A 67,390-nucleotide genomic window follows, 5' to 3' on the forward strand; every position below is an offset into this window, starting at 1 on the left:
TGTATTTAAGCTAAAAAAAAGAATATGTGCTTTGGTTTAATGTACTGACTAACATGAAACTCCAAGAATAACTACAGTATCATCTACAAAATATTTAAAATGCACAGATTACAACTCATGAAGCTTGTGTGAACTTGATTTATTAAAAAAAGAGCTGGTCTCCTTGCTGCAATTCAAGGTTTTTACCATGAGAGAGTTATTTCTTGTTTAAGTATTTATGTGGACACTGTTGATTTACATAAAAATAACTTTAAATATTTTTATATTCTCTGAACATGGTGTGAGGCTGACAAAAATAGTTTCTTAAATGTTTCAATCAAAAAAGGCACTCTTTGAAATCAACCCTATTTACAAAAAATGACTAATACTTTCCAGTGTTTGCTTAATAGGCATTAAATCTCATTAGGGACACAGTTGATTGAATACAGGTGATGTGGTGATTTAATCTGCTATACATCAAGGCTAAGGAAAAGAAAGAAAAACACAGAAAAGCAAAATGCTGTGCTTTTCTAAAGAACAATGCCTTGGTGGAGACTGTAATACAGTAAATCAGTACACTTTCTGTCTATCTGGGGGTTTCCACAGTTAGAAATTTCTGACCTGGAAAATTTCTGTCAATAACAAGTCACAACATGAATCAAAATATATCTTTGTGCTTAGTCTCCTTGACCAAATTTTCTATTGCTAGTTCCACTGCAGAAATGGCAAGTCACAAAAATCCTGTCAACAGCAGTTTAACTGGGAAACCAGATAAACAGCCAGGCCAGATGACCATACAGGAGCCTACTGCTCAGCAATGTTCATTGGTGGTAACACAACAGAAGGATGAAGTGGTCTGAGTAACACTCCAGCTGGGTTTTCCAGCAATGGTGACAAACTCTGTTTAGTGATGAATCAAGATTTTGTGTAAGACACTCTGATGGGTGTCAGTTAAACCGAAAGAGAACGTTTGTAATGCTTGATGGCAACCTGACTGCAATGGATTGCTTTGACTTGTGTCCTGTGTCTTGTAACCCCATTTGCTTCCCTTCCTGTGGACTTATCCTGACATGACATGTCCAGAAAGACAACCCATGTCTGTTTTATACTCATATAAGAATGGTTTTTGTGCAAGATGATATTGTGGCGGTTATGCAGTGGATGCAGTGCATGTTCTACCTGTTAGCCATGAGCCCCATTGAACATTTTGTGCAATCAGATTGGACAGTGTGTTATTTAGGGCTCAGAGACCTGTGATGGGCCTCATAAGAACAATATGGGAAAACAATCCCATCACATCAATAACCTGGTGCAAAGCTTGGATTGCAGATGTACAGATTGTATTACTTTCAAAAGTAGCCACACATGCTACTGGCATGAGAGTTTCACAGTAGTTGATTAACTCATTTGCGGACAGAACATGTTTATCGGCATACTGAATTTACATATGCCATGTTCAATAAAATGTCAATGAATGTTACAAAACTGTAACATGTTGTATATTTGTCGTAGTTATAAGTGATGAGTTTCTTTTCATGTCCGGTACACTGTATAATTGCAGTAGTTGTTCCCATGGGTTCAAGGTAAATCTAAAATAAAATGATAAGTTGGTTAAACATTATTTTTTCTTTCAGGCCTTGAAAAAGAGATATTTCAGCAACAGGCCTGGTCCAACTCCAGGACCCCAACTTCCAAGGCCTAACTGCTCAGTGGAAGCCCTAAAAGAACAGGAAAACTTTAAAATTGGAGTTAAAAGGAAACGCGATGGTACAGAACAAGGTATGTGAATTGTATTCCACTTCAAAAGCTTGTTTGTACATTACTAAAGATCCTTCAACAAAAGTGCAGAATGGGGACCAGGTAAAGAGCTGTTTTATCCCAGCAGTTTTGTCTCCTTCTAGAGTGACATGGTCAGATTTCAGAAGCTAAATTGTTGGTCCGTGCTGGGATGGGAGCCATATAGGTCAACAGCCATAGAGCACTCTTTTCTTTTGTCCAAGATTTCTAAAAACCAGTGCCGTAACATGGTAACAGGGCCATTCTTTAGTGGAGGTGTTAAACCAAGGTCATGACTACTTAAAATAAATTATTAATTTAAATTAGTCTGATAAAGATTCCAGCCATCATTCATAAAGTAAATGTGTTAATTCTGATGTTCTGGCTGAGTTCCACTGTGGGTTTGATCAAACTGGCTTCCATTAAATTCCCACTTAATGCAGTTAGTGATGCATTTTCTGTCTTCTTAATGTGATCTGATGTGTAATGGAGCAGATGACACTATGGCTGCAAGAATGACACTCAGGTGGGTGTTGCTCTTCGGTGATTGATGAAGTCGGTCCACTTCTCTGTGTAAACTGGTTCACGATCCTTCTGTATGAAAAAGGACTATTTTACAGTGGCTCAAAATAATTATAAGGAATTATTATTAAAGCTTGAGGTATTTTCTGTTCACAAATACATTTTATTACAAATTATAATTATAGAAATATTAACAAACGACATTTGTTCAGTACACCATAGGACGCATTATAAATGTGAACGGAACCTAAATTAATACTGGTTGTTTAGTGTACTGGGATGCAATTAGTATACATTTGTTAGAACATTTAAGGGTGTGGCCTTTATACATTTATTATCATAGTTTTTGTGTTTGATATTAAACCATCGCACTGAATCTATCTCGCTTACAGGATCACTGAAGAAAAAATTGGTATTCTAACTGGAAAAGGCCAAGGTTGATGTAAGGTGACTGCCGATGACTACTCAACAGTTGGTGCTGCTAAAAAATGACTTCTCTAAAGTCATACATTGGAAAAAAGAAACTTGATCGCAGTTACACATTGTAACATTGAACTGTATGAGCTCTCCAGAGCATTATTATTTATATAAATGGATTTTTGATATGAAAGAGAAGTAAAGTTCATTTACTTTTATGTTTTTATATGACAATAAACTGTGAAACCTATAAATGTTCCCTTTTTCCCTTTTCTATTATAAAACTGGAAATAAGGTTTTATGAATCTGTGTTTTTTTGCATGTTTTCTGTTAAAGTATTGATCCACCTACAATTTTCACTAGAAATCTACTAAAAATAGAAGAATACACATTGTCTTATGAAAACATTAGGCATATGTTTCAACAGAAAAAAAAAGTTTAGACATTTTACTGGTATTCAAATCTGAGATAAGCTGTTGGCTGACTGCAACTGGAGTTTCCCAAGATGACATTCACTGGAAAGGGTGGGATTGAGTCAGACAGGGTGGTATTGAGTGCACTGTGCAATAGCAATCTCTATAACTTGCCAAACACCTTCAATCTTGAAGTGCTGTTCATGAGAGATGCAGCAGTTCTTCATGTGTTGCTAATTCTGATGTAGACATTGGAACATTTTTGTTGTGAAAAATGACATGGTTCAAAAGAGAAAGGCAGGCATATGTCTTCATCCTGTGCTCTATAAAGGTTCTTACGGGTGAGTTAAACTGATGATAAGGGATGTAAAGGATTTTATGAAGCAGCTGCATGTTTTGACTGGGGAACATGAAAGAGTATAAGAGAAGTGTATGGTAAATAAGATACTGTGGTTTAATGGAAACTGATATATAATGGTGATATATTAATACATTTCAAAATGTAAGGCTTTTCTAGGAGTCATTTTAATAGAATACACAAGTGAAAGAGAAAAAGTACTAACAGAATGTTAATTCTTTCTTAATGAGCACTGAGCTTCCTTATTCAACTATCTCCTGGCTCCCAGCCTATTCTAAACAACAAGTGGTATGTCATCAGTCATGGAGTTTTTTTCTTCTTGTCTTCTCCTAACTCTTAACACTTCAGCAGCTGCCACAGTCTTCTTACGTGACCTTTACCTCTCAGCTGAATTGGGAGAGCAGTCACTGAACATTGTTCAGAGAACCTTCTTCTGTATCTGGGGAGTTTTCCTTTCCGCTGCATCCTTGTCTAGTCAGGCAGAACCAAAAATGTTGTCCAGCAGACTGACTTGCTTAGTCAGGCAGTGATTTTCAAGCAAACATTCAACCGTGAAGACCAATAAGCTTTCAAAACTACTCAGTGGTAAAGTTCAATGGATTTAAGTTTTTTAAAGACCCTTAATATGTCTCAGAACATGGTGAAGTTGATTGTTAAGGAGTGAAGTGAAGAAGACCCAAACACTCAAGATCAGACTATCCCTCCAAACCAAGAGCCAGGAAAGGAGCAAACAAGTTAGGTACTATATGCAACTCTGAGGACGAGCTATAAAGTTTAAGGCCTGAGATGGGAGAAAAAGTGAATGAACAACATCCCAGTTGCTTCATAAAGCTGGCCTGTGTGGTAGAGTTTGTAACCAAGCATTTAAGTGATGCTGCAAACATGTGGCAAAAGGGTTTGTGGTCAGACATAACAAAAATTGTTAAAATTGGTAAAAAAAAAGGTTAGTATTGGTTTAGGTTAGGTTTTTGGAATTCTTGTAAAAAATTCCAATTCCAAAAGTACAGTCATTGTCCCATGACGGGTGCTATAGATATTTTCTTCCTCATTATACATTATTGTGGGGAAATGAAAGTCACATCTACAAATACTTTGTTTTGTATGAGTAATGTACTGTATGTCCTCAACTGTGTGTTGCATTGATTGATTTATGGTTGAAGGTGCTGTTCACCTGGGCAGCATGGTGGTGCAGTAGTTAGCAATGCTGCCTTGTAGTGCTGGGGTTCTGGGTTTGATTCCAGACCTGGATCACTGTCTGTGGGGAGTTTGTGTGTTCTTCTCATGTTAGAGGGGGTTCCTAATTGGCTTCTAAGAAAATTGGTACTGGTATGAATGTTTGTGCTTCTGTATGTCTGCCCTGTGGTGGACAGATGTCCTGTCCAAGGTATACAGTACCTTTCCATGCTCCCTTTACTTACTGGCATAGGCTCTGGTTCCACTACAACTGTTAATTGAAAGAAGCAATTAGAAAATGAATGGATGCTGTTGTTCACCTTTTCAAAGACTTGGTAGAATTACAGAGAAAAACACCAATTTAGGTCTGCTCTTCAGTTTGTTGCCAAGTTGTATGAACTTGTCCTGACTGAAATACATGGTGTTTACACCAATGTAGTTTGAGTCTACATGGACAATATCCCCCGAGTCATCACCTTTCTCAGCTTCAGATTACATGTGTGATCCCAGCCACCTTAGTTCCAGTGAGACAGAAAATTGTCATCTACTCATGGTCTCTGGGGCAAATCACAGTTGCTGTACAGTATATGAAATATGTTGTGTGGAAGGATCTGCACCTGTGGCTGGAAGGTTGCCGGTTCAAATCCCTCAGCCGACAGAGGAATCATACTCTGTTTGGCTCCCGAGCAAGGCCCTTCAACCCAGCTGCTCCAGGGGCACTGTACAATGGCTGGACCTGCGCTCTGACCCCAAGCTTCTCTCCCTGTCTGTGTCTCATGGAGAGCAAACTGGGGTATGTGAAAAGACAAATCCTAATGCAAGAAATTGTATATGGCTAATAAAGTAATCTTATCTTATAAAGGGAACCAAAGATTTAACCCCCAGCTGAATGGAATGTGTTTTTGCTAGACAACATATGAAGTCTCCAGTGAAAGCCTGGGAGGAGAAAAAAACAATATTTTTCCTATATCACCTTCCTCTACACAGGTAAGAGACATCAGACTTTCCTTCGCAGAATTCTCTACTCAGCAACCTACTGACAAGCCCATCTTCACTGCCCTTACAGCAGATCCACAGTTTGACTCACTCTGGGTAAACCACCTCATTCAAATGACCAGGTTTGTCATCCCTTTCGCCAAGCAGGTCAAAGCCAGAGCAAACGCTAAGCATCCTTGATCTATCACTTTGGATCATGTTGTTGTATCACCTGCATCACCTATTTTGATATATTATATTTTGAAAATCAGTAGATGTTTCTAAAAGCCATATTTAAGGGAATATATGAGAAAGAAAATGTCATGAAAATTGATACTTTCCCATCCTTTCATAAATATAGACCAAATGCAACGCAAACATACTAAAGGCTGATTTACTATGACTGCCAAGGGACAAAATAAAATCCAGTGCATATCTGGCTAAAAGAAGGGTTCTATATGAAAAATGATTCTCTTAGGAGTATAGTGTAGCTTATCCATACATTCAACCATTTTCTAAATGCTTTATCCAGTACAGGTTTATGGGGGAGGTAGAACATATCCAGGTTTATTTTTTTTTAAATTCTTCTTTTATCTCACTTAATTCTTCACTTTCAAAAAGCTTTTATTCATCCTAAATCACCTTTAAGACTAAATTCTGCATTCCTCTCATTCTTCAATACCCAATATGTAGAGATACATATGTGGTATGCAAACACCATTTTAATATAAAATAAAACTGTAAAAAAGTAAGCGGATAAGAAAGAGTTCTAAACCAGGCTCAATAATACTGTTCACTACATATCAATAGTTTTAGCTTACAAATGAGAATGACACAGGTTGTCAGAAACTATATCCCCCACACACAACTACCACCACTGTTTTCATGAGCCCTAGAAAGAAATGAAGGCTCTTTGTATTCTTTCAAAGCGAGATTGAATTACTGCTAAATACCACTCATCTTTGAAAAGAAATTTGCACAAAGCCAATTGTTTTGGTGAATGCTTTTCATTTTAAGACAAGGTAAAACTCTAAAAATGTAAAATTCTACAAACTGTAGTTAGCAGCGTTTTCAGCAGCATGAAAAGTTTATTGCAAAATATGGAATCTGTTTTGCAATTTTGTGTGAAGGCAGGAAAATGGGCTACACATGGAAATAGCTCCTCTCCTGAGAATTAGCAGAGCTAACAGCAGCACAGGAATTCTGTGCTGCCTCAGGTACTGTTATCTCTGTTTCACAAAATTCTATGTACAATACAATTGGTACACTAAAGGTTTTGCAACTCAGATATACAGTGCAAGAAACAAGATAACAGTATATTATAATAATAATAATAATAATAATAATAATAAACTTTTTAAAGGTGGCTTCTCAAAGCGCTTTACAGGATGACAATAACAATAAATAAGAAGACTACAACAATAAATAAGAAAATTTCACAAGACAGGACACAATTATAATTACAACAATAACAATAGAGGAGACCGTGGAAGATGGTATTAAGAAGAGCAGAGGGGTGAAGAATGGAACCAGTTAAGTAAAGGCTTTTCTGAAGAAGAAGGTTTTGAGTCTGGATTTGAAGGAGTTTAGAGAAGGTAACTCTCTAATATCCTTGGGCAAAGAGTTCCAGAGCTTGGCGGCATAGCAGGAGAAGGCCCTGTCGCCCATACAATGTAGACGGGCTTGGGGGACAGTAAGGAGGGCAGAATTTGAAGAGCGGAGGTTGCGAGGTGGGGAGTAGGGCGATAAAAGTTCAGACAGGTATTGAGGTGCCAAGCCATGTAAAGCCTTGTAGGTGAGCATGAGGATTTTAAAGTCTACGCGGAATTTGACCGGAAGCCAGTGCAAGGACTCCAGGATAGGAGTAATGTGAACACTTGCACTAGACCTGGTCAGGATTCTGGCTGCTGAATTTTGGACATACTGCAGCTTGTTCAGAGTAGATTTAGATACCCCAGGGAGCAGAGCATTGCAGTAGTCAATTCGAGAGAATACAAATATGTTGATCAGCTTTTCAGCCACAGTTAATGATAGCATAGGGCGTAGTCTTGCGATATTTCTAAGGTGAAAAAAAGATGTTTTGACAGTATGCTGTACATGTGGGTCGAATGTTAAGCCAGAATCGAATATAACCCCAAGGTTTTTCCATTTTGATTGAAGCTCAAGTACAGAGCCATCTACAGACAGGGTTACAGGACTGGCTTTACGAAGTTGATGGGGGGTACCAATAAGCATGACTTCAGTCTTGTCACAGTTAAGATGAAGGAAGTTTTGAGTCATCCAAATTTTTATGTCAGAGATGCAATTAGATAGAATAGAGACAGCCACATCAGTGTCGGGTTTGGTATGGATGTATATTTGAGTATCGTCAGCGTAAAAATGAAAGCTGAGGCCATGTGATCTTAAAAGCTGACCAAGTGGGAACATGTAAATGCTGAAGAGCAAGGGGTGGGTTGTCTTGATACTGTGTGTAATTACTATTAATAGTTTACAATACAGTATATACTGTATTTAATAAAGAGGGTTGACTGAATTGTCTGAATTGACTGAACTGGTGATGGTATTGCTACACTTCCCTGTGTTACTATTTTGTACAAGTGGAAGTGATAGGAGGCAGGGGGTGTCTGCAATTTAAAAATAGTATTATTTTTATAACGTAAATGTTATTTCTCAAAGTAATAGCCCTAATGTACTGGGCCCACTTATCCTTCAAACTAGCAATTCCCTGATAAAAGAACTCATCTATTATATCAATGTCATATTGCAACTAATCATTATCTTGAAACTGTGCTGAAACAGGTATTGGCCACTCTGATGTGAGTCTAGGTCATAGGGAGGTGGCCGTGTTTTGACCTACACTGGCAAATGGCAGTCTGGATAACCATGATACTTTGCGATACAGCAATAGAAAACTACCGTCCAGCTATATTTTTTAGATGGCAGTATGCAACTAGGCCAGTATACAGTATCTCACTCTGCAGAACAGTGATGGTACTAGTCCACAGCCTAGTCTATATTATTTTTACACAAACATGATGAGAAACTATATAGCACAAACAAATTCATAATCTGCTCCATAGGATAACTGGAGCAACAGGCATTTTGGTTCAATCATATATATTCTCCAGCAAAGTAGCTCCAAATGTTTGGCTTTTTCAAACTGGTAATGGGTAATTTTGCCTTTTGAGTTTTTAAAAGATCTTTATAATCTTTTAGTAATACCAAGTATATTGCTATATACTATTGGCATGCACGTGAATGACATGAAATGACATGAAATGAAATGCTTACTGCCATTTAAACGTCATAAATTGTCATCTGTTATCTGAAAAATGGAAGGAAACAATTAAGACTTTATAGGTTAATAAGTTGAAAGCTTAATAGCTGACAATAGACTGCATTTTATCACTAATCATTTTTGACTTTTAAATTATGTGATGACACGAGACTTAGCCTCTGCCTTTTGAAAGGCATAAATGTCTCTCTTAGTCATTCTCCTTTGTCTATTGCAGATGCTCCAACAATAGCAAAACCACCACAATAGCGTTGTTTCATTCTAATGTAAATCACATGACATGATGTAATTAATTTCAAGAAACATAAAAACAGCAGTTCTTTTGTTCTGTTTAGAAAAAAAAATAGGGAAAATGATTAGGTGTTTTAATCGCTTTGCACCTAAAAATGTGCTATAAAAACAGAATTGAAATCATTTAGTTTGACTATTTTTTAACGTTATACATATAGTAGAAGCTTGGTGGCATAGTGGTGTGAGAGTTAGCCCCGCCTCACTGCTCTTGGGTCCTGGACTCGATTCTGGGACAGAGGGATTTCTGTGTGGAGTTTGCATGTTCTCCCCATGGCTACATATTTTTCACAGAGAGAACCTGAAGTGGGACATATATATATCTCACTTATCCAGCATCACAGTATCACCACTTAAGCACATTGTGAGAGGTGTTGATGGGGTCTGTTAATTTAGCCTCAATCAAAAGTTACACTAAGATGCTATAAAGCTGACTTGCTTTAGCAGCCTCAGTGGCTTAACGCTACATAATAAAAGACAGGAACAAAACCCACAAACAGGATAAACCAGACCAAATGTCTGCTGCATATCAAAGGACAGAACCTACAGCAAGACAGAGTAGGACAAGAATTAATTACATATCAAAGAACAGGACAAGCACTCATATTGTTAAACAAACTTACTTCTGACTGTATATACAGTAAGAGCTGGGAAACCCTTGCAGTTTGTCTGTTCTGTGGGGCAGACCAAGCGCGCGTTTTCGGACTAAATTGAGCTAAATAAAACTGAATCTGCACCAGACTGTGTCCTGCTCCTTTGATGAAGAATTTCCTACAACAGCACCAGTGTCCTCCCACAGTCCAAGGACATACTGTCTAGGCTAATCGACGTATGATTTGCAATGGAGTGGCGTCTCGTCCAGGGGGTTTCCTTGGCTGTGCCCATGTCTAACCTGTGAAGACGCAGGAATGTGGAAGATTCGTCACATAATGCACAACAATGCTTCTGACCCTGTATCAAAATGAGAAGTTTAATATTCGATTTTACAGAGTTGTTTGGCATTACTTAGACACGACTGTTGCTGTGTTTGAGTATGTAGTTCAATGTCCACAACTTTTAATTAATTGATCGGTTTATATTCATAGATAACTACAATATACAGATTCATATAGAACATTACTTGCCTTACAGCACAATCTCCTTGACTTTTATGCACATTACATCATTTTTGTTCTTCGAAAACATAAATCTGTGTCCTCAATAGTTCAGCACTTGTTAAAGCCAACTTTCGAATACGATCCACATCACCGTTAAAAAAAAAAACATCTTGTCACCGGAAAAGCAAATGGGATCCAGAACATCTGACGACAACGGAAGTGATTGAAAAGCGAAAAATGAGAATAATTATTGAAAGAGAAATTGCTTTTCATCGAGGGAGATAATGGGTGAATTGAATTATTTTTAATATATGCTGATATCCCGCAGTCCGAGTGAACTGTCCAGCTGATGACAAAGCTGAGTTTTGTTTCTACATGGTGCTTACTGTACTGTTTGTGTTTTTAGAAATTCACTGCAGACCTCGGTTAGGAGACGCTGTTGTGGCTTTTGTCTGTGCTGTTTCAGGAGTGGCTCAGCAGCAGTAGCGCCATCACCGACAGTCTTAAAAAGAAAAACAATAAACGTACAGTATATATAAAGCATCAGCCTGGACCAGCGCATTATTTATGTGTGAGCTGGGATTTGGGAGGCTGAAGAACAACATATCTTTCGACCTCGAGCTGGAAATCTACGGGGTTATAGTATTACAGTTTAAAAGGGATCCCTTGAATCAGAATGTCTGTTCGATGTTGCGTTTCTCAGGTAAGCAGCTTGATTAAAAGTTACACTTTTCTTTTCCGTGTTGTTTGTAAGTCGTTATTTTTATATGAAGTAACCCATTTAATAATTTGCATCCATTTTATATGTGTATCTATAGCCTCGTGAGAGCTGAAACTGACATTAGTGTGAAGTACTGATTACATTTTGGTGATTGAGATTTTAATTTATGATTTGAATAGACCGGGACTAAAATTGTAGAAAATAAGAAGTCTACTTCATTCATGGCAATGAGAACACTTTCTTGACTTTTAAACACGTCGGCACATCCTTTACAGCCAGCTGTGGGTTTTTGATTCATGCTTTTCTGTTTCATAAGTGGTTTCATTGCCTAAATTATATGTATTAAAGATGCGGGCAGCTTATCGATTTTTAAAGCTAGTATCTTTTTTAAATACTCAATACTCAGATACTTTTTTAAATACTCAAATTAGACCAGACTTTGTGTTGAGTGAAAATTGAGAGATCTGTTTAAATGACCAAAGTCTCTTACATCCAACCATCAATATTTTTCATAATTGTCTTTATGGGTTTTAGTCATGTGAATTATTTGTGGTGGTGAACGTATATGTAGATCTAATTTAACAAAACTAGTTTTTGCCTTTACTGTTGTAACACCCGAGATCACTCTTCAGATTAAAGCAAACGTATATAGTGTTGTCGTGCCCCTCTAAGGTCCTTCTGAAGATTCAGAGTAGCGTAAACTGAATTTGAGTCTTCAACAGGGAGTTTAAATTCGTCAAATACTCGATACATTACCCTTTTTAATCATTGCTTTTGATCTCTCTAGTTTATGTGCGAATCATTGTAATTTGATTCAACAAAAATGCTTCCTGTACGTTTTATAAGTGTAAGAAAATGTATATTTTAGTTGTCATAAATAATTTACTGAACAGCAGATTAATGTTACCTATAAATCGCCTGGATTGGCCTATAGGCCTTCTTTGGCAGCACAGTATAACGTAACAATAGTGTTGTACATCAGAGAGCATCTAGTGTTCTTGCATTGTTAAAATTCTTTGTGTTTGCTCTACTTGCAGAATATCCTCTGAATAAATCAAAGTTTAAGTTGAATTGAAAGGGTAATTGAATTGAATTGAAAAATTATATATATTTGGCAGATGATAGTTTCAGAAAATGCATATTATAAAAAAACACTACAGCATACTCGTTTTTGGTATTTGCCATATATCATATGCTAAGGCATGAGAAAATCTTGAAGGATTTCCCTGCTTTGCTTCTATCAATTCCTGAACATTTCATACTGTTTTATGGGGAACAAAGGGCATTTAAAGTTTAGATGGTAAACTGTTTTCAGTTTAGTTATAATTTTTTTAAGAAAAAGGTTATGTGAACCTGATGTGGCATCTCCTCTTTAATAAAAATAGTTAATGTTTTTCAGCTCTGTTAAAATAACCAGATATGATATGTGTGCCTTTGTAAGAATGTGGATGACCTAGATTTTCAGAATAAACAAATTCTCCTTACTTTTTTGCATGTGGATGTTTTTTTTCTTTATCTACCAACTGCATATGTGATATTGAAGGAAAAAAAGATTTTTTTCCACTCAGTAAAGACATATTTTTTTAAAAAGCACAGTAATAAGTCATTAATGTTGCAGTTTCTCAGTAGCTTCTGGAATTAAGTTAATTTGTCACATAATTATACAATTTCCCTAAGACTGGTCACTATATTACATTGAACTGTGATTTGCAGTGTTAGTGATTTGATCTTAGAATTAAGAAGTGGGTTATGGCTGGCTACGAAAATCCGCAAAGTTAGCTTTTTTATACTAATATTACATTTCATGCCTGCATGAACTTTATGTCTTTATACAATCACGCCTATTTGCAAATAAATTGAAAAATAGTGCATGAAACAACACCCATACTACAAGGTATTTGATTGGTACATTGTGAAGCATAAGGTTGCTGTCTGTGAGGGCCTAAGTCCAAGCAAGCAGACGACTTAGAAGTTCCAGACTGCAGTTGAAATATATACTTAACTCTGCTGGCTATAAACCTTACATCTGTAATAAATGGTTTGCTCTTATGCCTCATCTATGAATAAGAGTAGTCAAAGTTTTAATTCTATAGCAGTTGTTCTTTGAAAGAACCAAAAGAGTCCTTAAATAATTTGAACAGAATCTCCACCCAGGATAATTCAATATCTCACTTATTTGGATATTGTTAAGAGCATTTATTTTTTTGCAGTACTTTATGACCCCTTGCTCTTTACTAAATGCGACGATATACACTGTAATGTCGTTCCTTTAATAGCTGCTGCTAACACAACTCTTGTTTCCTTGTTCATAAGCCAATCAAGAGATGTCTTTTTTTTAACAGGTTATGTAATCTGAATCTGAAATATTTTCTGGAAATGCAGTATTTTCCAACATACAATAAAGTATACCTGTAAGACAAAACATTTCATTGTGATTTAGTGGGATTCAGGTAAAAGACTCAATCAAAGATTTAAGTAACCATTTAAGGGTATGCCATAAAACATTAACTATTAACACCATCCAATCCAGTTATTTATTTTGTGTATTCTGTGAGGAAATATTTCCACTTCTGTTATTCTATATACAGTACAGATCTGTACCACAACTGCTCACTTGGTAATTATGTGTGTATTAATGGCTGATTATAGTCTGTCTTGTGACATGGTTTGTAGCTTCTTCTCAGTCTCAAGACATGATGGCTCTACTTACCAAAATCTGATACAGTATAACATGCTCTATCTAGGGGATTTATGCAGTTAATGAAGTCCAGCTGTGAGTGTGGGTTGCACAAGCTGGAACTTTACAGTTTTTGCTAAGACTTTTAAAAGGATGTGATTGATGTTTTAGGGCAAAAAGGAAAATCAATGTAATATGCAGGCCTTAACGTTTACAGTATATGATATTAGAAAATGGTAGCCTTTCATTTAGGGAGAAACTGTAGAGAGAGACGTGAACAGTGGAAATACACTTCAGGTTCAATGAGTCAAGCCTGGAAAGCTTCTTTCAGTGTAGCGGAGATTTTCCAGTGTGGTACTATACACAGATGTGAAGAAACTGCCCAACACAGCAGATTTTTGAACAACATGCTCACAGAGTGAGTAATGCACTCCCTTGCTAGGACTTCCCAAATCCTTTTAACCATCTGATGGTAGGAGTTGATTATGATGATTTACAGTACAGTCTGATACAGTGTGTAGTATTTTCTTATACAAAATATGCAAGGGCATGGCTTGTGGGAGCTGGAATATTGGATGTTTTTCAAGATTAATGAATCTACAATATCCATCTAATTTAATGCCTGAATGAAATTGTAAATATGTGCGAGTGTTTGTTAGGATAAAAACATTGCATATTCCTTTAAATGTTGCTGTTTAAGAGATGCAGGGATCTTCATCTTAACCCATATAGTAGTGCCTATAATGCCTTTTTCTCAATGGCCACAAAAGCATTGCTTCTTGCTCTGATTTCATTGAAAAAGCAGCGTCACAATTTGTACCCGTTTTGTATGCTCTGCTGCTTGTGAACACGATCAGCTTGCTGCATGTGATTCCTGTACTAACAGAACAATATGTCTTTAGAAAAGTGTCTTTCACTTCTGAAAAAAAAAACACAGGAATAGGTAAAAAAAACGGATTCATCCATTTAAAAGTCATGATTGCACAAGTGGGCGGCACTGTAGCACAGCTGTTAGCATTGCTGCCTCACAGCACTGGGACCCTGGGTTCAGTTCTGGTCCTAGGTTGCTATGTGTGTGGAGTTTGTGAGTTTGCATGTGTTTTTTCACTGGGTGTTCCAGTTTCTTCCCACAGTCCAAAGATATACTGGTAGGATAATTGACTTCTGGGAAAAGTGGCCCTTTTGTTAGTGTGTATAATTGTGTCTGTGTGTCTGCCCTGTGGTGGACTGGCATCTGTCCAGGGTGTGTCCTACATTGTGCCCATCATTTGGTGGGATAGGCTCCTGCTCCCCTGTGCCCCTCTGTTGTGTAAAGAGGTTAGAAAATGGGTGGATGAGTATAGAAAATTACCTTAATGGGTCACACAATTAGAATTACTTTCTGTGCAATAATATCAGTTCCTATAATTTATATATTGTGAGCTTTATGTGTGGCACAGACCGAAATAAAACATTTCCCAGTCATGGCCATCCTTACAAAAAGGACCGTTGTAGCGCCATCATGCTATGGAGAAGATTCTCACCAGCAGGGACCGAAAGCATTTTAAGAATTGAAAGAACAATAGAATAGGCAACAGAATAGAACAGATAGGCAAATACTAGAGGAAATCCCATCTAATCAGCTTAAGATGCAAAACTGACAGGACGGTGATTTAAAGGTACACTGGAGTGGCTTACAAATATGCAAGTGGCCCAGTCAAAGTCTTAACTTGAATCCTGTTGAGGATCTGAAGAAAAGCTTGAAAACTCCAGCCTGTTAGCGACCACCAAGCAATTTGTGACAACTTGAACAAATCTGCCAAGAAGAATGGGATGATGGTACAGGTTTACCAAACATTTTTAAAGTTACCAAATGCTTCTACCAAATATTGTGTTCACCATTCTAAGTAAAATCAACATATTTATTTCTTCAATTTGAGCTTTCAGGTTTTGAATTAAGTATTGTTTTAAAATACTGTATGCTTAATTTTATATGTTGGCAAGGCACTGTATATGATTTGTGATAATTTTAAATCATTTTTCCATTTTCATCCAGTTTCAACGCCTTATTTTTAAAAAACAGAGAATTAAAATAATTTTGTGCAGTAGCCTATATCCTTAAATAGAAGTTCCTTTTTACATATAATTAGTAAAAACTGATGAGAACTACACCTGATACTATAAGATACCTATGTTAAGTTTTAATTATGGATTAGTTAATTTAAACTATGTAATTCAGAGCTCTTTTCTGTTGATTTAATTACTTGTTTTCCTTGGTACTCAAATCAGTCACAGTTGTCAACATATGGTATTTGGCAAACACTGAAAAAACAAACTGTTGTTTTGCTGTTTTGTAATAGGTTGACTAAAAGTTTTTTTTATTGGAGATTTTTAAACTCTAATTTGGAATTTCTCTGCTCTTTCTTCTAAGTTGTTAAAACTTTACATAAACTCTTGTGAATTTCAGGTCTGTTAAGAAATAGTGCCTCACCTACTTCCAATATAGAGTCCAAGTATTTCAGAAAAAAATGTGAATTTTAAACATTGCTTTCAAAAGGGCTGGGGGAGCTTGCAGTCAGAGGAGCTAGCTGTGTTTATAACTGGCAAAGAATCTGTAAGACAAGTTTGTAGGAGGCTTCGTCTTTCAGATAAATTTCTTTTGTTTTTTGTCATGCTTCAGTTATTTGTGTGTTCTTTGACGCTCAGAGTGCATGAAATGTTAAATTCCTTGATTGATTGAGAGTTTGCATTTACTATATCCATGTTCTTGTGTCAGGTCTTTTGTCTTTTTCTTCATGCATATGAATTCTTTTTAGATGCAAAGTTAAATGGGCGGTGTTGTTTGTTTCCTATAAAATGACTATGCCAGTTACAGCCTCAATAATGTCAGCAATCACAGTTTCAGCTGTTTAAACAATACATTTATTTGTAAAAACCACAGTTAAGTCACTCTCAGCTGACAGGATACAAACATCTAGATACAGTGGGTGGGAAAGTCAAACATTCAGCTCCAGTGTTCTCATATCGTTGGGTTTTATTTGCAATAGACACAACAGCTGTTCCTCCTAGTGTTAAATAGAATCACAGTATATTCAGTTTTTATTCTGCAGTGTGTATACAAAACAGGCAAAATCAAGCATTGTACTGTTACAGTCTTGTTGTTGGTAATCATTTTTGATTTTGCTTCCCTAAAGTAGTTTTCTTTTGAGGGTCTGTACAGTATGTACATTTGTACACCTCCTTAGAATGAAACTATTCACTGTGTCATGCAGTGAAGCCTGACATTGCTGTGTATTTTCATGCACTCTCACAGTTTGATAACTGCTTTGCCATATGTAAGGGAAATGGAACATCTCATCATGACCTAAATGCAGTTGCATGCCTCGCTGAAGCAACAGCACAAATGTTTAATAGCTTCAGCCTAGAATTAGAAAAGTTTGCCTACCAGTGCTGTGAGACTATGTATCTTTTTCTTCTTGCCAGCATAACATTACTTTGACAATTGCTGTAATCTGATTTTACCTGAATCTGATTCACATGAAATAGAGATATTTAAAGACCTTTTGGTAAGGGCTCCTCAAAGTATTGAGTGAGAAAACAATTAGCAAAATACATAACAATATATCTCCAAAAGCATCAGCAAATGGCTTTTTCTTGGGGTGCTATCTGTGTGCAGTTTGTATGGTTTCCCCATTATTCGTGTAGCTTTCCTTTGGGTGCTCTGGTTTCCTTCCATAGTCTGAAGGCATGCTGGTAGGTTAATTGGCTTCTGGGAAAATTGGCCCTGAGTGTGTGCATGTCTGTGTTTGTGTCTGTGTGTGCCCAGCAATGGACTAGTGTCCCATCCAGGGCATGCCCTGCCCTGTGACCCTGTGTTGGATAAAACATTTAGAAAATGGATAGATGTTCCACATAACAAAGCATGTTCTATCAAATCCTCTAATAGTCTAAATGGACCATATATAATTGAAGATGGAAAACCTACTAGATCCCTCATATAACTAAGATAACTCACAATATCTTTCTATCTCAGTGTCATCTAATTTATAAGCTAATTCTTCTGTTTTTGCTTTATAAAAGTTTACACTGACTTCCTAGGGGTAATGTATTACTTGGCATTCGGCCATGTTTTCTTTCAGGTCCTGAGCAGCTACTGTAGCTTCCTTTACACTTAGATGTTGTATATATTTATCTGATGCCTGTGCATGTGTTTTCACTTTGTTATACAAGACCAGAATTAGTTAGCAGTTGATTAAAAGCACAGACATCAATGAGTAAAACAGGGTCTATCAGCTATGTCTCATGTTAAAATACTTTGTGTTAAACGGAAAACAAAGGAGTTGCTTTGGGAACACTGTAATTTAATCGGTCATGCCAATAAAGCTCTTTGAATTTGAATTTGCAATTGACTTGGGTGTACTGATGTGATGCTTATCTTATTTCATGGTTCTATCACAACACTTGAGGTGACCTATGTCACACTGCTTGTATGTGATAACACTATCATCCCTTTGCTTTAAAATACTGAATCCGAGCTATGTTCATAAACTCAGACTTTCAGTTATCCTTCTGATGAATTATTCATAACGGGAAATATTAAACTCAGCCTGAATCAGATATCTGCTTGACGTCTGCTCTATTTTTTAGTGGTCGCCAGCCCTCAGTTCCTTCCCAGATTTTTATTACTAGAATTGTCGAGTATTTTAAACACCTTTCAGATATAGAATAATCGGTGTTTTTTCATGTCTCCGTGTGTAGCTGTGAACCCTGCAACCACATAGGGGAGAATGAGGGAATCTAGGCAAACCTTCCATCTGCCCAACTTTGAGCCTCCCATCTTTTAAAACTTTGCAGATGTAGGCATCCTCTCACGAGGGACCAGTAAATGTAGGGGTTTTGTGCTTTTACTGGGACAATTATTAATTGTAGCAGTAAGTCACAAAATGATTCTTTGATGGCTGTTAGAATCAACCTTGTGGGATAACTAAAACAACGCACACACATGGATACTCATACACGAGAATACATTTATTGATACATAAAATGTGCATATAAACATAACAGATCTTATAGTGAGGGTAAGCAGAGTACAAAAGGTATATACTCAATCACGAAGAGTTACAAACCAAGAGGGACATACATTCAGTATATCATTCATTTATACCGTTTCGTAAATGAACTTGGATTACAACTTCTACACTAGATACTCAAAAGCAAGTACATCACTCATAGTAATTAAATTGATATCAACTGGGGTTGAGGTAACAATTGAATTCTCAAGATGTAATGCAGAATTTTGAATACTCATCCAATCTGTGTGGATTCAGATATCCCGCGGACAAAGAAGCAGTGGCAGGCTTGTTGCTGTGTCCAATCGGCGCTCTCGGGCTCGGTGCCAGGCAGTGCTCGGTGCGGATTGCGACGTGGTGGGAGAGATTTCTGCTGCGATGCGCTGCTGATCCTCTCTGAAGACCAGCTTGTTAGTTCTGGCTTACTAGCAGAGTTATAAAAAGAGACTGCGGGTCCAAGCAGGTCACACTCTTTAGACAGGAAGAAGACCGGTTCGTTTCTGATGAAGCACTAGTCCTGAATACTGGTATTCAGCTGTCCACAGTTCCAACCGTAGTTCACTTTTTGATCAGGTGAGCGTTCGGGGTGGGTTCATGAGAGCTAACCTCGGGTGGATCCTTTGGTTACGCGCTGGCGACCTCCGTTCTCGACTCTTAGAACAAAGGAAAGTCCTGCACTTGGACACACTGGCCGTTACGTGATTGTCTGAGCTGAGTCTGACATGGATATCCAGGAGGGGCTCTGAGTCTGAGAATGTCCAGGAGGTGCACGGAGGGACTGTGCTGCCTGTTTTACCTGGAGGAACTACGGTCGTTCATTGGTTGAAAGTTTCGTGGGCATCCAAGACCCACATGGGGTTACCATGCCCTACCAGTTCCTGATTGGCTGATCTAGGTGGAGGATGAGTAACCATGCACTCTGACCTTAGAGTTGTAAACAACTTAGGATGATACCCTCACTTGGAGTTTCAGACTGTAAGGCGCCAGAGATTACCATTTATTAGGGTTGCTGGAGAATCTCAGCATTGGGAGTTGTTCCTTATCAGGACACTCTATCAGCTAGAAAAACACCTTAAATGTGAACCAAATGGAATGGCCTCTCTGTATCTAGCACCACTGAGACGAAGGAGAGAGGGACTGGCAAGGGAGCAGCAAACTTAATTCCTGTACTTTAATAAGCCTTGCCACTACACAGTCTATACAACCCTAACCTGGAGATTCAGCCTCCTCCCTCACTGACAGCACTGCAGGCACCCTGGGGCTACAAGGGTTGTGTTGTCTCTGATAGGGTCTGACTAATCCCACCCTACCCTCTTGGGAAACCTCCAGTCACAGTGGGTTAGTGACATGAACCTGTGATCATGGAGCTCAGCCTGCGCTCTGGAAAGTGCCTTTACCTGCCATTAGGACTGGTAGAGTGGAAGACCCCCATGGAGAGGTGCCAAGGTCTAACTGCAGGGCTGGAGGAGAGATGCAGGAGACGAATGCGAAGGAGAGAGGGAAATGTAGGATTTGACATTGGGAATGATTATGATTTAGGACAGCCAAGTAGAATTCCACTTGGCTGCTGTCATCCCCCCAGAACCTTAGTTGTTGACTCCATTTCATGAGAAACAACAACAGGAGCAAGAATTTGCCAAGAATTAAATGTATTGAAAAAGTTTGTTAGTGTTTAGTCATAGTCAATTTGGTTTAACCTGCTTGGCTAATGGCTAAGCTCCTGGCTAATGGACAAGGAGGCTAGGACCCCTCTAAAGAAACAAGTGAGTCCACAAACCACAAGTGCAGAACTAAAGAGGTTTAAGTGGGGCCAGCAAGGGACGCTTACCCTGCGGTCCATGTGGGTCCTAATGCCCCAGTATAGTGATGGGGACACTATACTGTAAACAAGTGAGACATTGATCCGAGGTCCTGACTCTCTGTGGTCATTAAAAATCCCAGGGCTTCTTTCGAAAAGAGTAGGGGTGTAACCCAGGTGTCCTGGCCAAATTTCCCATTGGCCCTTACCAGTCATGGCCTCCTAATTAATCCCTCTCTATGATTGGCTTCATTACTCTGCTCTCCTCCCCAGTGATAGCTGATGTGTGGTGAGCGTTCTGGCGCACTATGGCTGCCGTCACATCATCCAGGTGGGACTGCACATTGGTGGTGGTGGAGGGGAGTCCCATTACCTGTAAAGCGCTTTGAGTGGAGTGTCCAGAAAAGCGCTGTATAATGTAAGCCATTATTATTAAAGGAAAACCATGAAGAATCTGACTAATGAAGAACTGAAGAAAACCATGAAGAATTCTGTGACTAATGGTTTGACCTGTTGAGCTCTTTCGGCAGTTAAAGAAAAGGCTGTAAAAATGCTCCTTTAAGGATATCGGTATTAGATTTTATGTAGGTGAGGCAGGCCTCTAATAATTACCTCTTTTCCACATATTGAACAGAGAATTTGTGTATTTCTCTGATACTAAGAACCAAAAGGGACATTTTGCTCTTGAGAAATGCTCTCTTTTCTGGGAAGTGAATTTATCACCTGGGAGGTAAAAAAATATTTTTTAAAAAGAGAGACAGTATTTGGAAATGTGAAATACGAAAGAAAAGTTTTGTGCCCCAAAGAAATTAAAAAGTGGTAATGATTAAATAATAATTCATTGTTTTCCTGGAAAAGTTTAGAGTACTGAGATAGTGCTATGGAGTGTGGAAACCATAATTGACCACAATTCTAATTCTAACTCTAACCACAATCCTCAACTCTAGCCTATCACCCCTAAATCATAGGTGTGAGATAGAGGGTAATGTATTACTAGGGTTTGTATAACGGCTGTAGGAAAAGTTAAGAAAATGGTAAGAAAAGCTAATCATAGCTTTAACACTAAACACTTTTAATGCACATGTCATATTTGATATAACCAGGCTAGAACTTTAATGTGAGAAAGTATGATTAGTCTCGCCTTTTTAGCAGTTTATTGTTTATTTTATTAAACCTTTAGTTTAAAAAGTTGAGTGATACATTGTGGTGCATATACAGTACCATTAATGCATATTTCTTTTTTTTCTGATGCTTTATTTGTATTCGTATAAGATGACTTTCAAGAGTAATTAGAAAAATATATACCACAAATATAACTCAGCAAGTTGTATTTGTGCACACTACAGAAGGTAGTAGAGCGCGATATGATGAAATATTAGAGCACATGGCATGATAGTACCCTGTTCAGTTTAGCCTACATGCTGAGACAGACATAAGGCAGAGCAAATTCAGCTAAGAATGCAACGACGCCCATGAAGAGCATGAGAAATTTTCTAGATGCATTGTGCTCCAACAATAGCCAGGTTATTGTCTTTCAATTAGACATGCCTTTCTGCGAAGCAATGCGTGTGCTTTTCACGAGGAGGCCCAAAGCATGCAGGGAAGTACAATGGGACTCACACAGCCTGAGAAGCAAAGCGTTGTCTGGCTTTCACTTTGGAATGAGATTGCATCATGGATGCGTTGGGGGGGGGGGGGGGATTTTACAAATAGCAGGGGTGTTAACCTTTCCACGCAGTGCTAAGAAGATGGCTGTTGTGGTGAAAGGATATTAATGTTGCCTAAATGAAAAATGTAAATATGCAGGCTGACCACCTGTCTGTGCAGGAGCAAGAAGATTCTGCTAGCATTCACAAGTGGATGTTGTGGAGACCGGTATTTTTCAGTTAGGCCCTACAACAGATGGGTGTCCTTTAACTGCCATTTGTCACCACTTTGTGAAACCTGAGCATAGTTTTTTCATTCATTCACTTCTTGTGTAAAAAGAAATACAATGGATACAATATTATTCTATATATTATATACATTATATAATATTATTTTTTATATATATAATAAAAATATTATTTTAGATTATAGTTTATATTTCCTATGAGGTCTAATTGTGTTGTTGAGCAAAGTTTCTATTAATTAAATTATGATGAAAGAGCATTTAAGTGTTGCTTAGAGTTTGAAAGCACATATAAGTAGAGTTTTGTCATTAATGACCTATTCTGAGACACCTACCTACACCTCTCTTTTAAATATCTTTTAATATTTTTTTAAATATTTAATATCTTGTCTTGTAGTAGTCTTAAATTGATCCAGTTAAGGATTAAGTGAGCCAGTCTTATCCCTTCATTACCATTTTAACTAACTGCATCGCAATGTATATATTTAAGATGAACATCATCAATATCTAATCCCTGTGAGTTGCTCTGGATAAAAAAACATGTCCTCTAAATACCCATCCATCCATCTTCTAACTGCTTTATCCAAATCAGGGTGGCTAACCCTGTAAGCAACAGGCACAAGGCATGGTACACCCTGGGCAGGACGCCAGTCCATCGTCGGGCACTCACTGATCATAGGGCCAGTTTTCCCAGAAGCCATTTAACCTACCAATATGTTTTTGGACAGTGGGAGGAAACCAGAATACCCGGCAAAAACCCTTGAACGTTTGAAAGCGTGCACTGATTACAATGCTAACCACTGCGCCACCATACTGCATGTGAAATATATACAGCACTTCATCAAAATATAATTAATGTAATAATGTTGATAAGTATGTGTTAGAAATATGAATCTAATATTAGTTGGCAAAAAGTGTACATAGTGTGTCACCTAACAGCAGCTCAGGCTTAAATTTGCCAGAACGTAACTAATAGTTATAAAAATAATCTGTCATGTCAAGAGAATTCAAGGTTTGCTCTGAAGTGTAATGGCAGTGTGTTTTCCTCCTGCTGTAGCTAGCGTGCTGCTGTGGGTCGGCAGCCTGCTCCCTGTGCTGCAGCATCTGCCCGAAGATCAAGCAGTCCACAGCAACCCGCTTCATGTACACCCTTTACTTCTTTCTGGTGACGGGCATCTGCATCATCATGATGTCTCCAACAGTGACCGATGCAATGAAGACTAAAGTAAGACCTTCAGAATTACCTTGTTCATCCCTATGTAGGTCATCACCAGGATCAAAAACAATCAAAAGGTACTGTTATGTACCTGTTATGTAAAAATCATGACTGTTGAATTAAACGTGTTTGTGCTATTATGTTTTTTTTATGCTGATGTTGGTCATTTTGTTTAAAGTGACATCCGTTTTCTAAGTGCTTTATTAAATCTCGGCAAACAGTAGGTGCCAGGCAGGGTACACCCTGGATGGGACGCCAATCCATTGTAGGCGCTCAGGCACTCGCACCAGGGCCAGTTTTCCCAGAAGCCAGTTAACCTGCCAGTATGTTTTTGGATTGTGGGAGGAACCAGAGCACTTGATAAAACCCCCGTGTATACAGGGAGAACATGCAAACTCCACACAGATAGCACCCCAGGCCTGTAATTGACGCCAGGGCCCTAGTGCTGCAAGGCAGCAATGCTAACCACTGCACCACCATACTGCCCTGTAAGTAGCACTGACTGTCTAAATGAAAGAACCTGTTAAATTATATGTTTAGATTTTAATGACATGTTACTGAGTTGGACTGGCAGAATTTTGCTATGATTTAAAACATAATAATGTTAAGTTTCTTAGTGCTAAGTCTGTCCGCCCCAGTACCATGCTTTCAGATTACAGTGAGTGGTTTAAATTACTTCATGCTTTAAGGTCAGTGTGGGCTAAAACAGCAAACATGGCAAGTCTTGTGACACTGGAAAGTGTAACATATTGTTAATTCTGTATTTGTTTCATAACAGAAAGCAGTTTCACATTAGTTGTCTTTAAGAACTGTGCATAGAATTGTATCAGAGGGAGCTAACATGTACTGTATATTTGCCTGAAACATCCAGATAAAATGAAAAACACATGTTATATAGCAACATATATCCCATAAATGATAATGTGGTAAATCTGTTTAATGTGCATGATCGTGTAGAAAAGGCTATGCCCTGACACAGTTTGACTGAATTATTAACAGACCACATGGAGATTATTCACAGACCAAGCGGTCTGCAGTACATAGGCTACAACAACTGTTTGAAAGAAATTAAAACAGATGGGGAAGCTCTAAACACAAAATACATTGTTCAGACTTTTATTGGCATTTTGCCACAGACATAAATACTAGACAAAAGTTTTCAAACAGTTTTGTTTGTATTCTTGTTTTTTTTGTATTGTACCTATTTTAACCACCTGTTAAAATTAAAAATGTACCTATTTTTTGTCCACGTAATTTAAAATCCAAATTGACATTTGCATTACAAATCTAAATAGGGCCGTATGGAAAGTTTGTAAATATAGTAGAAGAATTCAGGAATGAAGCTGAGAGCTGTTTATCTTATCTATAGGTTGAGAATAACCTTGTTATCTGAAATCCTTCAGATCCCATCAGTAATTAGCAAGGATCTCTGTGAACTTCTATGGGCTATAGGAGGCCACATTTATCAACAGTTAATTTGATCCCCATTTTTTTAGAACTACTTTAGTTTTCATTACAAATGTACTGTTGAAGTTATCAATGCTGCCTCCCAGCACTGGGGTCCTAGGTTCAATTCCTGGGGTGTTATATCGAGGTGTTTATATGTTCTCCCCTTGACTGCGTGGGTTTCCAGTTTCCTCCCACAGTCCAGAGACATACTGCTGCACTAATCAGCTTCTGGGGAAATTGGCCCTGGTGTGAGTGTGCGCTTGTTTGTGCCTGTATGTGCCCTGTGATGGACTAGCATCCTGTCCAGGGTGTATCCTGCCTGCCTCCTCTTGCTTGCTGGAAGAGGTGTTAGTGGGGCCAGCAGGGGGCGCTTACCCTGCGGTCTGTGTCGGTCCTAATGCCTCAGTATAGTGACAGGGACACTACTCTGTAAACGGGCGCCGTCCTTCGGATGAGACGTTAAAACCGAGGTCTTGACTCTCTTTGGTCATTAAAAATCCCAAGGCATTTCTCGAAAAGAGTAGTGGTGTAACCCCGGCGTCCTGGCCATATTTCCCATTGGCCCTTATCAATCATGGCATCCTAATAATCCCCATCTATGAATTGGCTTCATTGCTCTCCTCCCCACTGATAGCTGGTGTGTGGTGAGCGTTCTGGCGCACTATGGCTGCCGTCGCATCATCCAGGTGGGTGCTGCACATTGGTGGTGGTGAAGTGCAGTCCCCATTACCTGTAAAGCACTTTGAATGGAGTGTCTAGAAAAGCGCTGTATAAGTGTAAGCAATTATTATTACTGTGATAGGCTCCAGCTCCCTGGTGATCCTGCATTGGAAAAAGAGGTTGTAAAATACATTATACAGCACTTTTCTGGACACTTCAGTCAAAGCACTTTACAGGTAATGGGGACTCCCCTCCACCACCACCACCACCACCACCACCACCACCAATGTGCCTGGATAATTACTCTTCCTTTTCAAAATATAATTTAATTTAGTTTTAAAACATTAAGTTTCACCCCTTTTTAAAAAATTAATCTTAAAATGCTTTTGGAGAAACAAAAACAACTCAGACAGGTCATGGTCCTAGTAGAAAGATGTACTTTCCAATGTATGATGTATGAGGGTGTATTTGTGTGATTTGTAATAGATCTAGTAGTGAGCCAGTACCTTTACACAATAACTGTTTTAAAGCATTTTATAAAGAAAAAGAATAACTGCAACCGATTTCAGACAGACACTTGCAGGCCTCAATGCACCCTTTAATCTGCATCTTAACTAGAATGATGTTCTGCCTTGACTTTTTTTGCCACTTATAATTTCAGCTCTCTTTCCAGACATTGTAAGACTCCAGTAGATAAAAAACAGCATAAATAAGGCACAAGCCAAGTGTCCAAGCAAGCATAATACACTCAGAAACTTTACTCTCTATATACTCTCTTTTTATAGCCCACTGCTTAACAATGAAACGACAGGCATGATGGGGTTTTTTTCCCAGATGTTTTAACCAGTTTATGGATTTGTTTGACTTTTAGTGTTTTGTTTCCTTTTCTTAGTTTTCTTAAAAAAGCATGGCACCCAAAATACTCTAAAAGATTAACCCATGTTGTAAAGTAATCTACAGTGATTTAAGATCTATTGTGTAATAGTACATTCTTAGGATCATAGGATTTGGCCACCTCTTCCCAACTGAGAGCTCGAGCCAGCTTGAGCTTCACGGGGTCCTGAAGGTTTGGCTTTATCTTATGCTGTCCTATAGTGCTGCCTGCTTCACAGACGTGCTGGTGATTTACATTGACAGCTTTCACATGTGGAAATCTCAAAACCATGGAGTTGCAGTAAGAATAGTTTCCCGTTATTCTAATGAAATCAGCTTGGTAAATTGCCCTGTGAATGCATTCAGCTGTTCTATAGCTTCTTTAGTATCGCTTCTTTCTGTAATTGATTCTCCTTCAAAGTCTCATGTCCAAGAACTAATAAGGTCCAGCTCTGCTTCATTTCTGAATTCTGGTGAAGTTTTGCAGTGTATTCCAACATCTTTTTTCAAAAACCTACAGGCCTGACTTTTGAAACCATGGTTGTCTGGCAATGACAGAACCGAGCTGTTACCTTGAGCCGTCTTGTTTCGCCATTTCTGCGGTGTAATCCATGGTTGTAGAGGTTTTACTGTCGAAAGACTGGTTATGCTGAAATCTGTTAACTGTAGACATTTTGCTTTCTAATTGGCACTGTGGGTGTATGTTGCTAGGTATAAAAAATCCTCATTTAATGGATATAAAGTGTTGGCCTTCAGAAATGACTGTCAAGAAAACTGTTTCCGTGAACAGTGACTGCACACATCAGATGACTCTAGAAGTGTTCAATGTGACAAGAACAGTGTCCAAGAAACTTGAACTTAGATAGATGAAGTGACATGGCATTCAACTGCATGGAAACTTTCCATGGCAGACATATTCTTGGTGGTTCTCTGTGTGTGTACTAAATCTTTACAATTCATTGGTTTGTATAAGTCACCTGTCTTTCTAATTTAGAAGCAAATAAAGTTCCAAGGAAAGGCTAGCTTTATGTCCTCACTAGGAATGCCCTGTCACTGTTAAATATTTAAGTTCAAAGAGGGCTGACTTAATGTTTTTGGCCTGAAATAACAATTAGTACCACTCTTTTGATTATCTGGGCCTTGGACCTTCAGCTATGTTTACTGGCTCAAGTGCAGAGTACAGCTGTGTAAACACTTGAGACAATGCCCCATTGTTGTGAACTGTTGGAATAAGGTAATTCTTCTGGGAGGGGCAAACTTAGCTAACTCCTGAACTTAAAAATATAAGAAAAATAATTTTGTAATACATTTCTCTTTATTTTGGTGATTTGTTGTTATTCCTGATTGTGGATTAAATGTTGGCTTCTGTTCTTGTAATTTTGTGTTCATCTTTTCTCACATGTTACCTTTTGATGTTTTGGATCCAAAATGATTCTCTTTGGTGTGTTTGTGGTCTCCTGTGCTACTATTGTGGGTCACATTACAGACCCCGATTCACCTCTGGTTCAAACCTGTCTATCAGAGGAGACTGAAGCTATAATTTAACTTGGTATTCATGGTTTAGCAGTCAGTCTTTGTTTGGATGTGATTGTAAATATAACCTTACTGTACTTTGTCTGTGTGCTGGTTTTTCTTAAACATTTGATTCAAAACTTTTAGTACCAGTTTCCTGTTCAGCAACATGTTTGGTCTGTTTTCTGTTTTTAGTTTGCTTTCTTTTATAAATTTTTTTTCCCAGTATTTTAATAATTAGACACTTGTTTTGCACCATAGTTTAGTTTCCTGTGCAAAAGTTGTCACTTTAGGACTTCTGTGACCACTTCTTCACTTACAGCAAACTGTCAGATTCAACTTCCTTGCTGGTGCTGGCTTTATTAGTTGTAGAGTGAAGACATAAACAAAGAAAGTTATTTAAATTTAGTTTTTGCATACTTTTAAACCACACAACCAAATTTGAATACTATTCTAAAAGTGTATAGCAGGATTTAATATCCTCTTGTTAGCAAGTTAGCAGAAACTGTATAATGCATTATGAGTACTTCAGAATTTGAAAAGATGGGACAGATTGTTCTTCGATATCTTTTACTTCTGAGCAGTTTTGTGAATTTATCTCCCAGGCATCTTCTGTGTTATTGTTGTTTTTTTCTTCATTTTTTGTAAAACCAAAACCACATTTTGTTTAATAGAAGACTGGAAAACCTTTGATTATGTTCTCTTGAGGTTGTAGGATGAGAGGCTGAAGTTCGGATGATCTGTATTTCAGTTTAAAAAACTGCCATCGATTCGCATTTCATTTGTAAATGAGATGGAAATTCCAGTCTGCAGCTTACGCTTTCGCAATGCAGAACTTGAATTTCATGGCCACACAAGTTGTTTTTTTTTGGACTCACTGAACCATTCTTTCCAGTTAATGGAAGACCAGCTCCTTCAAATTAACCTAATGATTTATTCATTCCTCTTTTTTGGCAGTGCTGAAAAAGAATTAGGAGACTCGGCATACCTTCTCTGTTGAAGGAGTGTTTGGGTGGTGGTTAATGTTCTTTTTCAGCTCAATCTGGGCTGAAAATATTTCTTGTGGATACAATTAGGTCTTTCCATCTGATGGCTTGTACGTTTTACAGGAAAACAGCAAGGTTAAAGAATGGAAATTGCCGGCTTGTTTTTGCCTTTTTGGCTCTCAATTGCAGCTTTTGTAGTATCAGTGACCCCGCTCACTGGCAAATTAGCATGTTTGCTTTTTGAAGCTGCTTAGCTTTACACTGATTATGAAACACAAATCACATCTTTTATACTCATCTTTTATACCCTCACTGTCCACAATATTAGAAAGTAAACTGAATAGTGTATTGTTCCTCTGAGAGCAAAAAGAAAATATTTAATAGGACATTGTGTGTTCCACAATATCCTGAAATATTTGCAGTCTAATTTATCTTCATTGAGTTGAAATTGAGTCAAAGCTGTTATGGGAGCAATGGTTTGTGGATTTGAGCTGAAAACCTCACCATGTTCATTAGTATTTAGAAAGGTTGAAAATGAAGTGTTTCATGCTCCTCCAGTTAAATTTACATTGCCAGAAACTGACAGAGTCTGCTACTAATTTTACTAGAGGGTCCTTAAACAAAGTCCATATTGGTCTGTTAAAACTTTTTAAACCCACGATCTGTATCAGTAATGCAGATAATATGTTGTAGTATGCAAATACTGATCATGTAGTATTAGCACATTAAATGTGACAGAATTCGCAGCGTGCTGAGCAACTAATAAAAAACAGTTTGACAACAGAGCTGCTGGTGATGTGGTAACAGCTTGTGGATTTCAAATTAATACAAAACAAAAGGCAGAGAAGGCAATTTTTTCAACTTGTTGTAAAATAAAAATATTATGAGACCTCTTCAAAAGAGAAAAATCACATTACAATAAATGCTGAGATTGTCATAACTGACTATCTAATTTAAACATGATTTAACAAATATGGGTGACATGATTATAAATATTAAGGTACTGTATTATATGCTGTTTGTTGTAAACAGATTTTTTGCCTTTTTTATTGCATATTCCAGTAAGAAAATAAAATGTGTGAAAAATATTTATTAACACATTACAGTAATGCTGTGGTACACCCTGATCAGAATTGTTTCATAAAACAAAAGTAGAATTTTTAAATTACAGTATTGCACAACTCTGCTGTAAATTGGAAAGGTGTTTTTTTAGAATTTAGGCTCAAGTTTGAGTACATGGTATTTTTCTTGCTGGTAAAAACCATTGCCAGTCAACCATATTTTTTATTCAGAAAATGCACAATTAAATGCTAAGTTTTAAGAATAACCCCTTTATATGTTAGTGGTTCATGTGTTGTGTAAAAACAATGTACATTCAGAGGCAAATGACAGAATGTTGACTACTTTCAAAATCTGGTTTGGTAATGAGGACACCACAACGGCACCTTTGGTTTCACATAACAAAACCAAAACCTTAAATACTGAAGCAACAGTGGATGATTTTTAAACTGTTTTTGGCAGAGCATTATTGACAAACAAATACTTTTTAAAATCCAAATCTCTGGAGTCTGAATCCCTCAGAACCCTGTGCATTGAGACAGTGGGACTACAGGCCTCTGAGGTAATTTACACGTTTTTGCAGGTTTCCAGGAGTCTTGTGTTGTACAGGATGTAATGTCACATGATAGGATGTATTTCAATGCATATACCCTGTTTTTATTTGTTTTATAGATCCCTTACTATTCTGAGCTGTGCTCACACATCCAAGCAGGGGAGAACTGTGAGATGCTGGTAGGCTACTCAGCTGTGTACAAGGTTTGCTTTGGGATGGCCTGCTTCTTCTTCTTCCTCTTTGTTTTCACCCTCAAAGTTAACAACAACAGAGGATGTCGAGCATACATTCATAATGGGTATGTAAACACAGCCATTGAAAATGCCATTAAAAAACTGCACCATGTAGATGCTTAAATTCATCCATTTCTTTTGCCACTGGATTACACAAATGTATGTATGTGACTCCCAGGACACTAAAAACAGCCAATTTTGGTCATCACATCCTTTAATGGTCTAAAATTATGCAAATAAATAGAATATGAAGTGAAGGCTTCAAAAATGGCTACCAAAGGAACCACCTCAGTTTGCTTTAATGATGTTTTTTTTCTTGCAAGAAAGAAGGTATATAATTAAAAAAAGGATCTTCACAATAAGGGGTTAGGCATTCTGATACCCATGAACGTGCACAGAAATCTTTCCACCTTTCATTGTTCAGTGTGAGGGAGAGGGTACTGTCCTGTGACTAGTGCAAAAATAGAGGGACGAGATCCACTCTTCTAATGGGCAAATAACAAGGTGGAGTGTCCAGTTATCATGCTCATTGGAACTAGAGAATGATCCTGGATCCATGATAGTTTTCAGCAAATTAATTAAAAAGTTGCACAGTATTTAATAATGGAGTTTTAGAAATAGAATTGGATAGTATTGCACTAAAGACAGGGGGTGTAGCTATCTGATTTTTGTTTAGGTGTCCTTTGGTTGGAATGAGTGGGAAGATGGATGTAATTGTATTAAAGGGTTTTGTTAAAAAATCTCCCAGTCATCCACTACCTGAAAGCTCAGTAAGTCATATTTGGTCAAATAAACTTTGCAGGTCATATGAAAACTGTTAAGCAGCATTTAGTGTTATTACTCCACTTCTTAAAAAAAATAACCTTTCTCCTTGAGAGTTCTGTGAAATAATGAAGTTCCTATATAATTGTATTAGTTCACTAGGGTCGGTATAGATGGTGTTGATGGGTCCCGATAGAATGAATTATGTTGTATCAGTAACGTCTGTTTTTTCTAAATTGTTTTATGCAGATTCTGGTTCTTTAAGTTTCTGGCTTTACTTGGCTGCTGTACAGGTGCATTCTTCATTCCTGACCAAGATACATTCCTTCAAGGTACTGTTTTTTTCTTCTGTTCTTTTCATATTGCTTCATAGTACTGCACAAGGTTCCTTATTAAAAAGCTTATATTTATTTCCTTTTTTTCTAGAATTATCATTACTTTTTATTAGCATTTTTGAATTGATAGTGACAAGAGACAATTCTCTCATTCTCCTTTTTTTTTCTACTTTTTCACTGTTGCAGTATTGGAAATGTCAGACAGTACCCGTTTTTAAGGACTGAGATTCATTTAACAAGTTCTTCTTTGTAAACCATTGCACAAGACACTTCGTCTGCACTCAATTTCCTCTTCTTTCAACCCTTTAAAGAGGTTTGTGCTGAGGTCGGTGCTGCTGAGCTTCAGCAGGATGTTTAAATGTTTACCCAAACAAAACTGCAACTACAAATCGCTTGTGTCACCCCAGCGTTGTTCTAGACAAACTTTGAGAATGTTTTGCTTATTGTCTTTGCTATGAAGTCTCCAGGATTGGCCCTGGATGGATATTTAAAGCTAAAGAATTCAAGTATGTTTGAATTTGTGGGAATATGAGTTGTACTGTAGGATTCTGAGGTAAATATTTGACTCAATTGTTTCCTTATGCTTTTTCCTTGTGCTTTTTTTGTAGTAGTGTGGTTAAATTCTGATCAATTTCTTTATACTCTATCTTTTTTATATACAGTTTTATGTATATCTCTTCTCCTGAAATCTTTTTAGTTCACAGCTAAGGAATATCATAATCTGTTTATTAAATTTTTTTCTTAGTTTTGTTCACCTTTTTGTGAGTCTTATTTCCTGTCCAAAATAGATTGTATATGAACAGTTAAAGGTGTCCACACTACAGCAAATCACCGGTTTCCTAGCAGTAGCTTTTTCTTCTGCTATATTGACTAGCATTACATTGATTAGAATACAGATGAAATATTTCAAGTGCTTGTTTACTAATTAAATCTTTTGTGATACAGCCCTCCAAACCTTGATAAACTAGGTTTTTTATAGTTGTAGAAAAAGAAAAAAAACATAGTAAAAAGGTTATTTTACCTTCTACCGCTACTTCTGAGGTAGTAGTTGTTCATCTTTTAAAATGAGAGTAGTAATTAAAGAGCTAAAGTTTCCTTAATTTAATATTGTAGCACCTTTTTTGCACGTAATCCAACAAAGTGCCGGTCAGGTTTCTACTTCCAGACATGATCGAAGTTACATGTGAAATATAGCTACCATTGAGGGTTCCCTAAATATTATTAAAGTAATTTTAAATCTGTTTCTGTCTGTTTCCATTATACTATTTTACTGGTAATGTACATTTAACAATGTAATTTTTATTTTTAGAAAATATAAAGGGAACCATATATTTCACTACTTAAAAAGTGAGCCAATTTAAATTTAAGTGAGTATAAATCCATTATGAGGCTGTGTACTGATCTAGTAATTTAGAAGCTCTACAGTCATTTCTTTCTATAGTGATTTTACATTAGCACATGATCATGAGTTTAGTTTTGTGTTACAGTACATCCCATATTGTAACATAAGTATATGTGGGTCATATTATTTGCAGCAAAATGTTTTTCACTTTACTGTACACTGAGTAGCCTACCCAATTACATTATGATGCTGGCCCAAACATCAAGTCCTTAGAATAGAAGGCACGGAATTGCTTAAACGTGACTTCAGATTCTGGGATTTAGATAAGATTAGTTTGCACAGATACAGAATAACAGTAAGAAATGTTTTATACAGTTTTTTTTCCTGTGTCAAGCTTGCAGTATTTTGTAGGATTTATTGATTTGTTTATCCAGTCAACCTCTCTGTATTCCATTTTTTTAATAAAAAAGATTGGGTAAAACAAAAATTGAGTTATGAATTCTTGCTAAAACTGGATTGTGTTATAGCATTTAGTGCATTTTTTAGAGTTCTTATTATATATTTATTAAAATATACATATATTTAATATATATATATTACATATATTATATTAAATACAAAATATATATTTGGAGTCTTTATTATCCCTAAGAGTCTATTTGTTTTGCAGCAGACAGTAAAGAAAAACACACAAACAAACAATACACATACACATGGATAAGAGAATCATATGTTGAACAGGGTTGTGGCCTAGGTATAAATGAGAACTTGGACCTGTTTGTTTTTAGATTGGGAAACTGCTGAGGGAAGTAATCGGAATATATTTATCAGCTATTTCCACTGATTTTGCCTTGAATCTGATGTAAGTTTGGGGTCTGGGGATTCTTCCTGAAGTCATATGCCATAACTTTGGTCTGAGACATTCAACTTCATATAGTTTTGTGGCAAACCTATCTACAACTGGCCCATGGCCCCACTTGCAACAAAATAACAATAACAGAGTCTGCAGCCAAGTCTATATACTAACAATAATCGTCTGTAAATTTAATGATGCGTCTTAAGGGATACCTCTTTCAATCTTACAATCATTTGTCTACAGAACAGAGTAAGAGTAAGGGAAATGCCATCATTACTGTCATACAGCTTGATCTTATCCGATCTCAGAAAAATAGTAATGTAAATCATCCCGGTATTGGGATGAGAGGCTGCTCTGTTAAGAATGAAGAATTAATGCTATACATTAACCAGTAGTTGGAACTCTTCTCCCTAGACTAGAGAGAATACAGGTGTAAGCAATTATTCTGATTTATATGTTAAGTGCTTGAAGGGGGGGCACTTTATAGAAGACTAATAAATTGGAGAATTGTGATAGCAGTCAGTTTAGAAAAAAAAATCTGAATTTAAGAATTGTTAATCTTCCCCTTTTGTGCCTTTGGAATATGATCTTGTTTTTTCAACCTAGCATTTCAGGGCAGATCCATGCTACCCCAGGGGAGATACAGGGAAACCTCCCACATTCTCTCCAAGACACATGTGTCTCCAAAACATCCTCTTTTTTTAACGCCACAATCCTGGACTGGTTAAGGCAAAGCATTATGAAGGGAAAAATGTAAACAGTTCTTATTTATAACATCCATGGACATTTGTGTAGTGATGGGGGCTGATGATGTGCCAAAGGCCCTCCAGAAGATACACTATGAACCCCTGCCAGATTTCAGCAGTCTTATCCCATTATGTGTCTACTCCCAGTCACAGTCAGTGAAGACCTTAGGCCTGAATTCGAGTGAGTGAGACTCAGAGTCATCCAGCAGTTGTTTTTGTTTTTGATCGGATGCAAGAGCCCCATGAGAGATCCCTATTCATTTAGATTTTGACCATTTCTTGGAGGCCGTGTCTGTGTCTCAGGCCTTGGTCAGTGCTCAGCTCAGCATTTGTGAATCCTGCTACAAAGTAGAACAATTTCTTTTCAGATGTGAATAGTGCCAGTTGTGGGTCGGTCTACTACTGGATCATTTGAAAAAAGTAGTGATTAAGCATTTCTGTATTTTTCCAGATTTGCTCTTTACGTAACTGAAAGCGATGGTAAATGGTTAACCTGTTCAAATGGAAAAGCTCATACTGTACATTATAGCAACTCATACAACCTCATACAGATTCAAAATAGTTTTAATTTGTGTTGTTATTTTCAATTTGACTGTTATGTGAGAGTGAGTTCGCTTTTGGTAAAAGTGAGTTCAGACTTGTATCATCAGAGATAGGCCATAAAATAATTTTAAAAAGCTTTGTTGCTTCTGAAATGAGGATGATTTCAGATCACTTACTGTACATTTTGTGCCAAAATTTCTGACAGAGATGAGCTAATTGCTATTTGTGAAGCGTATTGTGAAACCTTTTTCTTTTAACTATGTGTTTAGGTGGTTCCTCATACCTCTGTGTTCTAGTGTGCATTTTGCATCTGTGATCTTGACAGAAATGAGGAAATTCTTAACTGACTATACCTTGAAGATGATGATCCTAAGCTGGTTTAATTGCAAGGAAATCCTTGGAGAACAGTTATTGAGCTTCTAGTTTTGTGATTTTAATTCAAGGAAATCGTGCTGTTTTATTGGAAGATGCCTAATAATACTAATACTGTTTCTCGCTCACATCTGGCATGCTGAAATTTTACGTCATTCATTTAATGAAATCTGTTCTTCTTACTGTTACAAAGCTTTATATTAAATCAGGTATTGAGTGATTTAGTATATGAGCAGCACAGATTCAGATATGCAGTTAACCCATTTGCCAGAGGAAATATTCTAAGTATATGAAATGATTCGAAGAGTTTCTACAGTAACGATAGGCTGGAGGGAAAAGTTTGTTACCAATAATGCCCATGGCACAGTGGGGTTGGCCGTCAATCTCCCAAATAAGTTACTGAAGTTAATAACTGAAGTTTTTATTCAGGAGAGTGTCACAGGTGGTTTATCTTAAACTTTTCAAAATTTCAGTTAGCTTTGTGTTTAATCCTGTTCAACACACTAAGTGTTTGAATGCCAGAGTTATTAGCTTCTGTTTCATGTAATAGTTTTCTCATTGTTTTTGTTTGCAACAGTAGTCACACATAAGGCTACTTGGCTTTCTCCCACACCCTTTCCAGTGTACTGTTTTGACGTTATATAGCTGTGTAAAATCGTGTTCTTCCTTGTTTTTTTTTGTTAATGAAGCTTTGATTTAAACCAAGACCAACCAAACATAGCTTTCTAATTATTCAATGATGTTTTCTAAGGATGCATTTACTAAGGTTTACCCTCAAAAGTTTTAGATTTCTTCAATCAATGTCACTCCAGTGGATAGGAAGGCTGTGTAATTGTCTTTACGCCTTTCATGCCCTACAAATCAGACCACTTTTAAATGGAGTTTTCTGTTGTAGTGATGCTGATTATAAACTACACCACTTGACAAATTGGAAAGTCAGTGGTGTGTCATAAGTTTCTATATATTATAAATAGTTGAAAGACACTGTAAATCTTAATGAGTATAAACTGAATTGTCTTCCAAGGTCTACATTATTCATATTAATGTTTTTGTGCTTTGTTTACAGTTTGGCGCTATGTAGGGGCAGCAGGAGGATTTATATTCTTGGTAATCCAGCTTTTCCTCCTGGTGGAGTTTGCCCACAAATGGAACAAAAACTGGTAAGATTTGGCGTTTCTTATTGCATAATAATGGCGTCTGCAGACATGTTTGTTTCTTTTCCTGCTTCTGTGTTCTGAGGGACCTTTGTTTCTCCATCAAGTTGTGTAGAATTATATGCAATGTTGATATGAAAAAGGAGCTCCATTGGAGCAGGAAGTTATGGAAAGGTCAAACATTTGAGCCTAAATTTAATTTTATGAATACCTGGTGCTAATCTGAAACTAACTTCTGTTTGGGTTATTAAACATGTATTAAATAATAGATGTTCCGAATGGTGTATACCAAAACTAAAAATGACTTTTGAATTTTTATTTTCCTGACTATGTATGATGATGGAATCGTTGCAAAAAACAGAGAAAAACACACTCATGTGGAACCTGTATCACATCTCTGTTGTACTTGATTTATTGACACTATTAGCTGCTGCAACAATCAAAACTGACACAACATTTTTCAGAGACACAAATTCCTGTCTTGTAAACATTGAAAAAGTCCATTGTAAATATTTTAAGTGTCATTTTTTAATCTCACCTGTAATATCCAGGTCAGGAGTGTTTGTGAATTTTGAAACAAATGATCTGTTAATTAAATGCTTATACCTAAATACTAGGAGTATTAGAAACAAATTTGATTAGATAAAAGCTACCATTAGCAGGCAATTTTGATTATCCTGGAATCACAGAACCATGGTTAAGCAAAAATGATGAAGGTGAATGTAACATTAGTGAATACATGCACTGTCTTGGAGAGATAGGAAAGATAGAGGAGTGGGGGGTGTAGAACAGTATATCAAAAGGAGCTAGCAGGCCCAGGAACTAAAACTATAGGAATCAAGAATCTCTTAATTTATGTGGGTTAGTAAAAAATGATTCCAAATGTATAATGTTATACCTATTCTGTAGACTGCCAAATGCTAATGTTGATTATAATTTAACACTGCATAATGAAATCAAGAATTTCCCTGCAAAATAAGTAGTATTTTTTATGAGGAGACTTCAACTTTCCCCGCATGGACTTGGAAAGATCTGTAGGAACATCAGCAGCAAAAAAGAAAATGGTTGACATGCAACAGATTAATTTAGGAAAATAAATACTTGATAAAATGATGGTAATATAATGGGATCAAATTAAAAGCATAGTAAAGCATAGTATGAATTGCAAACATAGGTAAAAGCTAGAAAGGCCAGGAGAGAAATTGAAAGGAATGTTGCAGTGGAGGCTAAAATAAAATATAAAATGTTCTTTTAGCACCATAACAGCCAAAGAACTATCAAGGATGAAATATAATATATCCGGGAAGATAACAGGAAACATTCACTTGGGAGGACATCAACAGCATGCCTCAGGCAGTGGAACGAGACAGTTCTGTATTATTATGGGAAACGTCTGTTTATGTCGATACATCACTTAAATCTTCAACACAATGTGGTGAATCAATAAAAAGGAAAAATGTTTGAATACATCGTTAAAGTTGTAGAATTTAAAGCAGTAGATCTGCGAGTTTTAAGAAGAGCAGAGCAGTGCTGCAGCAGGCTAGGAACTCAGGGAAGCAGTGCGGATCAAGTTTTTGGTTGAGCAGGCATGGGTGTCAAAGCCAGTGAATCCAAAGAACCAGGTCCGAAGCAGAAATTGAAAGTTTGGGAAATGGTCAAAACAAGCCAGGGTCTAAACCAAGATAAATACTTTATAAATACTAAGCCAGAGTGCGATCCGGGAATGAGATAGTAATGCAGAGGTCAGAATTGCAACAAAGCACGGGAGGAAATCAAAGCAAGGAACTCAGAGAATACAAGCGTCTCGAGGCTTAGAGTTGGAACTCCCTAAGAGAACAGCCTTTAAATATGTGTACGATTTTGGTCACCACCTTATACAAAGGTATTGCTGCTCTGGTATCAGTCAAAAAAGAGCAACCAGATACATTCTGTTTTAGTCTTAAACAGAGAAGACAAATGTCAAATATCTACAGGTTGAAACCAGCACCTTCTTCAGGATGAACAGTGAAACTGAGGGCAGAAGGCACTTGTTTAGGGTAGTTGGAGTATAGAACAACCCAGCAATGTTGTTTTGTTGTGGGACATTCTTCAGTAGAAGAGCAGGAGACAGTCTTCTGCTGATTCAGTATTTATTGAGCTCAATACACACATCACCACAGCACTGGGTCTGTCCTGTAAATCATTTATACAGCACATCCTCATGTAGTCCATGATAGGTTAGTTTGTTTCTGGCTCAGGCAGTTTTTGTCTTGTTCTTTGAAGGTGATCAGTACAGTACTTCTCTGAACCTCATTAGAAGCAATCCAATCACTGTTGTTTTTATGAAGACTGATTTTATCTCTTTTCTAAAGACCTTGAGGCCTTTTGGTAACGATCCTGACAGTGCATAGTTAAAACGTTCCAGTAATTATTTCATACATTCCACAACACAATTAAGCACTAACTAAAACATTGAATGTGTGCCGATATATGTGTCCCAGTTCATTGTTAAAGCTGATACACTGCTGTGATGGGTCTGCCTAACTGGTCCAGACCAGTGGTTCATAGGATGGACCATACTGGACCTTCCCAACCTAACTTGATCTGTACCTTAATCTTTCTCTAAACCTTATGAAATAACAGCGAACCATGCTTCTCCCTTCCTATCCTAACTTCTGTAAGAGAAAGCGGGCCTTCTTCTTTCTGAACAAATGGTCTAACTCAGTGGTTCTCAAACTGTGGTACGCGGAGCGCCGCCAGCTGGTACGCCATATGACCTTGGAACTGTGTTGTGTGCGCTGAAAAATCGAGACGGGTTTTCATATTTTGTATTTTTATACGTGTCGAATACGCAGCCTACGTACTACGATACAGCGCGTGCTAATACTTCAGTGGACACAAGAGATACTCTGTAATTCTATACCACTCTATAGGAATGCATGCTATGAACGTAAGTGACCAATTGTATTTAAAACAAAAACTATCTCCAGCAAATAGGGAGGTAGGAGAAAGTGCGTGATTTTCTAACAATGCCAATGTTGAAAACACAGGAATGCATAGAAATACGTGCTGTGAATGCTGGTAATCTTGTGAGCACAGGAAAGCGTGATAGATAACAGAAAAGTATACAAGAACTGTTCTAGGTTAATTTGAGAAAAATACACTGAGTGTCTCTGTGTTTCGCTCCCATGCGCATGAAATAAAAACTTAAAATAAATACGGAAATAAAAACGGAAACGCAGAAAAATGCAAGCTTGCGGATTGCTAAAGCAGGTAAGCCCCAAACTATTTTTGAAGAACCTTATTTACCGTTGGCAAAAGAGCTGACACGTATTATGTGTGGAGAAAAAGCTGCTAAACAGCTCGACCTGCTGCCCCCCCTGAAAGACACAGTCACTCATCGAATTATTGATCTGGCGGATGATCTTAAAAGTACGTTGAAAGAGCACGTTAAGATGAGCAGATGTTTTTCACTGCAATTAGATGAGTCTGTAGTCGATTTGGCCAATTTGCTCGTTTACGTTAGATACAAGTTTGAGGGTACGTCCCGTGAGGACTTTTTGTTCTGTAAGACGCTACCAGGAGAGCACATATTTCAGCTTCTGAATGAATTTATCGAAGAGAATGGCATCGACTGGATAAAACGCGGCGGAGTTTGTACGGATGGTGCTAGAGCGATGACAAGCCGAAACAGCGGTGTAGTTGCACGAATTAGAGAGGTTGATCCAGAAATTAATGGATGCATTGCAACATTCACCTCGAGACCTTTGCCGTCAAGAAAATGCCTGACGATTTAAAATCTGTTAGACTCTATTGTGCATTGTATCAAGGCTAAAAAAAATAATTCACATCTGCTTTGCTCGACTAAACAGGCTCACCCCTCTCACTGAAATGGTACTTTTTTATTATTTTTATTTGTTGTTGTTACTGTTTTTTTCTGTAAAACACTTTGAGAAGCCACCTTTAAAGGCGCTTTATCAAATAAAGTTTATTATAATAATATTTATTATATGTATGTGTGAGTGTGTGTGCACGTGTGCTCATGTTGGTCATTGAGAATTTCTGGGGTTCCTATGAGAAGATGACTTGTAGGTGGTACTTGGATGCTTTGGTTGGATTAGGGGTGGTACTTGGTCCAAGAAGTTTGAGAACCACTGGTCTAACTTAATCCTGAGACTCAAATCTCTGTGATTATCCTGAGATTAAATAATTAAATTACTTCTCCTGCCTTCTTTCTCCAAAGAGCTGCAGCAGATTTCATTCTCACACACTGTGTGAATGGTCTGCACTGATTTTCTCTCTAAACTGTCTCTAATCCAAATATCTGCAGGTCAGACTGATACCGACATTTGCTGCTTTACACCTGGTTTCTTTGAACAAAACAACTGAACAAGTTCCTTGGGTCCATTAACTACCAACTACAAAACAGGCGAGATACACTGAATGGTTTCCTCTCTATTGTAGCTGTTCTTGTTCGGACGCTATGAGTCTTAGAATTTTGCTTGCCTTTTTTATCACTTGTATTGTATAGAGGTGAACAAAATTATGTCAGTATAAACACCAAGGCTTCTATATTTTCATTTGTCACTTAATTTATCCTGTTTTGTAGTGATACCTTATTAAATTCCACTTGCTGCTTCATCTTATAACATTTGTAACAATACCTAATTTGGTTTTAGTTCACTAGTTTTGCCAAAGTCAAGATCATTTCTTAGAATTTGAAAGAGCAGTCACCCTAATACTTATCCCTTTGGCACTGTGCTCATTGCCACATTAGTTTGAATTTTTACCCTTTTTGGTACAGTGTTTTGTACATTAGTCAGTACTTTCAGTTTGCCAATGAATTGTTTATGTGGAACTTTATCAAAAGGTTTTAGAAAACCTAAATATACCTTGTATTCTAGTCAACAATATTGTTAGATCTGTTCTAAATATGTGAACACTATACCCCAGAATCCTTTCACTATTTAACTCTGCTTATTGCCATTTTGTATTATTTTGTAGTTGTGTATTACCCCTCACCTGAGTGAAATGTTGGAAGAACTTTGCTAGAGCAAAACCATTCCTCATTTTCTTCTGCACAACTGGAAAAATACCATCAGATCCTTGTGATTAATTTGAAGTAGTCTTACTCCCGTTTCACCTCTAAAATGCTCCATCCTTCAACAACAAATTACTGTACTTACTGTGTATAGAAGGGCTGGGTTCATCAGACTACAGATGTTATTTGAATACATTTTAAAGGAGATTGTGAATGATACTTTAGTTTTTGAGAAATAACAAAGAGAACTATTTGGTTCTAAATTTGCTCTACATTTTCTACTATAGGCAAAAACAACTTCAAAGCCTTGACCTATTCATCAAAAAACTGCTTACCTGTTGCCCGATTCGTTATTTCCTTTTTGTAGAAACACACTTTTAATCAAAATGCCACAAACTACTGGATTTCCTGTTGATGGTGAGAAGTACAAGTTTTGATTTGGTCCTGTCCGTACTCTCCTGGGCTGTGAAAAACCATAAATGTGTTTTTCAGTTGCGCATTCTCTTCCTAAAAGAGATTAAAACAAACCAGAAGCTTAGAATGAAACTCCAGGTCATTTGTTGGAGTGCGTAGATAATCTACCACGGCTTTTGACATTCAGCAATGTTAAATTTTCTAATTTGGAATGGATTATGTTGTTCACAGAGACTCGGTGATAATGAAAGCTCATTAATTATTTTAGTTTGTGTTGGAATTTTTTTTTTTCATTCAGTGCGGCCAACATTTTTTATTTCCCATACATCCGTTTGATCCTCAGAACAACAAGACGTTACTATAAGACCTAATGCTATAATAAGGTTATTATATTTCTTTATATAAATTGTAGTGTTGACCACATTTGTTTCTGGACACTGGACATAAGACGTTTTTTTTTTTATATTTCCCATTGGAATGCTAAAGCTAGCTTTACAAGCTACAAGTCTTTTGACTGATTTAGGCAGTCTGCTTATTATGAAGTGTTAGCATGATGGAAACCTGTATACAGACCTGTTGCCTTTAAAGCAAAAGATATATAGTCCTCTGCAAATACATGTTTTTTTTTCTCATTAGTCTTCTATGGACTCTTGTGATCTTTTTGCCAAAATATATGAAAACTTTTCCCCATTCGCTAGCTGCTGATCTCATAAATGTACAGACCTAATAACAGTAATACTGTTATGTAAATAGAAACATTCTTTGTTGCACCTGGCCAACATTTGTACCATAAATAGGAACCTTAACATCAAGGATCATATGCCATAGTTTTGTTATAAAATTTGTTTTTGACTGTATATGCCTCCTAAAATGAGAGAAGCCTAGGAAGGGGTTGATTTAATTTAACTTTTCCTGTCTGTGTTAGAGTGACAGACAGTTGTACGTTGGAGCAGTTCCAAAGAAAATGAAAAAAATAAATCCCATGTACCTGTAATGTGCCTTTGTATTCCACAATCAGAAAAAAGCTGTACAGCTAAGAGGGTTAATTTGGTAGTTAATCCTTTATTACAAGTGGACTTCACCTTATGGGTACTGTATGTTTAGGGTTTACAGTATTGAATTTTGAAAGCCAAAAAGTGAGGCATGGCTCAGTGCCCTGTCAGATTGTTTTCCTTGGAAATGTTTGTTAAAAGTGGACGGAAAACTTCAGCCTTGGCTGAAATCCAGCCTCCAGCCAGGATGCATGCAGCAGTCTTGCAGTGTGCACAAAAAAGATTCATTTTCTTCCCTAGTTTAAAAGAGAGAGTGTGTTACAACCTTGGAATAAAATCCAAAGATAACACTCGTTAGGTTTACTTGTTAGTGGAAATACAAAATATACAGTAGGTTGGAGCACTAAAATTAGAGCGGGAAAGAAGTGTTAGTGAGAAGGCAACTTCTGAGAAAATGTCTTTCATAGACCCGATAGGAAATGATGCATACTCAGGAAGTCTGCCAGATGGAGATGAACTTCAGGGATTATACCACTGAGTTCATAGTCCCTGGTGATGGTTTATGAACACATTATCATTCTGGTGAAAGCTTTTGAATATCTTCAAGTAAAAGGTGACTATTGAATGTAGCAACCGTTGGCACTTTAAAATGTTTGTTTACCCATTTGACTATCATAATTAAAGTGGTAAGGACATAAAAAATATCATCCAAATGTCAAGATGGCAAAACCAGGGTCAAATCTTTTGACAAAATAAAACCAAACACATTATAAAGCTGGAAAGATTTCAAATGCGTTCAATTAATAGAAAATGGAAAGTTTTTAATTAAATATGTAGAAATTGATTTTTGTGCCTGTCAGAAGTACAGTATTCAGTAGGCACTGTAATCATGTAATCAGTTGCCAGTTACTTTAACATTTTCTGCTAGTATTGTGATCGATTCACTGAATTTAGTAGAGATAGTAGAGATAAAATATCATGGATTCTATGGAAAAGGGAAAGAGCCCTTCTAATGTTGCTTAAGTTCAGTGATAGTTGGTAGCTAATTGATCCAGGGGTTTTCTTGAAAAAAGCCTCAACAAAATTGTCCAGATTCCCACAATGTTTTTTTTTTTACATCGGAGAATGCTTGTACATTAACAATGTTAATGGTTAGTGGTGGCTTGTGTGGAGATGAAAATTTGAAATGTTATGTAATAGGATTTTCTAAGATTCGCCCACTGGTGATGAGTACAGCAGTGTTATGTCAGTACAAAACAGCATTTGTGTTGCTGATTAGGTCCAGATTGATCTCTGATTTGATGTCTGATTTTCTACTTTGTATTAACTACAGCTGCAGCCATTCAAAATGTGTGGGATATTTCGCGGTATACCCCGGTGGGCGTGTCGCAGTATCACGCAGTATCACGGGGTTAATCACGTCATTTAACGTCATGCCGGAAAGTATCCGGCATCACCTTGTAAAACCGCTAGGGGGAGGCAATAAAGCTTAACCTCTCATGTACAGCATTTGAGCTTTTAAATTTAAACTGTGTATTACAGCATGTTAATCATCAGTCATTAAAAAGTTGGTATATTTTATGAAAGCAAGATTGCTCAGTTGGACAAAAGTACACAACCTACCTTTATCAGAAATATTTATGCATCAAAGCCTTTACCGAAGATATTACTAATAGTATTAATAATGAATGACTTTGGACATTACAATCTAATCTTTCCACGTTTGATCCCAAGATCCCAAGAAAAATAAATCTAAACGGGGAGAAAGCTATGCTGAAAGTTTATTAAGATACTTAGAAGATAAAGATATCAATTTATGTTGCATTTGTCTGATTTTGAATCAAAAAACACATATATTTAAACCCGCGTTTGGGATTTAAATCAAAACGCGATTTAAATCAATATAAATGTTTATATTGTAACGCATAGGTGACTATTCATTGTTATTAAAATGACTTAAATTCGATCATGTTGTGATATTTAGAAATATAAATTTGTTTGGTGCGAGTGAGGTTTTATTTAATCTCTGACCCAGGGAAACGTTTTATTTTTTCAAAGAAATGTTTGTTAAAAAAAAGTCATGACTGGATTCGAACACACAGGGTGTGAGGTGGGAGTCAGGAACCTAACCCACAGCGCCACCGCAAGGTCACATGCAGAGGGCTGAAAAAGCACTACAGAAACATTATCAACAGACAATGTACAGTGTGTACTATTCTTGTTTTGTGGTACATGAATATAATTAAATCGTTATTAATTTCTTTAGATACACGATTCCATATTATATTCCCTTTTAATCAAATTCTAAAAGTATTCTTGTTGACTACGGTATCACATTTCTTAAAGACGTCAAAGCTTAAACTGTTTAGGGAGAAATGGAATACTGGTGTGTATTTTTTATTTAAAGTACCGAGACCAGCCATATACTGTATGTTTATGTTCCAAAATTAATATCGTTTATGGCCTTCACACGCGTTACAGTATGCCCCTATTCTTTTTATGCTCAGGTACTAAGATTTCCCTTCAGTGGTAAAATTCCATATGAATATTCAATGCTAAAACGGGCACAGTAAAGACATTTACTGTAAATCTTTCTATGACCGACCAACGGACCACGAGTGCCCCAGTCGGTCAACCAATCACGTACCGCGGTATTTTATTACGCCGTAGCCAATTACCTCCGGTACATGTCTGTACCGCGCACTTTGAATGGCTGCATCTGTAGAGATTTTTTTTTTCTTGGGGAACAAGAATTACTCTCTGGATTGCAAGAAAACTAGATCTAAATATCTGATAATCTATAATATTACACCATACATGCATTTTATAAACCGTATATACCTAGGTTAAAAAGAGGCAATGGACTTTTTCAGTAAGGCACAAGAATGTCTTTTCACTTAGCTTTAGGAAAAGTTTATTTTAGTAAATTCTCACTTAGCTATGTATGTTTGAATTGCAGTTCTTCTGCTTTTATTGCTTTTTTCAATCTCACCATCCTTTATCTGTTTCCTCTTTCAGGACATCAGGCACCAAGCACAACAAACTGTGGTACGCGGCCCTGGCTCTGAACACCCTGATTCTGTACTCGGTGGCAGTTGGGGCCCTGGTTGTGATGATTATTTTCCACACACACTCCGAAGGCTGCTTTCTCAACAAGATTTTCCTTGGCCTCAATTCTAGCTTGTGCTTATTTGCGTCATTTTTAGCCATCTCGCCATGCGTTCAGAAATGTGAGTAGTTAAGTATTCCTTTCTAACATGCATGTAGTGTATAGATGGTTAGTGGAGAAAAAAGGAAACACCGATGTTAAGTCACTTAATAGGATATTGGTCCAACACATTGGCCAGTATTGGTTGTAGTTGCAGTGGCATAGTGTTTGCCATCATGTTGCTACTGGAAAGATGCTGCACCATTTTGAAGTGAGAAAGTCAATCAGCTTTGCCTATGTTTTGCGTTTTATGTTACGTTTGTTACTTTTGTTAACTTGAAATGATCTTCGCCCTGCAGTGAAGCCAAACTCAGGCCTGTTGCAGTCAGGAGTCATCAGTGTTTATGTCATGTACCTCACATACTCTGCACTGGCAAGCAAACCCGCTGAATACTGTGAGTATGGCCATTTCATAAAGGAACTGCGTGGTATTAATGATTTCACTTTTCTACGCATTGTTAGGCAAGGCAGGTAGATTTAGTCTCAGAACTGGGAAGGAGACAGGAGAAATATTTGGATTAGCTTATCTGAGTAAACTAAGTGTAATATTCAAAGATTGGTACAGCCTTCTTGATGTATCTGTAAATCCTAGGAGGAAAATCATTTACATTCCTGTGATGCTCACACAAAGATCATACGTTACTTGATACATTTAAGAACAGCTTGTCCTGAAGAAGCCATTTATTATATTATGATAATACAACAGCACATACGTTTAAGTTACAAACCATACTGATTCATTTTACACTTGCAACCCTAGATTCCGATATGCATTTGATATGATTAGTAGGTAAGGCTTATTTTTTATGTTTTAGCTGTAACAGAATTTCAAAACTGTATGTGTTAAATGGTCTGTGCAAGTCAAATACTTCTGTGTTAATGATCGGAGTCTGCAAGTTTATCATATGTAAACACTAGAGAAGAGACATTGCACATTAACCACATGTAATCCATAAAGCAAATTCCAGATCAGTAGCATTATTTAGAGTTGTTTTACATTGATATGGGCTTCTAAACAGTCAGAACTGGCGTTCGATTGGCTTAAGAACCAGTGATAATGCCTGGGCATGATGTTAGTCCCAGATTGACAGAGAGTATTGATTAACCATTTCAATTTAAGGAGTAATCATATCACTTTCTTTCCATGCTTGTGTTACTGCCGCCAGTTTGGTGAATTTTAAGTGAATAGGCTTTCACAAAGAAATTTGTGGATGACGCCATTGATTTATATTAACCTTGTATATTATATAGATCTATGGGCAGCATGGGGGTGCAGTGGTTAGCATCTTTGCCTTTGACTGCTTGGGGTCCTCGGTTCAATTGTAAATCTGGGGTGCTATCTGCATGGAGTTTATATGTTCTCCCTGTGTTTGCGTGGGTTTCCTGTGGGTGCTCTGGTTTCCTCCCACAGTCCAAAAACATAGGTAGGTTAAGGTTACTGGTGGCCTCAGGCAAAATAAGCCCTGATGCAAGTTTATGCATGTCTGTGTTTGTGACTGTGTGTGCCCTGTGATGGACTGGCATCCCATCCACTCTGCCATGTGCCTGTTGCTTGCCGGGATGGACTTCTTCTTCCCCATGACCCTGTACTAGATGAAGTAGTTGGAAAGTGGATGGGTGGGTCAGATAGAACTGTAATTTTTAGGATTCACCTTTGAAGCGATGCGTGGAATCTTTAACATAAAATTATTGCAAAGTCAGCAATGCTCAGTTAAAGGTTTTTGCTTTATGGTGTGATTAAAATATGTCGTGTGTAAAATAAAGTTTTGTTTATTAATTCGTGCTCAATTCCTTCGCAGATGTGGATGAAACAGGTAGAAACACTACCATCTGTGTCCCTCCCTTCAACACTGATTCAGATATCAATTATACCGTCAAAATTTTGGGTGGAGTTATAATGGTCGGTTGTGTGGTTTATTCCTGGTAGGTTTGACCTTTAATTATTTTGCCTTCATTTCATTTTAGTAAGAAAAACTGTTTTTTCTCTTCATAAACACACTTAACACACTAAAAATTGAGAGTGAAAAATACTCCCTCTACCTGACCCACATAAGTATAGATACAAGTAACAATCTGCCCTTTCCTTGTGATTCTTCACATTATTCCTTCTACCCATTCACTGCCCTTGCTGCTGCTTTTTGGCTCATTCCAATTAGCAATTGTTTGTCTGTGTTTTGGAATGTTATCTTCATCTTCAAGGTTAAGTTCTGCACCAAACAGGACAGCTTATTCAACAAATTACATAATATTTCACTGGGTTTCACTGGGTTTATCAGCAGCTGACAATTAATTTAGACGCTTTTGCTTGTGCTTGGTAATCCATTTCCTGCTTTTTCAGTTGAACAGCTAAACTGTCTCAGTTCTACTTCTTCTGCTCTATATATAACTTTGAATCGTATCTTCCAGTTCCTATAATGCCAAGCTAAGACATGTGAGCGATGACAGTAGAAGTGAGAATTGTATTTATAAACTTTAGAATTTGTCATTCATTTTTAAAATAATGGAATCTTGCATTTTTTTTCTTTTAGTATTCCGTAGTGCTTAAAAGTTTTGTTTTATGTTCACCATAAGCACAGTACACATTGAAAACTTAAAACTTCAACTGTCAGAAAAAAAAACATTTTGCCCATTTTACTAGTAAGAGTAAAACTGCATGGACAAAAATGCTAAAACACAGTAACTTTCTTTTTTCGAAGCTGTAAGTGTTGATGGTTGTCCTGACCCAAATTTCAATAAAACTCCTATGGTTATTATAAAAAACGAAACAAGGTCGCACTGGAAATAATATTGAACATATTATTGAGCATCAATAACCACTAGTGAGCAAAATAACAAACACTCAGTAATTTCTCAGTAATATATCGGGATAATTGAATAGAGGGGTACAGAGGAGTACACAAAACCCCATTTGCTTATCCTCAGAATTCTGTGGAAATCTCAGTTATTCACCAGAAACAATAATAAAGAGAAGTCCTCTATTTCTCCTGGTTGCTAGAGTTGACCCCCTCCAAGACATATACAGCTATCTGCACAAAATAGTAAATACATTTCCATAGGTATGTCCACACTCAGATGCAAACAGAGAAAAACGTAAAAGGATTATTAAAGGCATACAGGAACGTAGGGCAGTCAGTGGGTTAAAGTGGTACAAATTAATAACTTGTGAGAGAAAGACTAAAGGCATACTGTAAGAAACCAGATACAAGTGTTCTTGGATATAAAAAAAATAGTCTGAGAACCAAGGTCACAGAAGCTGGAAAATTAGTAATTATGCATTTCATCTCTTTATCTGCCCTGAAAAAATGTAGCTTTACTTGTACATAAGCCCTTGAAAACTTGGATTCTGTGGCTACCCCCTGCAGTGGCTTCAAAGCGTTTTCATGTTTGGAGACAATTCTACCGTGAAGTAATCTCTCTAATTGAACCCTGATGTGTGAAAACCAGTTAAGCTGTCTCTGATGCAGCTGCAGAAAGTAAAAACCGGTCATGGTCCATACTCCTTTTGTCCTAATTCCCTTTTACCACTACAATTGTCACACAAATAAGTTGCATTTAAATGATGCTCGTCATCTCAAAGGATCCACAAGCACTTTGCATTTAGGAGGGGACCCACTAAAGCTACAGTATAACCTATGATCAAGTACAGCACATAATAAGTGAAGAACAGCAGGCATTGTGAGCCAGTAACCACACAAGGCAGAAGATCAAGTGAACACGTAGGAAATTGCTTCACCAGAATTTAATGGGACTTAAGTAGGTCAGATTGTGTAAGACCAAAGTGTTTAGATTTACATGAGTAAATTTAGCCAAGACTAAAGACATTCGAAACGGGACCTTGGTTAAGTGTTTCATGCAAGGACCTGTATCTTCTACAGCACAGTGTTCCCTGTCATTGAATGACATTGATTGGTCTAGAGGGTAGAGGCTCATCAGCTGGTCCACCAATACCTCTTTGTATCACCATGGTGTTCCTAGGAGGTTTCCCATTCCAGTACTGACTACTCTCAACCTTGCTTAGCATATGAGAATTGGTTAAGAACTGGCTACAAGAAGTAGTTCTGCTGTTATACTGTAGATTCTTCAAGACAGAAAAGGTTCAGACTTTGCTTTGAGAAATAGAAATGAAACGTAAACGTGTTTTCACTTGGATTTTGCGTTTTCATTACAGTTTAACATCTACTACAAGATCAAGTACTGCAGCCTTAGGAGTATCCAAGAACCCTGTTCCCGAGAACGAGGTACTGTATGGCACACTGAAAACTTCCTCTGGCATAAAAGCAGTTGCCCACAAGTTGTGCACAATTTTCATTACCCATTTTAGGTAAAAATTAAGTGTTCTGCGAGTGCTCAAGCTAGGGTAAGGGTTAAGGTTTGAACAACCTCTAGGAGGGGACCCACTTAACCTAAATCCTATGATACTATGATTCAAATACAATTCACGTGATTAAAATATAATTGTGGCGCTGAATCTTGTGGTGCTGCACAGGATTATAAAATTCAAACCCCACAGAATTGTTACCAAACTTAACATAGTGATCTATTACTGTGGTCAGGGTTTTGCTGACCATGCTTGAACATGCTGGTACACATATGCCCACAAAGTTTCTTCTAATTAACTTGTTTTTTAGGTGTTTTCTCCCTCTGTCTATGATTGTGCTTCACTGTCAGCAGCCTCTATAGACTAAGCTTGTTGTTTTCAGTGTTTCATTCTCATTTCAAAATGTCCTAACATTTACTTATTATACTTACAGGTAGCACGTTGCTGCTTCTGTTTCAGTCAGGAGGATGAAGGTAATTATCACTTTCTTTTTGCATAGAGGGGTTATTTTGAAGATAACTGAACAACACAGCACAAATGTTAACACAAAAATATATTTCCAGTTTACAGATGAAAAAACTCTAAACCAGAGTCTACCCACCCCATGAGAGCCTGAATAACTAAACTAGCAAGTGAACTATAAGTGAACTATAAAGACAGGTTTAGTAGCCCCTGTGCCATCAGTCATTGTCTCCAAAGATTGTAGATCTCTTTCCCTGGCAACCTGAGCAGTAGGGAGTAACTCCATGAGAACCACTTCGAGAAAGGCAAAGACTCAGTGGCATCTGGAAAGAGTGTATGGCATGTACCAACATAGATAAGTTAGTCTTTTAGCAGGAATAATGTCAGCCAGCCACACTCTTTTCGATATTATCAAACTTCAAGGAAAGTCAATCCAAACATTTTCAAAGAACTTCTTCCAATTCAGTGACATGTGGGAGCCAGAGCCTACCTTGGCAAGCAACAGGTGTAAAGCAGGATACACTCAGGATAGGATGCCAGTCCATCGCAGGGCACACACAGACAGGAATGCACTTGCACCAGAGCCAGTTTTCCCAGAAGCCACCAGTAACCTTAGACTACTAATATGTGTTTAGACTGTGGGAGGGAACAGAGCAAATGACATGTCTGTGTGTACCCTGTGACTGGCTTCCCATCCAGAGTGTATCTTGCCTTGTGCCTGAAACCTGTAGATGAAACCTACGGGGTGAATAGACAAACTCCCTACAGACAGGGAAAGTCATTGTTCAGTAATATAAACAGTTAAATTCTTCTTATGAACCATTGATAGTATTGAACAGACCATTTCCCAAATCACGTGTACACTACATTTACAAACCATATGGAATAATGTACCTATTGCTTCTTGAGAAGACAGAGTACGCTTAGATAAGTCAAGAACATGCATTAGACAACATCACAAGCGAGGGGTGGTTAAGTAAATGCTATGGATAAACTTAAAATGGATCAACTGGTGGTCAGGACTTTTAGAACCCCAATTCAAATTTATCCAAATGATATCGTTAGAAATTCTTCTTCCTACAAGAGATAGATCCTTTTTCCAAATACTGTTGACCCTCGTGTGGGATTAAATAAGTACCTCAGATTAAGAGATCCCCCTTGTATTCAGTATCTTATGTAAAGTTGAGCAATGGAAGCACTGTGTTTCTGCATTATGTTTCTGTAGGAAAAGTGGTAAGAAAAAATAAAAGTACTTGGCATTTTGTAATACAATTGAAAATCTTGGACGGTTCTTAAAATTCTTAAAATTTTATCCTGAGTAATGTTGGCAAACACATAATTACCTTACCCAATAAGTACAGTAATTAACTAGCTCAGGCATTGACAAAGGGACAGCATTGTAAAAACAGGAGGATATGAGAGACATTTTGTTCCGGTTTTAAGTCTTTTTACTAGGCGCTAGGCGCCACTGTATATAATTAAATATGAAAAGCAGATCTTACAATCAGTATTAAGAGACTACATTTTCCTTTAGTTTTTCCATGTAACTGAAACTCTATCTTGAAACCAATACCTTGACTGGACGCAGCATAATTATCCGGAAACAACATTTCACAAAGGCAATTCTAACCCTTTTACCAAAGCTCTCATAAGTAAAAAAGTAGAGTAAATAAAATAATGTTTCAGCAATCTTAAGAAAGAGCAGTGCAAACAGAGACTGGGCTGAAAACGGAAAGCAAAAAAGGTGTGTTGGAATAAATGAGATTAACAATAATTGAAGAATATTTGTACAAGACTTCCCTCTGCTGGTGGGAAACAAACTCAAGGAAAAAAAAAGGCCTGTGCATTTAGGCTTGATAAACATTTTAAACGTTTTTAAAGATATTTTGCCCTTAGTTAATCTCAAGAACTCTTCTTTAACGTTTTTATAAATTATATGGTTCATGCTCTATTCACAATGTGTAAAGCATCTATAAATAAGAGTTCAATAACCGCAGACAATGAATAATGATCATTAGAACTTCATAACATAACAAATAGTTTTATAGTACAATTAGATGCAGAGACAATGTGGGGATGCATTTTAAAAATACATAACAGTATCAAATTATAACGTTTAATAATAATAATACTGAAGCTACAGTAAGCAGGTGTGAGCCTGGTCAGTACCTGGATGGGAGACCTCCTGGAAAAATCTAAGGTTGCTGCTGGATGAGGTGTTAGTGGGGCCAGCAGGGGGTGCTCAACCTGTGGTCCATGTGGGTCCTAATGCCCCAGTATAGTGACGGGGACGCTATACTGTAAACAGGCGCCGTCCTTCGGATGAGACGTAAAACCGAGGTCCTGACTCTCTGTGGTCATGGCGTTTCTCTAAGAATAGGGGTGTTACCCCAGCGTCCTGGCCAAATTTCCCATTGGCCCTTAACAATCATGGCCTCCAAATGATCCCCATTGATGAACTGGCTTCATTACTCTGCTCTCCTCCCCACTGATAGCTGATGTGTGGTGAGCGTTCTGGCGCACTATGGCTGCTGTTGCATCATCCAGGTGGATGCTGCACATTGGTGGTGGTGGAGGAGAGTCCCCATTACCTATAAAGAGCTTTGAGTGGAGTGTCCAGAAAAGCTCTATATAAGTGTAAGCAATTATTATTATAACATTTAACTTGCTTATCAAGTGGATTTCTAGTCACATAGATTTAATATCAAAGTCAGTATACTGTAAGTGAGAATCACAATTTTCCCATGATAAAATATCAGAAATAAATATTCTGGCCAACAGGACTGTAAATGTGACAGTAATTGGGTTATTTTAGTTGTATTTTTAGTCCAATACATAACTGTAGATATTAGATAATTCTTATTAATGTTCTAGCTCCAATGCTTTCATATTACTGTTATATATATTTTAAAGTGGCCTTTGATCTGCATTTGAAAGAAGATACCCATCCATTATTGTCCTGTTAACATCTGTGTTCTCTGTGCAGCGGACTACTATGTGGATAATCGAAGAGGGGGACAGAAAGTGATTTATGATGAGAGGGAGGGTACCGTCTACAGCTACGCCTTTTTTCACTTTGTCTTCTTCCTTGGATCTCTCTACGTCATGATGACAATCACCAACTGGTTCCAGTAAGTAAGAGATTATGTTAAAGATACAGAGAATGTAATATGCACGAGGAATGGCATAATTGTTTGATAAAACTGTACTGCATATAATACTTTTTACTATAAATGTTACAACTACAATTCTAAGTTTAAATACTAAGTGTTGCACTGGTCTGTACAAATAGTTTACATGAAGCTCACCAAATTTTGATATAGCAGAGCCCAGTCCAGTGGTAGTGTCACCAAATCCTTTTTAAAGTAAAACGATTTTTACTTTCAGTCATCAGCAAAGCCCTGGGCCAAAGCTACACTGGAGTGGTAAAGGATAAGAAAGTGAATTTCCTTGAGTGGCCCAGCCAAAGTGCCGAACCTGAATCCTTTAGAGCAGTGGTTCTCAAACTTTTTGGACCAAGTACCACCCCTAATCCAACCAAAGCATCCAAGTACCACCTACAAGTCACCATCTCATAGGAACCCCAGAAATTCTCAATGACCAACATAAGCGCATGTGCACACACACTCACACATACATATAATAAATATTATAATAATAAACTTTGTTTGATATATTAAAATGTGGCTTCTCAAAGTGTTTTACAGAAAAAAAACAACACATAAAAATAAAAAAGCACCATTTCAGTGAGAGGGGTGAGCCTGTTTAGTCGAGCAAAGCAGATGTGAATTAATTTTTCGAGCCTTGATACAATTCACAACAGTCTAACAGATTTTAAATCGTCAGGCATTTTCTTGACGGCAAAGGTCTCGCGGTGGATGTTGCAATGAAACCATTAATTTCTGGAGGAACCTCTCTAATTCATGCAACTACACCCCTGTGTCGGCTTGTCATTGCTCTACTACCGTCTGTACAAACTCCGACACATTTTATCCAGTCGATGCCATTCTCTCCGATAAATCCATTCTGAAGCTGAAATACGTGCTCTCCTGTAGTTCCTGTTGGTAGCGGCTTACAGAACAGAAAGTCCTCACGGGACGTACCCTCAAACTCGTATCTAACGTAAACGAGCAAATTGGCCAAATCGACTACAGACTCATCTAATTGCAGTGAAAAACATCTGCTCATCTTAACGCGCGCTGTCAGCGTACTTCTGATATAATCCTTCATTTCAATAATTCTATGAATGACTGTGTCTTTCGGGGGGGGGCAGCAGGTCGAGCTGTTCAGCAGCTTTTTCTCCACACATAATAGTGTGGGGCTTACCTGCTTTAGCAATCCGCAAGCTTGCATTTTTCCACGTTTCCGTTTTTATTTCAGTGTTTATTTTAAGTATTTATTTCATGCGCATGGGAGAGAAACACAGAGACGCTCGGTGTATTTTTCTCAAATTAACTTAGAACAGTTCTTAAATATTTTTCTGTTATTTTTCACGCTTTCCTGTGCTCACAAGATTACCAGCGTTCGTAGCACGCATTTCTATGCATTCCTGTGTTTGCAACGTTGGCATTGTTCCAAAATCACGCACATTCTCCTTTCTCCCTATTTGCTGGAGATACAGTAGCTTTTTTTAAATACAATTGGTCACTTGCGTCCATAGCACGCATTCCTATAGAGTGGTATAGAATTACAGAGTATCTCTTGTGTCCACTGAAGTATTAGCGCACACTGTATCGTAGTACGTAGGCTGCGGATTCGACACATATAAAAATACAAAATATGAAAATCCGTCCCGATTTTTTCAGCGCACACAGCACAGTTCCAGGGTCTTTTGGCGTACCACCTGGCGGCACGCCACGTACCACTGCCGGTACGCGTACCACAGTTTGAGAACCACTGCTTTAGAGAATCTGTGGAAAGACCTGAAACCCTCTGTCAATATCGATACCCAAGCAGCTTCAGAGAGCTTGAGCAGATCTATCTAGACAAATGGGCAAAAATTGCACCAAGCAGGTGTGTGAAGTTGATAGCGTCCTAACCAAAAGGATTTCCTGCTGTAAGTGCTGCCAAAGCTGCTTCCACCAAATGTTGAGTTCAGGGGTCTAAAGACTTTTGTACAGTCATTGCTGTCCACTGTATGTCAGTTAATTCTCTTCAGTTTGAGCATTCACGTTTTGAATAAAATATCAAGTTAAAAAATACATATGCATTATTTTATAGCCTTTTATTACCTTTGGATATTAAAGGTGGCTGCACAGCCAAAGTAATCATCATCCTGAGGAAAGTCAGAGAATCATCCTGACCTAAAGAAATCGTGACTGACAAATTTCTGATGATGGCTAAGAAATCATAAAATGAAGGTTTTGTTTCAGGTTCAATCATAATGTTCTTCATGAAATTGTTCCGAGCTAGTGGGTGGCAGCTATCCCATAAGCAAAAGAACACATGGAGGTTTTACCTAAAGTGTAGAGTCGGAAGAAAGTGTTTTGTGAAGCTACAATTGAGAATCTCTCAAGACTAGAATTCCACAGTAACCACACGAATCTGGCATAATAAAAAGAAGAGACATGAATTTGCCAAAATGCAAAACCAACTGCCATGTCAAATGGAACTATGTAATGTGATTGGATGAAACACAAACATGGTGCCTCTGTCAAGAAATCTTGAACTTGGTCCCAGAAGTACTTTCCAGCTGGATAGCAGACCACAATAATCATTACCGTCTGTGTACCGGAATGGAAAATGGCTAAATGAGCATTAAAATAATGTTATTGACTGGCCACCATTTCCAGCATTTGTAGTATGAGCTGAAGAATACCGGAGGCTTGTGCATGATACACAACCTGGAGTAATAAAAGTGGTAATAAATTCCTCCTGCGAAAAGTATGAAGTATGAAAAGCTGATAACACGGATACATAAATTTGGCCTTCTTTGCACATTATTTACAAAATGGAAATTGACAAATGCATTATGATAACCTTTTAGTATCCCATCTCATGATATAACCACAGTTTCATTCATTTTATATGCAGATATAAATCAATGTTTTTTTTTATCAAGAATGATACCCATACTGCATGTACCCATTACCTCGGTTGGGTATTTTACTGAAGCAATCTCAGTGGCATTGCGTTACATAAGGGTACAACAACAGGGGCCCTCATAAAGTTTGATTACAGGAATGACCTTAAGATCATTAAAATTTAAAGAAGATCCACAAAATACAGGTTCCTAAGGTGTGAATACATTTGAACATTGGCATTAAGAAATAACAGTATTTTTATGGCATATATACTATACAGTATATACATATATAGATAAATAGTCTTTGATATTTAGACTACAGGTACATATGTTCAATTTTCCAGAAAAACTTGCTGTACACCTGTATTTTCTTTGTTAGAGCAGTTTATTATTTTTGGCTTTTTTGGTTTATTAGGCTCTCCCATGACTCTGTATTGGGTAAATTGGTTAGAAAATAGATGGCTGGTATTGATTCTAGGAAACTTGAGCATCCTAACTTGTGTTTACTCATTGTCCGCAGTTACGAGGATGCCAAAATCGAAAAGCTGTTCCATGGGAGTTGGTCTGTTTACTGGATCAAGATGGCTTCTTGTTGGTCCTGTCTGTTTCTCTTCACATGGACACTCATGGCACCGCTTATGTGTCCCAACAGGGAGTTCCTTGCCTGAGGACTCTGAGCTCAGAAATCTTCCTAGCACTACCTTTCTCCTCCTTATTGTTGGTTTTGGATTCAAACTAGTTACTTTAACTCCGTTAATTTAGATGCTGGGTGACATCTGTCCTCTAAAGCCTTTTCATTAGGAGGACTTCAGTAAATAGTATTGTATTTGTCTTTATTAATGTTTTCTAAACTTCTCACTTAGTGAGGTTTCAGGGCAGAAATAACATTTTCCACCTTTAGATTGTGTGACAAAGCGAACCGGCCAGGTGAAAAAAAAAATCACTCAGGCCCAAAATTCACCTTAAAGTGTCTTGCCTGTTACGTTGTTTTGAAGGTTAAGTGTCCTATGCAAATGAACAAACTTGTAAAATATTTTTTACTGTCAGTTCATTGTTTTCTAATTGCAGTTTTTTTCCAAAATGAAAAGAATTTTTGTAGTAATTATGTGGTGTGTTTTATATTTCTAAAAAGGGCCATGTATCCCACAAGCATTTTTGTCAGTTTTATAGTTTGTGAGGCCAATTTAAAATGGGGGTAATTCTGTGACATGTGTTCTGTCAGTATTAAAAGCCATAATCGCTGTGAGAAATTGATTAGCAACAGATGAGAGTTTTGATTCTATAGAGATTTGTGACACTCTGTCATCAGCCAGATCGTAGATGCTGTATTTTCCAAACTAAAACTGAAACAAATGTTTCTATAAAGCGTGTATAAGCAATTAAGTGAAAAACTGGTTTCTGAAACTGTGCAACACTAGCAAAACAAGATGCAGCTTGTGTAGCGTTCCCTGGTCTCACATGACATTCCACATTGTACCTCAGGATATATAACTCTGTGTAATCATGGACGAATTACTGTTTCTCACACATTTTTAAGACAACTCAAAAATGGACCTGAGCATAACAGAAATGTGCAGTAAATCAATGGCCTTGTTTTAGGTTATTTTCTTGCTTATCTGGATACGTGGAAATACTTCCATCTTTAATTGTGAATGGAAACATTTTTAATTAGCTGAAGAACAGATAACTGTAAACAGAAATTGTTTCGTGTTCTAGAATCAGTTAGCACCTAGGAGCAAGATGTGCTTAGCTATACCTGCTTCCTCTTGTGTTTTTCATTTGTGTTTTATAAAGTTGTGAAGCTGTTTTTTTTTCTCAGTTCTTAATGTTTACGTATATTTGAACATGGACTTATGAAAGAGCCTATGAAAGCAAAATTAAAAATGATGAAATACTGCATACCAAAGGTACATAAGGAGTAAAATTAATTTTAAATAACTAAATGTTGTATCAGAAAATTATTTATAATAAATGCATGTTAAGAGTCTTCCAAAGCTGCCTGATATTGGCTCCTAGATCGAGGTAAATTTTTTTTAGCTAATTATCATTTTTAGTCTCCTGAGTAGTGAGTCTTGTGGCTAGAGTTTTTATTACATAATTGAGACCCATCAAAATCCAGTACACAGTATCATTTTGGATGTATTACAGGCAAAATCAGGCTATTATAAATACAAGTGTTTTCTTATGAAAACTTAATGACAGAATACTTTTTTGTCTTTCTCAGGTGCTGTCTTTTGTTTTAAAAGGCTGTAAACAAGAAAAGGTTATTTAATATTACATTTATATGCTAATGTGATACTAAAATATAACACCATAGCATTGAGGTTTGGATTAATGGATAATTCATTTTTTATGAAAATCTCAAAAGGAAAGCAAACAATGTTATTAATAATTTTAGCAGAGCAGAGATTTCAGAAACAAAAATCCATTTTAACTCGCAACTACATTTTTAGTCAGTGGATTTGAAATTAGAGTACCTCCAACCTTTTTTCATTTAAGGGTAGATTCATGCACATTGGCATTGCTCATCTCCAGCTGTGTTAGTAATTTATTAAGTGAAATAGTTTGGCTGTTATTTATTTGACAATGATTGTTTATTTAGAGAATGATATTGTAGGACAGGGAAAGAACCAATTCTTAAATCTACTAATGTTTGCAGTAATCTTCAGTTATTCCAAGCTTGTAGGATGCAGCTGTGAATCACAAAGTATCATTCATTATTTTTCAGACACCTTCCCATTAAATTCTACAGCAGTAAAAACAGATATTCTATTTTAAATACATTTTCTGTTAATGATCAAATGCACTTTGGAGTAAAAAAAGCTATTTTCAACAACAAAATGAAGTGTTAGAAAAGGGTTAGAAAGTAGCTTGCATATTCTTAAGCTTTAATATACCTAGAACTCCTGAATCAAGTTTGGCATTAATAGTTTCATTGCATTTTATGATTCAAAACAAATTTTAATTTAATGGAAATATATAGAAGCTAAAGTGGCAATATCCAGTGTTCATTAAGCTTTGTTGTCTGCAGTTCCTTGTTTTGTATGTATATTTATCTTTTGTTTTTTCTGGATTTTTAGCTATTTAGAAAAAGGCAGAAGAGAATATTGAAGGTATTTTAGTGTTCTAGTGCGTCTCTGGTTTTAAATTTAAAAAATGTTTTTCTTGGTGTTTTGTAACCATACTGTACATACAGTACAGTACAAGTCTTCAAAATCACTTATTCAGCATTTATAAGTAAATAGAATGCAAAGTGGATTTCAAAATATGCTATGTAAACTGTTTACCTGTGATGCATATGCAAATGTCGGTTTTTGCGTAATTTCCAATAGGTGTTTTGAGTATTCTATTAAAAGGTGCTTCTTCAGTGCTTTCATGTGATGTGCAAGCCTTAACTGAGAACTTAATGACTCTCAATCTTAGATTTTTTCTGCAAACTACAAAACAGGTCAAAACTGTGAATGTCAGGGCTTCTAATTTTAGATACCACAAACAGAACCACTGTTAGTAATAAACAGTGGCTCTTGTTAGGCAATACCTCTGATAAGCTCAGCGTTGGTGATTGGTAGACAGTTTGTGTTTTATTTTAAATGTTAGTTATCCAATTAAGTGTAACGACTACCATTGCGCTCTGTACCCTGTTCTGCATTTCAGCAGGTCTTTACCTAACATGCTTCTGATTACCATGGAAGGTACTGTTGAATATTTACATATTAGTGTGTGTATAATATATATACTGTATAATGTTCAATTAACCTAACTGATATCCTTGTTTCCTTCACTGCAGCTTATAATAATGTAACCTGGAATTCACTTCCAATGCAATGAATAATGTTTTTTACAATATAGAGATATGGGTGAAAATATATTGTGATGATTGATTCATCTTAGTTTAATATGTTTCTTTTTAGTGTGGGCTTCTTCTCTGAGAATGCCTCTGAAATGTTTTTTTAATAGAAGCATGAGCACATTCTATGTGTCTGTCTAGTTTTATTTTTTTGGGTAGAAGTAAATGATCTGCTTGTACACATCAGTGGATATTTGTATATTAAACCTCTTTTACTTAGAAAACAAAAACTCTAAACCCTTTTTCATTCTTTGAAAATGTTTTTTTCTTAAATAAAAACATTACAATAGTATCCACAATTGTTTGTCCTCTTTGCTTTTTAAATGCCTCAAATGAATATACTGTAATCATTTTGCACAAAATTAAAGTGTTTTGTTGGTTACTATTCATTAAATCTTGTAAGAGATATATTTATGCTATCACAAATATTCTAGAACGAGCTGATACATTGTAATGTATTTTATTAGTTATTACTAGTAATAATAGATGAGTATCTTGAATATGTTAGAATCAATGTATATTAGTTATAGTAGGAATACCACCAAACTGATGATAATCAGATTAATAATCTGATAATACCAAATTCAGAACGTCTCAAAGTTAAAAATATATTCTAGCATAGTTGGAATGACCACTGGAATATTTTCTTATATAAACATAGGTCATATGCCAATAGGCCTGTGAGATCAGGGATCACTGGACTCAATGTAATGGAGATTGAGCCGTAGTCCATGGTACTATTTTAAATTATTCTGTTCAAGAAAAATGTGCTTTGCAGTAAAAGGCTAACATTTTCAACAATAAATTAAATGAAGTGATAAAAAATAGCTAGGATATTCTTGAGCCCCCCAAAAATAAACAATACTTTTTGTGACAGACATTTAACGTTGGATCATTTTGATTAATAAATGAATGAAAAAGTATATCCTTTTGTGCGTTGTTTGTTTTATTGGGTTCTCTTCATCCATTTTTATGACTTAGATGAAGATCTGATCACATTTGAGGTCAAATTTATGCAGAAATTCACAAAATTCTAAAGGGTTTGCAAACTTTCCAGCACCACTGTATGTACAGTAATATCCAAAACATGTACCTAATCTTGTTTTTGGATTTATAAAAGCAGTAATTAATATCTAAAAAATCTATTATAAATCTAAAAAATCTAAAATGTTAAAAACTCTCTTTTCTTGAATAACGTTAATTTAAAAATTGAGCAAATACATATAAGGTTCTGACTTAATATTTTATCTTTCTTCTTCCACACCTGGCTCATTGTGAGAGAATGGAGATGCATCAATTCAGAAATGTACAATTTTCATATTTATTAGGTTTCCAAATATGTAGTTACAGAGGCTCCTGAAGCAGTTACAAAATGGATGCATGGATCAGAAGACTCTATACAAGGTTCTTCTTCTTCTTCTTCTTTTTCACAGCCTTAGTCCCAGACTGTCCTGGGGTCAGCTGCTTTGGTTGCTCTTCTCCATTTGTCTCTGTCGAGCACATCTTCCTCACTCACTTCACATACCTCCATATCTTTTCTCACACAATCTATCCATCTCTTTCTAGGCCTGCCTCTTCCTCTGTTACCTTCCACCTCAAATTCCATTACCCTCTTTGTTACTTCCTCAACGTCCCTCCTCATGATATGTCCATACCACCGTAACCTTGCCTCTCGCATCTTCTCAACCACATCCACCACCCTACATCGTCTACGGATTTCTTCATTTCTGATCTTATCCTTCATTGAAATCTGCAGAATCCATCTCAACATCCTCATTTCAGTTCTTCTCATCAAGTTCTCTTCCCTCTTTCCAACTGCCAAGCATTCAGCTCCATATAGTAGTACAGGTCTAATCACAGTCTTGTACATTTTGCACTTTAACTTTCTGGGAATTTTCCTGTCACAGATTATTCCAGTTATTTCTCTCCACTTGTTCCATCCAGCTTTCACTCTTTGTTTTACTGCCTCCAGTGTTTCTCCTCCCTTTACCAGTTTTGATCCAAGGTATTTAAAGTCATCAACTTGTTTCAGTTTTCCTCCATTTGTCTCCTCAACATTGGTCATAGTATCTCTTCTTCTCTCCATTACCATTATTTCAGATTTTTCTGCATTCATTTTCAGTCCACCCTTTTCCAGACTCCTCTGCCATTTGAACACTTTCTCCTGTAGTTCTACTTCTGAGTCTGCCATCAGTGCCACATCATCAGCAAAGATGAGTTCCCAAGGCACTTCTGTTCTTACCTCCTCTGTCAGTGTGTCAATAATGTTTATGAAAAGGAAAGGACTTAGTGCTGATCCTTGGTGTACTCCAACTGTGATTTCAAACTCTTTTGTCTCTCCCTGTGTTATCATCTTCGTAGTTGCATCTCTATAGGTTGCTTGAACTAACTTCACCATGCTTTCTGGTACTCCTTTCTTCCTCAAGCACCAATACACCACCTCTCTGGGCACACGGTCATATGCCTTCTTCAAGTCCAGAAAGGCCACATACAGCTTTTTCCCTTTCTCTAGTGTCTTCTCCTGTAACTGTCTCATCACAAAAATGGCATCTGTTGTGCTTTTCCCCGCTGAGAATCCAAATTGTGAGTTGTGGATCCTGATTATCTTCCTGAGTCTCTTGTCCAGAATTTTTTCCAGGATTTTCAATCCAAGTTCCAGAAGTTTTATTCCTCTATAGTTTTTACACTCCATTGGGTCTCCTTTCTCCTTGTAGATGGTAACCATACTGCTTTTTGTCCATTCTTCTGGAATTCTCTCTTCCTTTGCAATATTGTTTAGCAATCTCGTCAGCCACTGAATCCCCTCTTCATCGAGGTTCTTAAAGTGTTCTGCTGCTATTCCTGATGGTCCAGTTGCTTTGCCCACTTTCATCTCTTTGATAGCTTCTGTCACTTCCTTTACTGAAATTTCTTGGATTGGTCCACACACTACGTCTGCCTCCACTAGGTTCTCCCTCTCATTTTCTACATTTAACAGATTTTTGAAGTACTCCAGCCATCTTTGCTTGATCTGTTCTTCTTTAATCAAGACTCTGCCTTCTCCATCCTTGAGTACCGCCACCCGGATAATATCTTTTTTCTGTCTCGCTCTATGTTTAGCAATCTTGTAGATTTGGTCCTCTCCTTCCTTTGTTTCAAGTTTCTCATACCATTCTTTCCAGGCTCTTTCCTTTGCTCTTGCTACACTTCTTTTTGCTACCTTCTTTAGTCTCTTATATTCTTGTAATTCTCCAGTGCCATCTTTCAGTGCCTTGTATGCTTTTTTCTTTTCCTTCAGTGTTTCCTGAACTTCCATATCCCACCACCACTCTTCATTTTCCCTCGGTCTGCCTCCTCTTGTCTTTTCACAAACCCTGGTAGCAGCCTCTTCTAGGATGTGGCTCATCTCAGTCCACTCTTCTTCAACTGAAGGCTCCTCTGTTTCCTCTGTGTTGTTTTTCATTTCTTTCACCAGCCTGTTGAAATCTACTTTGTTTTCTCTCAGTTTCCACACTTTTGTTCGTGCTGGGTGTTTCCTCTGCCTTATTCTTCGCTCCTTCAATATTGTGATGTCCATCACCAGTAGCCTGTGTTGTCTGGTAACAGCCTCATAGGGCAGGACATTAGCATCTTGGACTTTCGCTCTATCAATTCTTCTCACTAATATGTAATCTATTTGGGTATCATGGCCTCCACTCCTGTATGTCACCTTTTGCTCATAATTCTTCGTGAACCCTGTGTTCACTGCAAACAATTCAAGAGCTTGGAGTGTTTCTAGTAGTAGTCTCCTAGCCCTCTCTGACCATGTTCATCTGGATAATCTGGGCATTTCTCTCCTAAATGTGCATTGAAGTCTCCTCCAATTATCACCATTTCATTTCCTGGGATTCTGCTAACCACTTCTTCGAGATCTTCCAAAAAGCTATCCTTTTCCTCCAGAGGTCTTCCTACCTGTGGTGCATATACAGAGATGATATTCCATAACCCACTCTCAAAAGCCACCTGTACATTGATAATCCTGTCTGAGTGTCTAACCACCCTCACTATCTTGTCTGCTAGGTCTTTGCACACTATCACACCCACTCCATTCATTTTGGTACTCTTTCCAGCATATAGAATCTTGTATCCCTCTCCTAGGTGTCTTGAGCTGTTTCCTTTCCACTTGGTTTCTTGCACACACAAGATCTCCACTTTTCTCCTTGCCATAGTATCAACCAATTCTCTCCCTCTCCCTGTCATGGTGCCAACATTCCAACTCCCCACTCTCATTGACTTAACATTCCTTCCAGGCCCCTTCACCTTGTTTCTTTTCTGTAGCCCCCACTCTACAGTTTTCCCCACAGTAGCATAATTTCCATTAGTACCCTGTTGGGACACAGCACTAATGGCGGACGTTGTTAACCCGGGCCCCGGCCGATCCGGTATGTGCTTTGTGTTCTTTGCAACCATGGTTTTGGCAAGATGGTTTTACGTCGGATGCCCTTCCTGACACAACCCTTTTAGTCGCCTCTTACGACAGGCAGGGATACCCAGGAGGTATTCTGATCCCCCTCCCGAGGGATTACTCTATACAAGGTTAATGAGGGAAAAAAAATGTATTTGCAGAGGACTGCATGTTTTTTACTTTAAATACAAAAACTAGAAAGTAACACTGTGATAAAACATTGCTTCACTAAGTAGTTAAGAAAATAAGGACACAGAAAGGTTACAATATGAAGAAGGCCATTCAGTCTATCACATTTAATCACACTTAATTTATCCAAGGATTCAAGCATCTTATCAACCTGTTTTGGAAAAGTTCAATGGAATTCTCTTTGATCTATATGAATAGGGAGCCTGTTCCCAATAAAAAAAATGTCTGTAAAGAAGTGTATCCTATCCTTGCCTTTAATGCACTACAATTTACATTTGTGTTTCTGCGTCCTTGATTCAGTGTTGTGCCTTAAGTAGTCCATTCGATTGACCTTGTTACCTTTCCCTTTGTAATATTAATCGAGATTGTCAACTCAAATTTCTGAAGCTTTCCACTAGCTTTGACAGCATAAAAGATGCAATTTTAGTTTTTAACTGAATCTCCACTTTGTCCTAAAATTACAACTATTTATATAATGAATTGTTGGCATTATACCTGAAGTGTTTCAGGATGGCAACGCATGTTCTATTTCGCAATGAAAATGTACCAAATTACTTTCTTTCCTTAATTTCTATCCAAACTACAGCCCCGCAAATATTTTTTTTACAGTCGGGAAAATATGTTGGCAATTTACAACAAAAGAATAAAAACGAATGCTCAATATTTTTTTGCCATAGCTGGGCATCTGTCAGACTGCTCTTCTGAAGGAAATGTCTGCTGTAGATGGGAAAAAATGTCACTCCTTTCAAAGAAGAAAAAAAAAACAAGACGACAAACTCTTCAACTAAACCAGTTCCATTTGATCAAATCTGAGCTTCCATCGAGATGTTTTATTTCTTCAATGCTACATGCTTCATTGAGAAAGCTCATGGGAATATATGTCACCCATGTTCTAGAAACTTGAAAGAGTAACTGGCCTATTTTTTCCTTTTGAAGAAGGGGATTCATGTATTATATACTGTATATATAGCATCTGTATAAATAACCATTTGTGTTGCCATCATATTTCTTCCACCTGGTACTTCTTACCTTCTAAATATATACTGTAGTGTTCTATTCCCCCCAGAGAGGATTGATCCAGAGGCCTTTGCGATTTCCCCTCTAAGCTAAACCTTTACTGCTTTTTCCGCCCTGTAAAAACAGGTAGGGATCCCCTTTTGGTCTCTTTGCCTCCTATCATTTTCAGCAGATACACCTGTCTCTCCCCTCTCTTCCTCAGGCCTTAGCTACCTTCCCCAGTGACGAGCATGCCTGCAGTAAGGTAAATGGCAATGAGGTTGTCTTGTTGAGCCTGAAACATTCTCTTCCAGTTTATTACTCCCAACCTCGCCACAATACAATGGTACTACAAGATCTTTGTAGCCAGGCTTGAACATGTGATTAAACACGCCATGATAGTGATGGTAAGCTGTC

At 37.3% G+C, this 67,390-nt stretch overlaps 2 protein-coding genes across 2 annotated transcripts in view; both read left to right on the forward strand.

Moving 5' to 3' along the window:
- Window positions 1-2,941, forward strand: part of cdk7 (cyclin-dependent kinase 7) — a 12,095-nt gene extending 9,154 nt beyond the window's left edge. The window contains exons 11-12 of the mRNA XM_088629585.1: window positions 1,614-1,758; window positions 2,670-2,941. Coding sequence (XP_088485711.1) covers window positions 1,614-1,758; window positions 2,670-2,698 — 174 coding nt within the window. The 3' untranslated portion in view covers window positions 2,699-2,941. The remainder of the gene's footprint in view (window positions 1-1,613; window positions 1,759-2,669) is intronic.
- Window positions 2,942-10,473: 7,532 nt separating this feature from the next.
- Window positions 10,474-59,898, forward strand: serinc5 (serine incorporator 5). The gene is made up of 12 exons (XM_088629592.1): window positions 10,474-10,996; window positions 23,486-23,653; window positions 30,856-31,034; window positions 31,981-32,063; window positions 36,992-37,085; window positions 46,524-46,735; window positions 47,013-47,108; window positions 48,513-48,636; window positions 50,882-50,951; window positions 51,465-51,504; window positions 54,480-54,624; window positions 58,039-59,898. Exons 1-12 carry the CDS (start codon window positions 10,970-10,972, stop codon window positions 58,184-58,186), a joined length of 1,386 nt encoding a protein of 461 aa, XP_088485718.1. The 5' UTR covers window positions 10,474-10,969; the 3' UTR covers window positions 58,187-59,898.
- The last annotated feature ends 7,492 nt before the right edge of the window (window positions 59,899-67,390 follow it).

Source organism: Lepisosteus platostomus, chromosome 4 (genome assembly GCF_059453375.1).
Source record: "Lepisosteus platostomus isolate fLepPlt1 chromosome 4, fLepPlt1.hap1, whole genome shotgun sequence".
Taxonomy (NCBI): domain Eukaryota; kingdom Metazoa; phylum Chordata; class Actinopteri; order Semionotiformes; family Lepisosteidae; genus Lepisosteus; species Lepisosteus platostomus.

Coding starts and splice junctions, on each gene's coding strand:
- serinc5 (XM_088629592.1), top strand. CDS start 10,970: ATGTCTGTTCGATGTTGCGTTTCTCAG. Junction 46,736..47,012: donor CTCGCCATGCGTTCAGAAAT/GTGAGTAGTTAA, acceptor TTCGCCCTGCAG/TGAAGCCAAACTCAGGCCTG. Junction 48,637..50,881: donor GGTTGTGTGGTTTATTCCTG/GTAGGTTTGACC, acceptor TTTTCATTACAG/TTTAACATCTACTACAAGAT.